The 72,089-nt window shown below is 44.4% G+C and overlaps 1 protein-coding gene across 1 annotated transcript; it reads left to right on the top strand.

The window, feature by feature from the left end:
- Positions 1 to 20,713: 20,713 nt before the first annotated feature.
- SLC15A5 (solute carrier family 15 member 5) lies at positions 20,714 to 64,959 on the top strand (the record flags this gene model as incomplete). Its single annotated transcript, XM_056846601.1, is given in 14 exon segments — positions 20,714 to 20,735; positions 22,347 to 22,569; positions 36,670 to 36,708; positions 36,710 to 36,812; positions 40,357 to 40,471; positions 40,474 to 40,542; positions 45,374 to 45,414; positions 45,416 to 45,472; positions 45,474 to 45,564; positions 52,176 to 52,307; positions 59,593 to 59,655; positions 61,826 to 61,835; positions 64,811 to 64,913; positions 64,915 to 64,959. Coding segments are annotated over 14 exon segments (1,113 nt in total), but the record flags the coding sequence as incomplete, so codon positions are not given.
- Between the last annotated feature and the right edge of the window lie 7,130 nt (positions 64,960 to 72,089).

Genomic DNA, 72,089 nt, shown 5'->3' with positions numbered 1-72,089 from the left:
TCCAGGCGTCACCTGGAGGCTGGCGACCCTAATGGCAGCCCTCAGACCACCACTTAAATCTTAAGCTAGCCCAGCCAACACATGCACAAAAACTCTCTCTGTATAGTTTTATTGTGTCCAGATGATTAGGGCTGCCAACCCCCAGGTACTAGCTGGCGATCTCCTGCTATTACAACTGATCTCCAGCTGATATAGATCAGTTCCCCTGGAGAAAATGGCCGCGTTGGTCATTGGACTCTATGGCATTAAAGTCCCTCCCCTCCCCAAACCCCGCCCTCCTCAGGCTCTGCCCCAGAAACCTCCTGCCGGTTGTGAAGAAGGACCTGGCAACCCTACAGATGATCCATACATGCATACACCATGCACTGGTCTCCCCTAGGGTTGCCAGATTCAGGCTGAGAAACTCCTAGAGATTTGGGGGTGGAGCCTGGGAAGGACAGGGACTTCAGTGGGGTAAAATGCCATACAGCCCACCCTCCAAAGCATCCATTTTCTTCGGGCCTCTGTTTTGATTATGCATGCCGTTTCCGACCGTACACTTGGAGGATGGCAACCCTATCTGTGACGCATACCTGCCCGGTCTCAAGCCAAAAAGCTGTGTGCTTTTCTGACCTCCAAAGGAGGGCTTTCTTCATATGCTGATTTAAATGATTAAGAAACCTATTATAACTGATATGATGACAGCCTCTTGGGCTGTGGGAAACTAACGTGGTAGCAGGTTCCTTTGCATTCAAGGTGAGATGAGGCCAGGGATGAATTTATTGATGTTGTACATCATTTACAACGCTTGAAGAACAGTATGTAATAAAAGCCAGAGGGTTATCACCAAGATAATCTTGTTTCGTGCCGGTGAGCTCCCTTCCAGATGTATACAGATGCTTAGGAATAACATGGGGTGCTACAGCTGAAGGAAAAGGCTCCCCAAAGCTGTAACCAGCCTTCTTTAATTGGGGGGGGGGGCTTCAACATTACTGAGCAGGGCCTAGGGTTGCCAACCTCCAGGTGGTATCTCAAAACAATTCACAGTGCAATGCTAATAGGCTATGCAAAAACAATCCACACAAGGCTCAGTTCTATACATATATTCAAAAGGAGATAGTCAATACAAAACGTCGTCAACAATATCTATAGGTGAGCGACAGTCAAACAAGAGAACATTATACAAAAATATCAAAAGACAAGTCAAAGAACAATATGTACAACAAATCTATGTCTAAGGTTGCTCTTTGAGTCTTAAAGACTTTCCAGTACAATTTCAGTCTTTGTAAGTGCTGGTCCCAAAAGTAGAAAGAATTCCTACAGATTTTCCAAGAGTCCAAGTGGGGAATCAGACTTTTATATCCACTGGCTATGGGCTGCAGGTGTTTCAAACGGAGACCAAGCTGGCACTTATAGTAGAATGGGAATGTCTTCCAGGTAATGGACGCTTTCACCAATGATGGCTTCTACAGCCTGAGTGCCCAATGTTTTAAAATTACAATTAGTAAAATTTCTATTGCCAAACACACAGTGGTAAGTAATTAAAATAAGTTGTATTACCTTGTTGTTTTCTTAATGCTACATAGCAAGGAGAGTCCTTTGCAGGTAAGCTGCGAATTTGGTGACTCTACCTTGAAAAATCCCCACCCCCGGGAGAATTTTAAAAGTACTTACTTTTCATAGTATGTAATGGCCGCTTCCTCACCAAAGAATCGTGGGAAAACTCAGTTTCCCATGAATGCTTGCAATGGGCCTGCACAAAGCTATGGGCAGCAATCTTGCAACAAAGCCTGTTACCATATATGGAAGAAGAAATGCCAGATGTTCAAGGTGGATTCAAAAAAGGAAGAAGCACTAGTGATCATATTGCAAATGTACATTGGTTACTGGCTCATATGAGAGAATTGCAGAAGAAAATCAGCTTGTGTTTCATAGATGACAGGAAAGCGTTTGACTGTGTGGATCATGAAAAGCTATGGCTTTTCATAGGAAATGGGTGTGCCCCAGCATCTGATTGCTTTGATGCTCAACAAGAGGCTACTGTTAGGACAGAATATGAAGAATGGTTTTCAACTGATAAAGGTATCAGGCAAGCATTTATTTTATCTCCCTGTCTCTTCAATCTATATGCAGAACATATCATGAGGAAAACTGGATCAGAGTTTGATTAAGGTGTAGTGAAAATTGGTGGAAGTAACATTAACTATTTGAGATATGCAGATGATACCACTTCAGAAAATACTGAAGACTTGAAGCAACTACTGATGATGGTAAAAGCAAAAAGTGCCAAAGCAGGATGACGGCTGAGCATCAAGAAGACAAAAGTAATGACTGCTGAGGAATTATAAAACTTTAAGGTTGACAATAAAGAAATCGTTAAAATTTTTCTATTCCTTGGCTCAATCATCAATGAAAAGCAAGACTGCAACCAAGAAATTAGAAGGAGATCGAGACTGGAAGGGCAGTCATGAAGGAGCTAGAAATGATTCTTAAGGGTAAGGATGTGTTGCTGGTGACCAAGGTGAAAATAATTCATGCCATCGTATCCCCGTTACTATTTATGGGTACGAAAGTTGGATGATGAAGAAGGCTGACAGGAATAAAGTAGATTCCTTTGAAATGTGGTGTTGGAGGAGAGTTTTAAAGATAACGGGGACTGCCAAAAAGACAAATCAGTGGGTTATAGATCAAATCAAGCCTGAACTGTCTCTAGAAGCTAAAATGTCTAAACTGAGGCTATCGTATTTTGGTCACATTATGAGAAGACAAGAGGCACTGAGAAAGATAGTAATGCTAGAAAAGTTGAAGGCAGCAGGATAAGAGGAAGACCCAGCAAGAGATAGATTGACTCAATAAAGGAAGCCACGGCCCTCAGTTTGCAAGACCTGACCAAGGCTGTTAACAGTAGGCCATTTTGGAAGTCATAATTGGTAAGGTCACCATAAGTCAGAAGCATCTTAATGGCACTTAACACACACACAAACTGACCCCTCATTGTGCCAAATTTCACCTTGCATTATTTCTTCCTTACCCAGCTCCCTGTGGGTGCTGTCTGTCTCCACTCCTCAGCATTGTTCCAGAAAAGATTCGTCTCAATTTCTCCTGCTTGTCTCCTGAATGCTTCTTGATACTGTTGCTGAGTGGGTTCGATGACCAAGGGAGATTCATCCGGGACACTCCTGACTAGTCCATTGGAGTCAGAGTTAGGAGGGAAGGGCTAGAGTCAATTACACCCGGGGACTGTCAGCTCGTCGACTGACATGAGGTATAAAAAGAAATTTGAGACAGCATCTTGGGAGGAAAATAAGGAACTTTGTAATGGAAATCGCAAATGATTTTTATTGAAATGAACACCATGCTGTCAAATGTAAAGTTCACGCCTAAGGTATAGATGTTTAAAAATAAAATTGGGAGGAGGGAGAAACCCACAACTACAAATCTTTAGTGTAGGAATGTGACAGTGTTGTACATTCATTGTCTACGTTTTAAAAGAGAAGCAGATAAATTTAATTGGGCTAATGAGGTTTAATTTTTGGGGGGGGGGGTTAGCCAATTTTAGCAAGCAAGAAGTTACCTTACACTGGGGAATACTTTTCTATGTATCAGGTATGCTGTCGAACCGGTGTACTTTCACCAATAAATCACATGAATCTTCAAGACCCGTAGAACAGCAGTTCCCAATTGGTGAATGAAGAAACGCCCCGAAGCTTTTGGATCAAGCTGCAGAGGACAGAACCGTTGGGCAACTCTCTTGCAAAAGGAAAGTTTGGAAACTGGATCAAGAAGCTTTCACGCAGGAGGTTAAGCGCATGCATTGCGTGAAGGAAGCTCTTGTTTTGCCTGCCCTGAAATGTACTGCCTGCCCACTTTGTTGGGTGTCCCCTCCACCTCGATGTTTTCATAAATAAATAAATAAGCTGCTCTGAGCCTGGCTTTGGCCGGGGATTGTGGGGTAGCAAATGGAAATAATAATAAATAAATTATATTGTGGAAGGAGGTAACTTGTTTGGCTTTTTGTAAACTGAAAAGCTTCTGAGGTCGTTCATGCATGGGCACTTTCACTTATGTTCACCCCCCCCCCCATCTGTCTCAGTTGTTCCTTGGAGTTGTGCATGAGTGTTCCCTCGGTCAGAGATGACCTCACTGCCAGCCCTCACAAATCCCAGGACTTCCCGTCCCTCTGTTAACCTGATTCTTCCATCTTCCCTTAGCAAAGCCCAGGTGAAATCCCCATGCATAAGGCAAAGTGCGGAGGATGCAAGCTTGGTTTCTCTCACAGCCAATTACAAAGCAGCATGTCCAGAGGCGGGGATTAAAATACTTCCTGCTTCCTGGGAGCTCTTTCTGAGCAGAAGAAAATCTTTTGAAAAGACTTGGATTTCTCCCCCACCCCTTCCTTTCAGATTGCTCTGTTTTTTATGTTGTTGTTCTTAAAATGCTTTTTCATGTGGCAATTGGGTTTTGGAGGGGGGTTCTCTCACAGTAAGCACTACAAGTAAGCCAATTACAAAGCAGCATTTAAAGGGGCAGGACTTGATTTGAGTTTGGAGACTGCTGGTGCAGAGATTCCCAACAGGAAAGTGTAGGCCCAGCCAGCAACAAACCTCAGGTAAAACTCCCATGCATAAATGACATAACTGTGCTTTCCTCACATGGCTTCATTCTGGACTGGTGCTTCCCCTCAGCCCATGAACTAAGGGTCCCATGCACCTCAGCACATGAACTAACGGTCAGTGCAAGAGCATGCATGGGCAAAGTATCTGAGAAGCAATAATATGAATAGCCCACCATAGCCAAGGCTTGTCAGAACCTGAAAGCAAAGTGGGGTAAGCCACGGTTACTACTTGGAAGGGAGACCACCAAGGAAGACCAGGGTTGCCATGCAGAGGAAGGCAATGGAAAACCACTGCTTATTTGTTTATTTATTTACTTCATGTATAGTCTGCATTTTCTCACTTGGACTCAAGGCAGATTACACAGAGTGAGTCAATACAATCTTGCCTGGAACACCCTGAATATTTATGCTTGGTTATTCGCAGCACGATCCCTGTGAAACTGTCCCAGGTCTTTTTTTGAGTTCATCACGATTTTCCCGTCCTTCAGAGATCACCATGTGGCCACCCCGCACCAGTTCCTCCCCCCAAACCCAATTGCCGCATTAAAAAAGCATTTTAGGAATATAAAACAAAAAACAGAGTAATCTGAAAAGAAGGGGGAGGGAGAAATCCAAGCATCAGTTTTCAAAAGCCTTTCTTCTGCTCAGAAAGAGCTCCCAGGAATCAGGAAGTATTTGAATCCCCTCCTCTTTACATGCTGCTTTGTAATTGGCTGTGAGTGGAACTAAGCTTGCATGTCCCGCACTTTGCCATATGCACGGGGATTTCACCCAGACTGAGCTCAAGGGAGAGGGAAGAATCGGGTTAAGAGAGGAATGAGAAGGTCCGGGATTTGTGAGTCATCTCTAATGGAGGGAAACAAGGAACAACCGGGACAGACCGGGGGCGGGAGGAACCTGAGTGAAAGTTCCCATGCATAAACAACCTTCTAGCCCTATGGCCGCCACCGCAGCCTGTCCCCCCTTCTGGTTCCATGGGGCTGACAAGGGGCGCTGGGTGACCACTGGCGTGGCTTGCAACCTGCCGACAGTCGGCGTCCCTTGGCGGCCAATTAAAAAGAGCGTCGTAAACAGGAGGGAGGGACTCTGAAGGTCCACATTTTCTCTGAGCTTCTTCATTGATCTCATTACACCTGCGATTTCTTTGGGGCAATAAGCCCCCATGCATAGGGTTTTAAAGATTCGGGGATGAAAACCATGCGCCTGCAGAGGGACGCATCCTTCAAAGCATAAATGGCCCCAGTGGATGGGATTGCCATGAGTCGGTTGTGAATCACCGGCATGTTGTTGTTCTTAGAACGATTCAATACAGTTGGTTAAAAGTGAGTCTTCCCCCCCACACACACCAGGTGTTTGGGGATGCTACTTGCACTTTACAATTAAGTTATGGTTCAAGCAGAGGAGAGACCACACATCGCTAGTCATTTCTGGCTGTGTTTGGTTGAACAGTCCTCATGTCACAGAACGACATCCCTATATAGCATATGGCTGAGCGGTGGGACAAAATGTATGCTGTGGTCTGAAACTGGCATCAGAGTCAGGAGGAATTAGGAAGGGACGGGTAGTATTCCCAAACCTCTTGCCTGCCCGGAAAAAGTGGACAGGGGTATGATTCAGATCTACAATTACGAATCACAGCATCTTTTCTGCACAGATAAACACTACCAAGTAAGTGTCAAATGCAATTCCGTTTGGGCACAATAGCCTGAACTTTGTGTTTCTGACATGAAACAAAACAAAAGGAACAGAGATCTCTATCATCAGTATGACAACCATGCCTGAAAAAAACTAGAAAAGCTCTCCTATCCATTTCTGAGACTCAGGAGAAATATGCTTTGTGTTCCTAGACAGTGAAAGTTACAAAACCCTATTCATTGCTACAACCACTGAAACGTGCTGTTTTTTTCCTTCTGGTTTGTTGAATTTTAATAATGGGCTGCAAAAGGTAAAATACTCCCCCCCCCCCCGAAAAACTTCATTTTAACATCTTGTCTTTGAGAAGGTTATATTTCTTTTCTCCGAAAGATTCCAGAAAATCCATCTACAAAATAGTGGGATGTTGTTTGTATACTTCCCTAACAAAGCACCCTCCAACCTGATGAATGTATATGTGTAGAGCAAGGACCTATGTATTTTAGAGACTGGGCAGGGGAGACTGCATGTGTAATGCATTCTCATTGGACTGGCAGTGGAGACTGCAAAATTGCCACCATGTCCAATACGTAGAGTTGCCAACCTCCAGGTGGTGACTGGAGATCTCTGGGGATTACAACTGATCTCCAGGCGATAGAGATCAGTTCACCTGGAGAAAAGGCCGTGGGCTCTATGGCGTTATACCCCATTGAAGTCCCACCCTGCCCTCCTCCGGCTCCACCCCCAAAATCTCCAGGTGTTTCCCAACCCAGAGCTGGCAACCCTATCAATACTAGACTTTCCCCCCCCCCTTGAATGTGATGGCAACCATTCACTCATACAGGAGAAAGACCACCTGGGCCACCCCAAACTGGGGCCATTTCAGGTTTGCAAAATAGGTGGGAGAGGAAGGTTTAAGCCTCCTCACCCTGGGGTCCCAGTCCTACATTCCAAGCACAGAACTCCCAGCACACTTCTGATTGACAGGACTGGGGTAGACACAGTTGGGAGGATGTTGGTTACAAATATATGCTCCATCGTTGCACACAAGCATCCAGATGCCTTAAGGAAGAGGGTGATTTATGACCCAGCACTTCAACAGGAGAAGTCTGAACACGATTACCTCTCTATCTATGATGCAGCAAAGAGCTAATGCAATTCTCTTCCCTTGCATAAGCCAGATTCAATCGGTTCTTCCCTTGCATAAGCCAGATTCAAGCTGTCTGTTACATGCAAATGGATTGGAAGAAAGCATTAGGTTGTCATCTCATCGCATGGGTGTTGGGCCAGTGACAGTTCTCTAGAACAGATGAGTTATGAGACCCAGCGTGGTATAGTGGTTAAGAGCGATGGTTTGGAGCGGTGGACTCCAATCTGGAGAACCGGGTTTGAGTCCCCACTCCTCCACATGAGCAGCGGAGGCTAATATGGTGAACCGGGTTGGTTTCCCCACTCCTACACATGAAGCCAGCTGGGTGACCTTGGGCAAGTCACAGCTCTCTTAGAGCTCTCTCAGCCCCACCTACCTCACAGGGTGTCTGTTGTGGGGAGGGGAAGGGAAGGGAAGGTGATTGTAAGCCGGTTTGATTCTTCCTTAAGTGGCAGAGAAAGTTGGCATATAAAAAACAACTCTTCTTGTTGTTGTATTCAAGAAGACCTGGAACTGGTCCACTACTGCCCTGTCACTTTGCCCAGAAAGGGTAGATTGGAAACTGAGTGTTAATACTTATGCTATGCTTCTGTTCTGTCTGGTTGGTTCCATACATCTACAATCCTACTGCATTGTTTATTGAATGTCCCATTTTGTTGATTGTACTGACTCACTATGTGTAATCTGTCTTGAGTCCCTGTGAGAAAGGCGGATTATAAATAACACAAATATAATATAAAGATAAAATAATACTCCAATGGAGAATGGCTTTGTCTGAGATGGCCGAAGGCTTCCTGTGATGGATAGGGTTGCCAGCTCCAGGATGGGAAATACCTGGAGATTTTGGGGGCGGAGCCTGAGGAGGGAGGGGTTTGTGGAGGGCAGGGACTTCAATGTCATAGAGTCCAATTGCCAAAGCGGCCATTTTCACCAGGAGACCTGATTTCTGTCATCTGGAGATCAGTTGTAATAGCGGGAGATCTCCATCTACTACCTGGAGGTTGGCAACCCTACTGATGGACGAAAGTCTTTCTTTGTTGATGGAAGTCTCTCTCTCTCTCTCTACCCTAGGGTTACCATGTCCCTCTTTGCCACTGGTGGGAGGTTTTGGGGGTGGAGCCTGAGGAGGGCGGGGTTTGGGGAGGGGAGGGACGTCACTGCCGTAGAATCCAATTGCCAAAGCGGCCGTTTTCTCCAGGAGAACTGATCTCTATCGGCTGGAGATCAGTTGTAATAGCAGGAGATCTCCGGCTACTACCTGGTGGCTGGCAACCCTACTCAAAGTGACCAATCCAGTGCACTTTTACAGGTGCTGAAACACTGTGGGAGGCTGTTTTGACACTTGAACAGGCATGGGTGGGGGGGACACAAGCACACCTGGTCCTCACAGCATTTTGGGCCCAAATTCTCCTCTAAAATGGTATCTGCGTCCATGGGTCAGACCCCTGGATGCCATAATATCTAGTTTGCCCCTAAGCCCATTGACTTTGGTGGTCTAACTGCTCAGGACTGCACTATTATAGTTTTGCAAATGCCCATTCCGATCTGGCTATTGTGTAAACAAATTGCAAATATCCAAGTACATTTGGTACAGGGGATTAAACCCACTGTTCCACATGAGTGGTGGACTCTGATCTGGAGAACCGGGTTTGATTCCCCGCTCCTCCACATGACCGGCGGAGGCTAATCCGGTGAACTGGATTTATTTCCCCACTCCTACACATGAAGCCAGCTGGGTGACCTTGGGCTAATCACAGCTCTCTCAGCCCCACCTACCTCACAGGGTGTCTGTTGTGGGGAGGGGAGGGGAAGGTGATTGTAAGCTGCTTTGAAACTCCTTTAAGGTAGAGAAAAGCGGGGTATAAAAACCAACTCTTCTTCTTCTTCATATTACATGATCGTTTCAGCCACCCGTTTTCATTCTGGATTATCACCTCAGCAGGGCCGTTCCTTCAACCCCCAGCTTCTCCCATAAATATCTTTGCCCACCATTCCCTTCTGCGGCTGCCTATTCTTGCATCCCCCTTACCCTTCCAATAGACCTTCACTTAAAGATTTTGTTTTCTTTTTTTAACAGAGCCATATTGGGTTCCCTGCTGAGCCTAGAGACATCGGTAGCAGGTCTCTGCCCTAACATTGTTTCTCAGTAGCTCAATCAGGGCTGCGGCCAGCAAAGCATCCCTGCCACATCCGTTTGTATTTCCAAGGCTGCAATCCTAGGTTTAGGAATAAGTCCCATTCAGATCAGTGGCACTTTCTTCAGTGTCAACACACGCAGGAAGCATTACCGAAGAGTCAGTAAATACGCAGCTATCATGTTCAGTCAATCACTGAGCCGCCGTGCGTATCGCCAATTATAAAGCATTTGCACTAAAAGCAATAAATTGCTCTCCTGAGTGATCGAGGCTGACGTTACTTATTTCTTTGCCTTTTTTTTAAAGCAGATCAAATAAACACATTTGAGACAAAAGGATGCATCTGTTTGTTTTTTTCCTTTAATTGTGAACGTTACATACCTCAAAATAAAAAAAAAAGAAAGGAAATATAGTATGACTTTCAGCAAGTTCTGCGGAGAACGTGATCAACAAGGTAAAACAGCCTCTAGGATTCTTCCCGTCTTTCTTGCTCCAAGGTTTCTGTAAGGCCTGGAAGTAATTTGATTCCAAAGGAAGACAAAGTCAAGGCTGATTCATAGGGTTACAAACCTCCAGGTGGTCACCGCCTCAAAAAGAAGAACCTAGGTTGTTAGAATGATAGTGTTCTAGCAAAAACAACCTATTTTAATGTAAATCAAGTTGTAAAATCTAAGTTATAAGTTCTATTGTTATTACCCTCCTGGACAAACCTGAGGAGGAAAAAAACTCAGTTCCCAACCTCCAGGGCTGGCCTGGAGAAAAAAATCCTCTGTTGCCACCCTCCAGGAATGACCTGGAGAAAAGAGTGTTTGCCAATTTCAAGGGCTTCTCTAGACTGGTAGATAAGTTCCACCAGTAAGGGAAAAAAAAATCTCTGGGCAAACTGGGAGTAAAACTCGAACTTACATTAAGAATCCATGTGCATCTTCTGAGGAAGAAATCTTAGAAACAGGAACAACCAACCAGTAACCTGTAAAGAAAAGAAAAGAAAAATAGCTTTACACATGGACATGTCTGGAAAAAACAACAGTAGACATGAACACTTACCTTGAGAAGTTATAGTTATATGGTTCATGGACTTCACTCGTCACATATGGAGACTGTACCCTCTGACTTCGAGATTTTGTATGATGACTGATCTATTATATGGTATTTGTATTGCATGTATGTGGGAGATTTTGTATGTATAACATTGAGTTGGTTTATGTTTAGCATAGTTGTAGTAAGAATACATAGCGTAGAGATAACGTCATTAAATATGCAACTCTGATATAAAAACCTGGTAAAAATTACAATAGGTTGTTTTTGTTAAAATACAAGCCCTAGAGGTTGACAACCACTGATTTTCAGTCTAGAGAAGCCCTTGAGATTGGCAAACACTCTTTTCTCTAGGTCATTCCTGGAGGGTGGCAATAGAGGATTTTTTTCTCCAGGCCAGCCCTGGAGGTTGGGATCTGAGTTTTTTTCCTCCTCAGGTTTGTCCAGGAGGGTAATAACAATAGAACTTATAACTTAGATTTTACAACTTGATTTACATTACAATAGGTTGTTTTTGCTAGAACACCAACAAAACCTCCAGGTGGTGGCTGGAGATCTCCTGCTGTTACAACTTATCTCCAGGTGACAGAGATCAGTTTTCCTAGAGAAAATGGCTGCTCTGGCCATTGGACTCTATAGCATTGAAGTCCCTCCTCTCCCCAGGCTCCACCCCCAAAGTCTTCAGGTATTTCTCAGCCTGGAGCTGGCATCCCTAACTGAGAGCCAGAGCTAAGTAAAAGTAAAGGTCCCCTGTTCAAGCACCAGGTCGTTCCTGACCCATGGGGTGACGTCACATCCCGACGTTTCCTAGGCAGACTTTGTTTACAGGGTGGTTTGCCAGTGCCTTCCCCACTCATCCTCCCTTTACCCCCAGCAAGCTGGGTACTCATTTCACCGACTCGGAAGGATGGAAGGCTGAGTCCACCTTGAGCCGGCTACCTGAAACCGACTTCCGTGGGGATCGAACTCAGGTCGTGAGCAGAGCTTGGACTGCAGTACCGCAGCTTACCACTCTGCGCCACAGGGCTCTGAGAGCCAGGCTTGGACTGCAGTACCGCAGCTTACCACTCTGCGCCACAGGGCTCTGAGAGCCAGAGCTATTCCTCAAAAATAAGACCCGCTGATTCTGATAAGATTTACAGTGCACACCTATGCAGAGTTACCTAGGAGTAAGACACACGGAGCATCAGAGGACTTATCTCTGCATAAGATTGTGCTGTTACTCTCTGATTGTGCTGTTAAGTCTAAGCAGTCTAACTCTTCCTGAGTCATTCCCTTATCAAACAGCCAGGACTTGATGTGTTGGTTGAGTACCTGATCCTATGTGGGATTATTAAGAAACAAGCCGTACAATCTGATAAGATTTACTCTCTAGTAGCAGGCGTACTTAGGCAGCAAGTTTAAGTAGTATGATGAAAGATTGGGCTTAATTATTGTTTTTCACAAACATTTCCCTTTGCCGGCGTCCTTCTTTCCTCATTCATTGAAATGACAATTTCTTGGCCTCCATGATCTCTGATTGGCTACACAGAACTGTGAAATCATCCATGTTTGCTAAATGTGCAATCCTGAGTGGGGAGGCAGAGCCGCTTAGGAGCCGGCATGACCCCAGCGCCAGCGTCCGTGCCACTTTTGCAGTCCAAGGTGGCACAGACACCGGCACAGGGCAATTTACACTGGCTCCAGGGAGTGATGTGGAAGCACAAGCCTCATGTTCCCCAGAGAAACTTGCGATCATATAATAACAACTTACTGGTGATCTCTGGCCCAAGGAGTATCCGTAGGGTTGCCAACCTCCAGGTACTAGTTGGAGATCTCCTGCTATTACAACTGACCTCCAGCCGATAGAGATCAGTTCACCTGGAGAAAATGGCCGCTTTGGCAATTGGACTCTATGGCATTGAAGTCCCTGAACTCCCCAAACCCCACCCTCCTCAGGCTCCACCCCAAAAACCTCCCTCCGGTGGCAAAGAAGGACCTGGCAACCCTAAGTGTCTGACTGGCCTCGACCAGAGCCAGGGCTTTTTCTGCCCTGGCTCCTGCCTGGTGGAATAGCCTCCCTAATAAGATCAGAGCCCTGTGGGATCTTCCCGGGGACAGAGCTCCTTTTAGGCAACTTCCAAAGCCCTTTTGCCCCGGGGACGTGTAGGGTTGCCAGCCTCCGGATACTAGCTGGAGATCTCCTGCTGTTACAACTGATCTCCAGCCGATTGTAGGGTCCGAGTTCACCTGTTAAATCCCAATCACCAAACGTCCAGACAGAGTAGTCTAAGAAGCTGGTTTATTCAAGAAGCAGCAGGTGAGTAGCAGAAACTTACGGGGAAAGGTACGAGGACTCTAATGGGGGGGGGGGAAGAGCAGGTTGGAACATATACAGAAAACCAAAGGCACAATTGGATCCCAGGCCAAGCCTGGTTCTCATGGTAGATTGCAGTTATGACGCAAACAGAAAGTGAGCAGACATAACAACCTTCTGAGCTACGCAATCTTGGAGGCCAGCTGCACTCCCAGAGCTGGAGCTCACACCAATAGAGATTAGTTCACCTGAGAAAATGGCCGCTTTGGCAATTGGACTCTATGGCATTGAAGTCCCTCCCCTCCCCAAACCCTCAGGCAGGCTTTTGTGCAAGGTAAGGACCACAACAGAGTGGGTGGTTATTGATCTTGCCCATTTGCAGCGTGGTACCTCCAGAAGGTCCTGAACGGATGAGTAAAGATAAGATATCATAGTGGAGCATAGGAGGAGAAGCCGTCCTGCAGATATGAGGGACCAAGGGGAAGGAGGCTTTCCAACATCATACACACATCTAGGGTTGCCAGGTCCCCGCCCTACTCAGGCTCCGCCCCCAAGACCTCCCGCCGGTCCTGAAGAGGGACTTGGCAACCCTAGCCATAGCCTGCCTTTGCATCATGGCCCTGGCATCCCTTGGTGGTTCCCCATCCAAATACTAACCAGTATTTTTGGCAATTGAACTCTATGGCACTGAAGTCCCTCCCCAAACTCCGCCCTCCTCAGGCTCCACCCCAAAAACCTCCCGCCGGTTTCCAAGAGGGTTACACCGAGTTACACCTGCAAAATAGCTGGCGTAGCCCCGTGAAAGAAAAAAAGAGGGGCATAGAACCCAACCGGAAAGAGGAATTTGGGTACCCAAGGTTGGGTGGGATGAAAAGAATATATATAAATAATGGAACTATATAATTAATTAGAAGCGCTATATAAAAATTAAAATGATTTAAAAACCATTACAATAGGTTGATGTCTGTCACCACTGTTTGAATAGGTTGATACTTGTGCACAACTTGTGCGGGAGACATATACAGCCCAGCATAAAAACCTAAGACAATACCACCAGAGGATGGTGCAATTGGTAATACAGTATCTACAACCTATTGCATGCCTGGCCCGTTGTATTTTGCCTGTACATGTAAATATATTTGTAACGTGTGTGCATGTTTTTATATGATTTAACTATACCACTGAGGAAGGCCATATAGCCCTGTAAAACTCAGTGGGAGAGTTTCATGGTTGTTGTTGTTGTTTAAGTAGGATTTTTACTTCTATTTTTGGGCGGGGAAGTCTCTCAGGAGGCAGCGCGGCTGCGGCGTCCCCGGCTGTCAACTAACTACCCCCCCTTTAGGATTAGTAAGTGGTCCCTTACAGGGAAGGACAGAGACTGCAACCCTATGAGCACTTTCCTGGGAGTAAGCCCCATTTTATAAAATGAGACTTGCTTCTGAGTAGACCTGCTTAGACTTGCTACCAGTGATCCTGATTAGGGCCATGGTGAATATTTGTACAGGCTAAGGAGTTTGGGGAAGAGATTTCCACCCCGCCTCAATTCTTCATTTCAAAACCCAAACATATAAATTCAGAGAAGATTTGGCCCAGGTAGAGATGCCAGCCTGCAGGTGGGATCTAGGGATCCCCTGAAATTACTGCTCATCTCCAGACTACAGAGACCCGTTCCTCTGGAGAAAATGGATTTTTTTGAGGGTAGACTCTATGGCATCGTACCCCTCTGATGTTCCTGTCCTCCCTTGGAGCCTTCCCCAAATGTCTAGGAGTTTCCCAACCTGGATCTAGCAACCCTACCCCCCATCCCCCACTGGTGGCCATAAAGGACCCTAGGTACAGGTCTAATAAAGGAATATAATTAGCAACCCTTTTGCAATACAGGGGGACTTTCCTTCCAGGTTTTATATATTTAGAAAGGACACCATCCGTTATTAAAGAACACCTGGAACAAAATCCACAGATGCTCATATTTTACTTTTACGTGATAACCTAATTGCAAATTTTATTGTTGGGCTGGGGCTGGGGGGGTGTTGACAGATTTTTTTTTTTTTTTAAAGAAAGACTCTTGAGTGCTTTCTCCAATCTCTAGTTTGTCACCGGATTTTTAAAAAGCCATCTTTCTCTATGATAGAACACGGTCTAATTTACCCATTAGAGCAAACAACATCATAAAGAATATCTGCCAACCGCACAATATAAAACTTCACCGTGCATCGTGAAAAATAATTGCAATGCAATTACCTCTGAATTATAAAACCGTCAAATAGGTGCAATAAGACAAGAGCCTGCGAACATATGAAAAGCAGCCTAGTGTCGATATAATTATATATATTTGGGCTGAAGCTGCAAAGAAGAAGAAGAAAGAAAACAATACAGTCGTTATTTGATGGGAGAGGGCAACGGGTGCCAAAACCACTCTCAACTGAAAGCTAGAATGGCTTATACCTCTCCAAGAAGCTCAGAGCTGGTCTCCCTTCCCCCCACGTTTATTTATTTGCTTCATTTCTAACCCACCTTTCTCCCAATGGGGAACCAAAGTGGCTTACATAATTCTCTTCCCTTCCACTTTTATCCTCACATCAACTCTGTGAGGTAGGCTTGGCTGAGAAGGTATATCGGCCCAAGGTTGCCTAGAAAGCCACGTGGCAGTGTGTGAATTTGAATCCAGGTCTCCGAAATCCTAATTCAGCACTCTAACCCCTTCAAAGGTGAGGTGAATGGAGCTTAGGGTTCCCCACACTGTTTCGGAAATGCCAGGAGTTTTGGAGGGGGGTGCCTGTAGATGGTGGAATTTGGGGAGGATATGATGTCACTTCCTAGTGATGCTTTAGGCTGCCTCCCCTAGTCTTGATGGTCTTTACCATGGAGGCTAAGGGAAATTCCTAGAGCATCGTTATGCAAGCAAGTTAAAGCAGCTTAAACAAAAAACTTTCTTCCACTTTCATGTGGAGGAGTGGGGAAACAAATCCAGTTCACCAGATTAGAGTCTGCCGCTCATGTGGAGTGGGGAATCGAACTTGTTCTCCAGATTAGAGTCCACCATGCTGTCCACCACACTGTCTACACAACCAGCCCACCTTCCAAAGTAGCCATTTTCTCCAGGGGAACTCATCTCTGTTGTCTGGAGACTCTTATAGATAGGGTTGCCAACCTCCAGGTAATCCACAAGAAATAAAGGCTCAGTACTGTAAGGATAATTGGAGCAACCCAAAACAGCACTATGACAATATAATGCAAATAAGTGAATTTTATAAAGTGCTAAAGTGAATAAATATATACAACATGTACAAACAGGAGTACAACCAGATACAAAATTTTACAAAATGCAATCCAATAAATATGACTGTCCAAAGGATATCACGGATCCTAATTCAACAGGTAAGTCAAAGTGTATGACCAATTAGGATATCATTTTGGTGTAAAAGTCTTTGATTCTTTCAAATTGTTTTTAGGTTTCAGTTATTGGAGCAAAGCATTGTATCTGGTTGTACTCCTATTTGTACATGTTGTATATATTTATTCACTTTAGCACTTTATAAAATTCACTTATTTGCATTATATTGTCATAGTGCTGTTTTGGGTTGCTCCAACCTCCAGGTAATAGCAGAAGATCTCCTGCTATTACAACTGATCTCCAGCCGATAGAGATCAGTTCACCTGGAGAAAGTGGCAATTGGAGTCTATGGCATTGAAGTCCCATCCCTCCCCAAACCCCGCCCTCCTTAGGCTTCGCCCCCCAAAATCTCCCGCCAATGGCGGAGAGGGACCTGGCAACCCTACTTATAGAATCTTGAAAAATTAATGCCCTGGGAGAAGATCGATTGATTATGGGTGTGGGGGAGAGACTCTCTCCTTAGGGACATTATTCTCCAGGGGAACTGATCTCTATTGTCTGATCTCTATTGTCTGGAGTTCAGTTGTAATTCCGGGAGATCTCCAGCCGCTACCTGGAAGTTGGCAACCCTACCCCAAGATGTAGGAACCACCCTGAAGAGGTTTAGGAAGTTGTGTAAAGCTGCATTGTGTAGATGAGCTTTTGACAGTAAGAATTTGCGTGATTTGAAATATCTGGCTGGGAGAGACGTCTGCCGCTGCAGAGGGGCTGGTTTCTTCCGATTGTCCTGCTGAGATTTTAGATTGCGTTTCTAAATTTGTAAGCTACTTTGAGTCCTGCTCTGCTGGAGAAAAACAAGAGAAAAATATTTTAAGTAAACAGTTTTTTAAAACAAATTGCAACTCCACAGAGTCCTTTTGATTCAAGCTTTACCTCCCCCCTTCACTCTGTGATCCCATTCAGAATTAGGTCCGTATACACCACACTGGCTGCCTGGGCTATAGATTCATTCCCTTCAAATATTAAAGGTCTTTCAAGAAGGAGGGGCTTCACCTTCCCTTCCACCAAACATCTGTCACAGATGGAATTTCCCCAAATTTCTGACGGACTCTTATTATCTTTCTGTTCATGTTATACCACCAATATGGGGGTCAGGTTTGGGGGAGACAAAACAGGTGTAATTGGCAGGCAAACTCTTATAGACCTTTGAATAATTAATGCCCTGGCAGAAGATAGATTAATTATGGGGGGGGGGAGACTCTCTCCTTTAGGGACACTATTTCAACTGGAAGCAAAATTTAGCAAGGCTTACAGGGATTTTTAGGATGCATTAATGTTAAATTGCAACAAAGACAGTTAAGAGGATGGTTCCCCACTCCTTTTATTACATCTTTATTATTATGGCAATGTTATTGATACAGGACAAAAACTCATGACTTTTTAAAATGCAAAAACGTTTCTCCCTTGGCATTCTACTTGGTACGCAGACATCTATCCCTTTTATACATTTTTCTAGACGGTTGTCAGAGGAAGCCGGTGCTGTGTGCAGAATGACTTAGGACTGTAGACAAGGTCTGCCCCACTACTTAATTCTAAGCATGCGGCGGTAAGCTGCAAGTACTCGCTAGGCAGCAAAAGACATTCTGTGCATGCTCAGAGGTACTTTATTATATATCAATTTATAATGGTTTCTTTACAGAGGAGGAAACATAGCTAAACATGGGAGTGGAGTAGGGTTGCCAACTCCAGGTTTGGAAAGTCCTGGAGATTTGGGCGTGGCGATTGGGGGAGAGGAGAGACCTCACTGGGATATAATACCATAGACTCCACCCTCCAAAGCAGCCATTTTCTCCGGGGAAACTGATCTGTGTTTTTTGGAGATCTGTTGTGATTCCAGGAAATCTCCAGACCCTACTGAGAGGTTGGCAAGCCTAGAGTGGAGACATAAACATAAAGGATGTTGGGTAGAAGAAGAAGAAGAGTTGGTTTTTATATGCCGACTTTCTCTACCCCTTAAAGGGAGACTCAAACTGGCTTACAATCAGCTTCCCTTCCCCTCCCCACAACAGACACCCTGTGAGGTAGGTGAGGGTGAGAGAGCTCTAAGAGAACTGTGACTAGCCCAAGGTCACCCAGCTGGCTTCATGTGTAGGAGTGGGGAAACAAATCCAGTTCACCAGATTAGCCTCCACCGCTCATGTGGAGGGGTGGGGAACCAAACCCGGTTCTCCAGATGAGAGTCCACCGCTCCAAGCCACCACTGTTATCCGCTACACCACGCTGGCTGGGAGGTAGCTGTAAGGCTGATATTACTTCATGTCTAACGTTTCCCTTCATTTTATTTACTTCATGTTCATTTCAGAAATGTAAATGCCCGCCTTTTCACCTCTCCCCCATGACATGCTTTATGTAAATTTAACCAAATCCAGATACTAGTCCAACACTCTAACCATTACACCACACTGCCTTTTATGCTGTGTTATGAAGGTTCTGGTGCTGGCTTTGGTGCTATAAGGGGTTAGTGTGTTGTATGGTTTTATTGCAATGCAATTGTTAAAAAAAAGACTTCACTCATTAGCTGCTTCGAACAGGGTCTCAGGATCAGGAGAGTAGGGTTGCCACCTTTGGGATGGGAAATAACTTGAAATTTGGGGGTGGAGCCTGTGAAGTGTGTGGTTTAAGGAGGGAAGGGACCTGGGCAGGGTATAATGCCATAGAGGCCACCCTCTATGGCCACCAGCCATTTTCTCCAGGGGAGCTGATCTCTCATCTGGAGATCAATTGTAATCCCAGGAGATCTTCAGGCTCCACCTGGAGGCTGGCATCCCTACAAGAGAGACAGCTTAAACATTTCCTAAATAAATCGTAAAAAAGGTCTTCAAACATCTTTGTCCCAAGCCATTGTTGTTTTTTATATCACCCCCCCCCCAAAAAAAAGAAAAGGTATTTCTCTCTTCTGAATCTCAGCAAAGTGTTTGAGAGCAGAACATAATCATGACAGAGAAATATTTTTGGCACAAAATTTCCTCTGTTTCCCCATCACCTCTTTTCATTAGAACGTGGCTGTTATTTGGTAGAAGTGATGATAGAGATATTACTTATTACACTTAAATCAAGTGGTAGATACCTTCCCCCCACAATTAACTCTTATCTGAATTTAACTCTAAAAATAACTAGAAATGTAATAACGGTAAGCTATTGTTCATCTGCTGACATGAATCCTTCCCGTCTTTATCTCTAGGCTTCCAGTTTCATTCGTTTGCTTAATTAAAGCAGCGGAATATTAGCTCTGCGTTGTTTTTCTTGATCCCAATACTTGAATTTTGCTGAGGTGCTTTAGCCTTCCTCGGTATTTAAACCTTTATCTGTAACAGGCAGACAAAGTTTGGCTGTGCATTGTATTGGATTCAGGTAATTTAATAGGCAATTGTTGCTTGCGGGTGGGGGGGGGGAGGAAGAGGGGAAGGTGGCGTTTGCAACCAAGCAAGCTAATTAAACAGATTGGTTTCTGCAAAAAGCTGCCTGCGGAAATAAGGTAATATTGATGCCTTGAAGCATGGGAAGGAGGGAAGTTGTGGCAAGGGGCGGAATGTAATGGAGATGCATTAATTGCAGCCCAAGAGCGCACATGCACAGAATCGGTGTGGCTTGGAGCTAGTCCCATCCAGCGACGCCAAGCCATGCCTCTGGTAGGCGTCGGAAGCTTCCGAGAAAAGGGACTTGTCAATCACATCTCTGAGAAGCAAACTTGCCCTGGTGTTGTTGCCCAACAAGGGGCTGAGAAGGAAGAGCAGAACTCAAATACCCACCCACCCCCAAAATTAAAAAGTGAGTCCTTAACTAATAGCCCAAATGATGAGAGCCAGCATGGTGTAGTGGTTAAGAGCAGTGTTTGGAGCGGTAGAGTCTGATCTGGAGAACCGGGTTTGATTTCCCTACTCCTCCACATGAGCGGCAGAGGCTAATCTGGTGAACTGGGTTTGTTTCTCCAGTCCTACATGTGAAGCCAGCCGGGTGACTTTGGGCAAGTCATGCTCTCTCAGCCTCGCCTACCTCACAGGGTGTCTGTTGTGGGGAGGGGAAGGGAAGGCGATTGTAAGCAGGTTTGGTTCTGCCTTAAGTGGTAGAGAAAGTCGGCATATAAAAACCAACTCTTCTTCTTCTTCTTCTTCAGACCAGCCCATGCTGAACAATCCACTCACACAATTCATTCATTACTCCATCAATGAACGGATTAAAATCCAGTATCCTATACTGGAGGATATTTCTATCAAATGGCTCGTAGCTATGGCATTCTTAGCTAAGGATGGAAGCTCCATGTTTTTCACTTACTGTTTTATGACTTCTGTTTTATTACTGTTTATCACTACTTAGGCAGTGGCTTTTGTTATACTGTAATAGCCATTGGCTATTTACAATAAATTTCTACCTGTGGGTAAAGTGTCATCAAGTTGTAGCGGACGTACAGTGACCCCGGCGTAGGGTTTTCAAGACAAAAGACGTTCAGAGGTGGCTTGCCATTGCCTGCCTCTGCATAGTGACCCTGGACTTCCTTGGTGGTCTCCCATCCAAATACTAACCAGGGACGACCCTGCTTAGCTTCTGAGATCTGACGAGATCAGGCTAGCCTGGGCTGTCCAGGTCAGGGGGGAAAGAATTCTACCTCCTCACCCTATTATCAGATGCTGAGAATAAAGGGACAGGCCAAGCCAGTCAACATCTTGCCTTGGTTGAAAGCTTCCCTTCGTCATCTGGTGGTGTAGTGGTTAAGAGCGGTGGTTTGGAGTGGTGGACTCTGATCTGGAGAACTGGGTTTGATTCCCCACTCCTCCACATGAGTGGTGGAGGCTAATCTGGTGAACTGGACTTGTTTCCCCGTTCCTACACACGAAGCTAGCTGGGTGACCTTGGACAAGTTACAGCTCTGTTAGAGCTCTCTCAGCCCCACCTGCCTCACAGGGTGTCTGTTGTGGGGAGGGGAAGGGAAGATGATTGTAAGCCGGTTTGAGTCTCCCTTAAGTGGTAGAGAAAGTCGGCATATAAAAACCAACTCTTCTTCTTCTTCTTCTATATTGATTTATTTTATGTAATAAAAATACATGGAGTAAAAATTAGAAAAATAGTTAAAGCAGATAGTATAGATAAAACCTGGGATTTTTACTACGCATAAAGATATTTAACAAGCTCATACCAAGGACATAATTAAATAACAAGAGCAAGCTTATAATATATAATAAAAAAATCTCTATATTTCAAAAGAGTTACAAAATGTAAGAATAGCCTAACTAATCATCTGTTATGTCATATTGAGGACAGTTCATCCGACAGAGGGAATATATAACCTCGTTTAGTTATTTCTATGATATCTCCAGTTATATCTATTCATATCTATTTATCTCTGCATACCATTTGTCTCTATATGAACCCAGTAATTACTTTAAATGAGAAAGTGAAATATTTTTTTACTAGAGTTAAGAGATGGGTAGCTAATTCCGGAGCTTTGCGGCCAAGGTGCCGCTGCACCACCTCCAAAGAGGTTTCCCGGCCACCAAAGGGCTAAAAAAAAGCCTTTTAAAAATCTATTTTCCCCCATTGAAAACCGCAAGGTAACGCTGTTGGTGGAGGGGACATTCCCAGACTGGAGGGGCTTAGGAAGCTGACTAATGTCTGCTCTGCCCTCGGGAATGCCCCCCCCCCCCATGCAGGCACCACTTTTCTCTTCCAGGTTTTAGGTCCCGAAGAGACTGCAGTGGTGGGGGAACGGTGTGCACCTCTGTGGCACCCTGGCGCCGACGGAACTGCCCCCACCACCTGTGTAGGTGCCTCTTATCCCGCAATAAGAGAGCGCTTACGCTGGCGTCAAGATCAAGCCGCCTCCAAAGAACTTTCAACCCATTTCCAAAGTAAGTAATTCCAAGTAATATGCATTAAAAATATTAAATGTTAACAGACCCTCAGACCTAGTTTTGAGAACAATATGAGTAATAGTTTCCATTTATCCTGAAGCGCCTTCCTTGGTCTTTTGTTCACACGGCTTGTCAACCTATGTCATCTGGCCTGATCATTGTCCACATCCCGGACAAAATATGAGTTGGCCTAGCGTGGCACTTACTCAGTCTTCTCCCTCTTACTGTGTTGGTCTTATCTATCTGTCTTTCCTATTGCAGGTACAGCCCTTTTGCCACTTGTTCCCTCTCCCTTTGAAGATTTTTACCTAGGCAAACTCTATACCCAACGCACCTTGGCTAAAAAAGAGCAGAAGATACGCTTCTACGTTGGATTGTCTGCCACTTCTCTGGGCTCAGGAGGCATTAGCGCTATTGTGTGTCCCTTGTGCGCATACAACCTTGAAGGACATGGACCAAAGGAGCTTCTGTCATTTTTCAACAGGTTAGCTGCATTGCGGTCAGAGACGAATAATGGGTGGGAATGGTGTTTGACAAATCCTCTTCGGTGTTGGGAAAAACCCTGTAAAATGCAGCTCTGGGTTGACTTTTGGGGCATCTGAAAGAGCTTCTGGGTGTGTTTCTTTTTAAAATATGGCACCTTGAATGACAAGTAGGGTTGTGCAAAAAACAAAAAGTAATTGGGAAAATTCAGGTATATTGAAACATTTTCGGGAATCCCAAATATTCCTGAATTTTCATACCGGCATGGTTTTTTTCGGGAATCCAAAGAAATTTGGCTCCATTATAGCCTATGGGAAATCTTTCCATGGCTCTGGAGGAGCTGTTTTTAAGGTAGAGGCACCAAATTTTCAGCATAGGTGCTGGTGATTCTCTTCAGAAGAAAATCCAAGTTTGGTAAAGATTGGGTCAGGGGGTCTAATTTATGGGGCCCCAAAGGGGGTGCCCCATCCATCCTCCATTGTTTCCATTGGAGGAAAAATGGGGGCCTATAAAATTGGACCCCTTGACCCAGTATTTTTGAGTCACCACACCTAAAAAAGGAAATTGCAGAGCTTCAGAAGGTGCAGAAAAGAGCGACCAAAAGAATCAAAGGCCTAGAACAACATGACATGATAAAGGTCTATGCGATTATACATGGTGTGGAGAGAGCGAACAATGAGAAGCTTTTCTCCCTCTCACATAATACTAGAACACGGGATCATCTGCTGAAGCTGAAGGGTGAGAGATTCAAAACAGACAAAAGGAAGTATTTCTTCACACAATGCATAGTTAAGTTGTGGAACTCCCTGCCCCAGGATGTGGTAATGGCTGCCAACTTGTAAGGCTTTAAGAGGGGAGTGCACAAGTTCATGGAGGAGAGGGCTATCCATGGCTACTAGTCAGAAATGGACACTAGTCATGATGCATACCTATCCTCTCCAGTCTCAGAAAAGCATGCCTATTATATTAGGTGCTGTGGAACATAGGCAGGATAATACTGCTGCAGTCATCTCGTTTGTGGGCTTTCTGGTTGGCCACTGTGTGAACAGGCTGCTGAACTTGATAGACCTTGGTCTGATCCAGCAGGGCATTTTGTATGTTCTTATGTTCGTAAGTGGAAATGGGTAGAAATTGCCAATTTAGTCTGGATCCAACCCATGGTCTCCCTGCTGCATGTTGCTTGTGTAATCCTTTCTCTTTCCCTGGGCCTTTAATGCTGGAGATTTCATGCAGGAATGAGCCTTTAAACCAACACAGGTGTATTTGAGTAACACCCACATGGATCACAAGGGATTAGCTAGGCATACCGCATATGGCTGCATTGCTCATGATATCCATTTCTGTAACTCTTTCCACCCCCCCTTCCCTATTTTAAAAAGGGAAAGCAGCCTTGCAGGCTGCAATTCAAAACAGAGGAACAGCAAGGAGAGGGGCGGCTTAACCCCTTTTTTCCTAGTGTTTTCCAGATTTTAAAAAAATGCTTACCTGATTAAAAAAATCTGCAGTTTAACTAGACCCGGTCTGCCAGAGCCAGGGTAACTCAGATGTCTGTTTGGTTTTATGATAAAATTGCATTTGTCCATTTTAGCTTTAAAAAAAAATTCTTCTTGAGCGTGTTCTTTCATGGTAATAGAAGCATAGAAAAATCATCTAAGTAAATAAACATTATCCACTCCTTCTCTGGTTTCTCTTGTTAGTGGGCTTCCTAGAGGCACCTGGTTGGCCACAGCTGGAGTTGATGGGCCTTGGTCTGATCCAGCAGGGTTTTTCTTATGTTCTTCTGTTCAGTATGGTACAGGGGTTAGCAGGGTTGCCAACTTCCAGGTAGCACCTGGAAATCTCTCACTATTACAGACAACCCCTAGAGAAAACGGCTGTTTTGGAGGGTGGAGTCTATGAAATTATACCCCATTGAAGTCCCTCCATTCCCCAAGCCCTGCTCTTCCCAGGCTCCACCCCCCAAAATCTCCAGGTATTTCCCAACCCAGAGCTGGCAACCCTAGGGATTAGGGTGTTTGCCTCAGACCAGGAAACCCAGTTCAAATCCCTGCTCATTGGGAAGTTTGTTGGGTGACCTTGGACCAGCTGTTCTCCCTCAGCCTAACTTACCTCAGTTGTTGTGAGGGTAAGATGGAAGAGGGGATAAACAGGTAAACTCCCACTGATAACTGATAAGTTGGGATTCTAGCCGCAATGTTTGTCACCTGACATTGTTTTTGCCTCAGAATTGGTTATTGGACTTTGGCTCAGCGCCCAACCTCAGCCTGTTCACCTCTCAAAGACGGTAGACTTGCAAAAAACCCAAACTTGACAGGAATAAAACTGCTTTATTGCTGAAACTCTGCCGATTTTAATACTGATAATGTAATAATCAATGGTAAATGTATTCACTCCCTTCCTATGGGGATGATTTACTGAGCATATCCTCCTTTCTTCGCCCCTAATTATGTTGATATCTCCATTTTTTGGATTAAATCAAAGGTTTCATGAATGCTGCAGCCTTACTGAAGGTGAAAATACAGTTTGATTCCTTGAAGCAAATTTCTTCCTCCTTGACCTGCCTGGAGACGAGCATGAGAGAAAAACCCTCATTTAAAAAAAAAATTCAATTCTGGGATTTTAATCCTTAATTAGCAACATCATTTTGATTAAAGGAGACTTTAGAGAATTAAGGCTGAAGCCCAATCTGAAAGAGAGCTCAGGAGAATGTATTGTCCTGCGGTCCCAGTAATTTAGAGTTTTTATTTAATCAAAGTGACAATTCTGGCGTTGATTACAAAGGAGATGTAATACCTATAAGAGTTATCCTTGGAGTGATACATATGGGGTGTTGCTTGGGGCTTTTGGCAAGTGATAAAAATCCATTTCTATTGTACTTTGAGGGAAGAACTCATTTATTATCTTAAATCTAACAAAACGAGGCTCGGACTTTGGCTTTGGTGTGTACAATTGTAGGAAACACATTCTTTATGTTATTAAGGAAATCTGTATGCTGCCTCTCCAGACCTTTTGGAGGCGCCTCACAACTAAACCTATAAAATCAAACTAATCAAGGCAATAAACAAATCATGCAATAAAACAAGTCAGTAAAACAAGCCCATCTTGTAGAATAAATAAATAGAGATCAATAAAAAGAAGCCAAGGTGGTCTTAAAAAAAGCAGGCCATAAAAACATATAACAGGGCAGGCTAGCATGATGATGTTAATAAATCAATCCTTGGACTAGAAACAGAGCTCAGACTGCCAAGCCCCCAGCTGAGGTGGGAGAGCCCCTGTCCCAGAGGTCCTGTTACCTGCCACTGCTCAGACTAGCATTAAGGGGGATGATGTCACTTCTGGGGATAACCCGGAAGCAATGGCAGTAGTCCTAGGCTTGGTTCGAAATTCTGTGGTTTTGCCATAGAGTTTCCGGTGATTCCTAGAGCTACCACCATGGCTTTCAGGTTTTCCCAGGAAGTGATGTCATCACACAAATCCCCTTCCCCCAACACTCCTGATGGTTGCCAGGTTCAGACTGGCAATCCTAAGAAGATATGGTTGCCAACCTCCAGGTGGTGCCTGGAGATCTCCTGAAATTCCAACTGATCAACGGACTATAGAGAAACTGGTTGCTTTGGTGGGTGGACTCTATGGCATTATACCCTTCTGAGGCCCCTCCTACTCCAAATGTTTCCTTTTCCAGGCTCTACCAACATATCTCCAGGAATTTCCCATCCCAAAGTTGGCAACTTTGTAAGCAGACTATAAACAACTAGAAAGAAATCCCTTAATTAAACTCTCTCCACCCCATGCATAATTTTATAAATCTCTATCATGTCTCCTCTTGGTGGTCTCTTTTCTAAACTGAGAAGTCCCAGACTCATTCTGTTCCAACCCCCTAATCGTCTTGGTTTGCCCTTCTGTACTTTTCGCAGTTCTGCTATGTCCTTTTTGAGATACAGTGACCAGAAATGCACACAGTATTCCGAATGAAGCTACACTTTATTTTCTGTCCCTTTCCTAATGATTCCCAACATAGAGTCTGCCTTTTTTTTTCATCACTGCAGCACACTGGGCTGACAATTTCATTGAAACAAACAAAATAAAAAACAGTCTCAAAAAATCCTGTAAATATTGGGCATTTACAAGGAAGATTGTGAGCTAGTGTTTGTAGGCTCCCAGAGAGTGTCCCCCCTTCCCCTTGTTTTTGCATCTCAGGGGAGTCCTATGAGCTTGCCAGGCTGCTTCTATCAGTTTCAAGTTTCTTTGTCAGTTTCCAGAGGTGTTTTTTTCCCTTCTTTACAAGAGTTGCTTTGTGTTCCCTTCTGGGTTTTCACAGTGTTAGTCACTGCTCAGTTCTTGGATTTGTTCTTCTCTGGTTTGACCTTAGTCCTGTTGAGAGCTTGCATTGCCAAAGTGGCACTGAGCTCTGCTGGGCATTATGTAAATTGCCATTAATTCTGCTGGGTTTGCAAAATACCTTCTTCTGTTTCCACTCCAGAGATCCTCTAGTTTGACATTAGTCCTGTTGAGCTTGCACTGCCAGAATGCCCATGGGTTTGACAACATATGTAATGTGTAACTAGTCAGCAGTTTGGACATAGATTAGACTGATCTAAAGTGACAGCTAGTGTCATGTGACTAAGCCAGCCAGAACCGGTTTAGGTGGCGTGAGCAGCCTGAGAAGGGAATTTCCAGAATGACTCACCATGACACAGCAATTGTATATGTCAATTGTATGGATGTAAATGTATATAAGTCCATGATATATGTACAGAAGTGTGGTGGAGAGAAAATAGATGTTTGGCGGAGCCGTTTGTTAGAGAAAACTGTATCCTGTCTGTGTAAATATTGTAAATAAATTGTATAAAGCTGTCCTGGTGTGGACTGAATTGCTGCCAGGTATACTCCTGCATTCCAGCTCAGCTGTGCGCATCAGGGTTATGGGCCCAGATAGACTGCACTGAGAGCTGGAGGTTCTACTGGAGTTGGTGAGCAATTACTTGATGAATGTCTTCAGAAGCCAGTGACGCTGAGGAACTGGAAACACAGTCCAAAGACACATCTATTGAGTCTGACAGCAAGTCAGCGGAGGAACCAGAGGTGAATAATCAGCAGCTGCCGGTGAGCGAGAAAGCCATGGCACAGGCTAATTTTACCTTGATGGTGGATAAACTGACTGCGGACAGTTACACCGTATGGTCGCTAAGAATGGAGTATTATCTCAAACGGGAGTCATTATGGACGTTTGTAGATTCTCCCCCACAAGCTCCTACTGCAGATGAACTGTTAAAGGACCAGAAGGCATTAGCAACGGTGATTCTAAGCGTGGCTGATGACCAACTAGTCCATGTGGCAGGCAAGGGCACGGCAAAAGAGGCTTGGGATAGCCTAAAAACTGTCTATGTACAAGACACAGCCGGTTCCCTGATATCTCTGATGAGAAGGCTCTATAGGACTGTAATACAGCCTCAACCGACGGTGAGAGCTCATTTAAATTCACTTGCAACTTATTTCCAATTGCTGGCACAGAGGGGAAAACAAATACCTGACCAGGATCAAGTTTTCATTGTGTTAAGCTCCCTGACTGAGAGATTTGGCCCGCTCATATCTGCGTTGGAATCCGTTGACGCGGCCAAATTAACGTGGGGGTATGTAACTGGGAGACTGCTTGAAGAAGAGTCTCGTTATCAGCAAAGGGAGTTGGCAGTCGTCCAGACCGGGAGCAGTGCCAAGTCAGAAGCAAGTTATCACAGCAGCTGCAGGCCCAAGGTCATTGAAACCTGTAAGCCGGGAAATGTAGCATGTGAGGAGATGTTTTACCTGTGGATCTACAGAGCATTTGAAAAGATTTTGCCCAGCAGCAAAGAAAAGCAGAGGAGGGAAGAAACTTTCATCCAACTATACCCAGCAAGCAACAGTGGTGAGATTGGCAGCAGACAGCAAGCAAGAGACATGGATTATCGACTCTGGAGCTTCAGCTATCTTTGTAAATGATAAGAAACTGTTAATGAACTCACAGCAATCGTCTTTGGGACATGTAAGTTTGGCAGATGGACGTTCAGCTACTGTAACATGCCAAGGGAGTGTGATGTTTGAGTGTCTAGATCATTGTTTTGATAATATTCTCTGCATACCCTCCCTAGAGACAAACTTACTTAGTATAAGTGTCTTAGATGCAGCTGGATTCTGTGTAACGTTTAAGGATAAGAGCTGAAATATTCTAAAAGAGAACAAGGTGATGGCAGTGGGAAAGCTCACAGACAGTGTATATGTGCTTGGGAATAAATCAGTTAAAGCACAAGCTGTTACAAATAAGAGTCCCCATCACAAATGCATTCATTTATTGCATCGCAGGTTAGCTCACATTGGCTGGGGCACTTTAAATAAAACTCTTGCCCTGTTAGGCAAAGAGAAAGTGGAAGGCTGTAAGACATATCTGGATTGTGATGTGTGTAAGCAAAGCAAGTCAAAAGCACATCCAGTGGCCAAGAAAAGTGAAAGAATGTCTGATACTCCTTTAAAGATTGTACACACCGATTTAGTGGGCCCGTTCCCAAATAGCATTTCTAAGAGAAGATTTCTGCTTGTCTTAGTTGATGATGCCACAAGGTTTACATGGGTGTACCCACTGGTGAAAAAATCAGAAGTGTGTGAAACAATAAAAATGTGGGCAAAGAATGTACAAAGACAACTAGGGCATAGTATTTGTAAAATCCAAAGTGATTTTGGTGGGGAGTACATGTCTGGTGAACTGGATAAGTGGTTTAAAGCCCAAGGGATAGAACATAGAGTTGCTAACGTGGCCATGCCACAGGAGAATGGAGTGGCCGAAAGAAAGGCTGGAATATTGCAAACCATGATCAAATCAATGTTGGCTGATGCACAAATGTCTATGGTGTTTTGGGCTGAAGCAGCCAAGAATGCATGCTATATATTGAATAGATTTTGGACCAGTGCAACTGATAATATTCCCTATAAGGCTTTATATGGTAAAAATCCTAGCTTGGATCATATCAGGATTTTTGGTTCTTAGGCATGGGTTAATATCCCACTGAAGCAATGTAGAAAAGGTGGTGCCAGGGCCAAAAAGTTAACATTTCTGGGATATCAAACAGGAATGAAAGCTTACAGATTTGCTGACAATTCACTGAGTTTCAGTCGATCAGCTAATTTCTGTGAGGATGCTAATTGGGCCAAGGTACGTGAAAATGAAATACCATCTACTGTGTTATTGCCTATGCATAGTGAAACAGAAAATATGCCAGAAATAAAGCAGGAGGTACAGGCACAAGTGCATTCAGATTCAGAGAGTGTGCAAAGTGCAGACCAAGGTACAGATCAGAGGGAATTACCTAGGGTATCCTCTAGATCAACAAAAGGTATCCCCCCTCAGAGGTATGGCGTGGTAAATCATGTATTTGTGAAGGTGCCAAATAGTTACAATGAGATGTTAACTATGGATACTGAACAGAAAAATGCTTGGCTGAGAGCTATGGAGGCGGAATATAACTCTTTGGTGTCTAATAAGGTGTTTTCATTGTCTGAGTTACCAACTGACAGAAAAGCTTTGGGATGTCGATGGCTGTATAAACTCAAAAACCTGCCGGATGGCAATGTCAAATGCAAGGCAAGACTTGTAGCTAGGGGTTTTGCGCAGATTGAAGGGCAGGATTGTTATGAATCATATGCACCCACTATTCGCATGGAGACAATTCGAATAGCATTAACCAAAGCAGTAACTGAGGGAATGTTTGTGAATCATTTTGATTTTGACACAGCTTACTTAAATGCACCCATAAAGGAAGAGCTGTATTTAGAGCAAATTCCTGGATTTGAGTGTCAAAATACACAAACAGTGCTAAGGTTACACAAGGCGTATGGTTGAAGCAATCAGGACATGCCTAGAATATGTGTTTGAAATATGCTTTGACTAAGAAAGGGTTTAAACAAAGTGTATCAGATCCTTGTCTGTATAGTATAAGTATATATAATCAAACCTGTTACTTACTCATTTTTGTGGATGATGTGTGTATAATATATCATACAAAAGAACAGTTAAAGTGGTTTGAAGAAACTATACAGGAATCATTTAAAATGAAGCATCTCGGGCCAATTCAAAACTACCTGGGAGTGCATGTAACAAGAAATGCAGATGGTTGGTTTGAGTTGAGCCAAGAAACCAAAATCAGTGAATTACTGAATAAGTATGGCATGAGTGAAGCTCATGAAGTTACAACCCCTATGACAACCAGCTATAATAGAGAGCCGGATAGTGAATTGTTCCAGCACAAACAGCTGTATCAATCTTTAGTGGGATCACTATTATATATTTGTTGTTGGACAAGGCCTGATATATGTATTGCAATACATTGGTTGTGCAGAAAACTAGCTTGTCCTTATCAGAAGGTTTGGGTGGCAGCTAAAAGAGTTCTCCGGTACTTAAAGGGGACAATGTCACACAAACTGATGCTAAAGGCAAATGACCAAACAGCTTTGAAATGTTACAGTGATGCTAGTTGGGGTGAATACATTGATGGGAAATCTACATCAGGGTATGTGATATATGTATTGGGAGCATTGATACAATGGAAGTCCATAAAACAGACTCATGTGTCAACAAGTTCATGTGAAGCGGAGTATTCAGCATTAAGTGACTGCATAGTTCAAACAGAGTGGTGTATGCAATTGCTGAAAGACTTAAATGTGAACTGTCAACTACCAATAAAGATAATGTGTGATAATACTGCAGCACAACAACTAGCACAGGATCAAGGTGTGCGTACCAGAAGTAAGCACTTTAACATAAGATATCAGAATGTACGAAATGCCATGAGCAATGGATATGTAAAATTACAGTATTGTAACACTGATGAAAATGTGGCAGATATTTTCACAAAATGTTTATCTGCAGAAAAATTTCAAGTTCTGAGGAAAAAATTGAGTATGTCTAACTTTGACTAGGGAGGCGTGACAACATATGTAATGTGTAACTAGTCAGCAGTTTGGACATAGATTAGACTGATCTAAAGTGACAGCTAGTGTCATGTGACTAAGCCAGCCAGAACAGGTTTAGGTGGCGTGAGCAGCCTGAGAAGGGAATTTCCAGAATGACTCACCATGACACAGCAATTGTATATGATTGGTCAATTGTATGGATGTAAATGTATATAAGTCCATGATATATGTACAGAAGTGTGGTGGAGAGAAAATAGATGTTTGGCGGAGCCGTTTGTTGGAGAGAACTGTATCCTGACTGTAAATATTGTAAATAAATTGTGTAAAGCTGTCCTGGTGTGGACTGAATTGCTGCCAGGTATACTCCTGCATTCCAGCTCAGCTGCGCGCGTCAGGGTTCTGCTGGGCTTGTGCACATGAACACATGAATCAGACCCTTGGTTCATCAAAGTCAGTATGGTCTACTCAGACCGGCAGTGGCTCTCCATGGTCTCAGGCAGAGCTCATATCACCTACTTGCCTAGTCCCTTTAACTGGAGATTCCAGGGATTGAACCTGAGACCTTCTGCATGCCAAGCAGATGCTCTATCACTGAGCCACAGGTCCTCCCTAACTGCACATTGCAGTTGGTTCTGCTGGGCTTGCAAAAGTGCACCCCCACCCTCAGTTTCTACTGTGGAGATTCTCTGGTTTGGCATTACTTGTGTTGAGCTTGCACTGCCGGAGTGCCCCTATGTTCTTCTGGGCTTCTTCACATTGCCATGGGTTCTGCTGGGCTTGCAAGAGTGCCTCTCCGTCCAGTTTCCACTGCAGAGATTCTCTGGTTTGATTTTGGTTCTGTTTGGCTTGGCACATTGGCTTGTGGTTCTACAGGAAATATTGGGTTCTGCAATGGTTCTGTTGGGTTTGTTGTGTTAGTTCTTCCATGGGAGGCATGATTTGACCTGTGATTGCTGATTGCAGGCTTAGCTTTTGCCTGGAAGCAGCCTGGAGGTTTTTTTTTTTTTTTCCTTTTTCTTTTTTTCCTTCATAACAAATAATGGAGGATGGCTGGGGGCACCCTATTCAGGAGGCCATAGAATTGGACCCCTTGGTCCAATCTAATTGAAATTTGGAGGTTATTTAAAGGACAGGCACCAGCAGCTCCACTGAAGTTTTGATACCTGTACCTTCAAAAACAACCCCTTCCCAGCCACCTGGAAAGTTTCCCCATAAGGAATAATGGACCTGAAAAATTCAGATTCCTGTAACAAAAACCTCAAATCTGAATACCATATTGGTATTAGACTATTGGGAATATTAGGAATACCAATATTTTGGGGTCCAACATACCCAAAGGAACAAGCAAAAAGGGAAGAAAAAGAAAAAAACTCAACCTGAACTAAACCAAGAACCTGAAAGTTGAGCTGAAAGTTATTGCTAACTTTCCAACATTGTTGATAAAAAAAAATTATATTGGTTCCACCTGGCTGAGGCCAAAGCCAGAAAGGCTCTGGCTCTGGCCAAGAACAGCCATACACTCTTTGGGCCAGGGACCACCAGCAAGTTGTTCCTAGTTGAACGAACGTTCTCTGGGGGCTATCAGGGGAAGCCCTTTGCCTCTGTGCTGTTCCTTGGCCTTTCAGGGCAACTGATTGGCCACTGTGTGAGACAGCACACTTGACTACATGGCCCCACTGTCTGATCCAGCAGGGCTCTTCTTATACTCCTGTGGGGGATTGTCCACACTACAGACTTAAACTGGTTTCACAGTCATTCTGTCTCCCTGCACCGATGTTGAAGTTCAAAAAGTGCTGCATAAGTTATAAGAACATAAGGAAGGGCATGCTGGATCAGACCAAGGCCCATCAAGTCCAGCAGTCTGCTCACACAGTGGCCAACCAGGTGCCTCTAGGAAGCCCACAAACAAGACAACTGCAGCAGCATTGTCCTGCCTGTGTTCCAAAGCACCTAATATAACAGACATGCTCCTCTGATCATGGAGAGAATAGGTATGCATCATGACTAGTATCCATTTTTACTAGTAGCTATGAATAGCCCTCTCCTCCATGAATATGTCCTTCCTCTCTTAAAGCCTTCCAAGTTGGTAGCCATCACCACATCCTGGGGCAGGGAGTTCCACAATTTAACTATGCTTTGTATGATGATTAGCCCAGAAGTGCTTCCCCTATCGGTTCAATAAGCAGTTTAAGGACAGAACTGGACAAACCCTGAACACCTGGCTACTGCCAAAAGTGGTTATCCAGAGTTCTGTCCCCCGCTCCTCCTGGGTTACAGGCATTAATGAGTTAAGTGACATGATGTCATCACCGCGACCAGTTTCTCTGCTTCCCCTCTTCTATCTCATTGGTTGCTGTGGGGAGGGGCTTGTGGCATGGAATGGTACTATGCAATTCAGCAAAAAGGAGGGAAACTGTACTGCCTTATACTGAATCAGACTCTTGATCCTTTAAGGTCAATATTGTCTACTTGGACTGGCAGCAGCTCTCCAGGGTCTTAGGCTGAGGTCTCTCACTTCAGCTGCTATCTGATTCTTTAAATTGGAGGTGCCAGGGATTGAACCTGGAGCTTTCTGCATGCCAAGCAGATGCTCTACCGCTGAGCCACCGCCCCTTTCAATGGGGCAATTGTCACATCATTTTTTCTTGCTGTTGCAGTGCCTTCTTCTGCTTCAAATCTCTGCTCTTATCAACTGAGCATGTTAAGTTCTCTTCGTTTTCTGGAGCCAAAGGAGGCTGTTAATTTCCTTGTTGGCAGATTTAATACTCTTTTTTTTCTTTAAGCGAAACCTTACTGGATAACTCCCACAGCTTCATTTGACTCAAATGTTTTAAAAACGGGCTAAAAAATAATTTCCGTTGCAATTCTCAGGGCTTGGGGAGGGGAGGGGAGGTGACCTTGGTGAATGGGAATCTCAATTCCTGGCACTGGGGTGTTCTGCTTGCATCCTTGACAGCTGCCAGAGGATTCTCAGCAGTACTAAATCCACTCAAATTGGATCTGTCATGGTTTCTGTCCTTTGGCTGCCATCCGTATTCCTCGAGGCTCAGCACGCAGATGGAGTCCTCTGACTCGGCCCCAGTCGTTCTCTTCTCTAACGAGATGAGAGACAGTTTCGTTCAGAGTTAAAACCAACTTGGGGGTTCCTGTATTCTCGAGGCATCCCATGCTGAAAGGTTAGGTCCCTACCTGTGGAGACCTTAAGCACTCTTGACCTTAACTTACGGAGCTCTCAGCCCATTTCAGAATTAGAGCTGTTGGCATGCTTAAGGAAAGCAAAGTTGATTAATTTCATGGGTTTTAATCTGTTAATTTGCTGCATTTGCATAAAGTTGCACAGGCAAATGATAGTTTTGAAGGGACAGGAGAAAGCATGCTTTCTTTCGAGACAATGCATGGGTATGCTGTGGCGAGCCTCTTCTTGGAAGAGGCATCTTCTCTTGTTTGGGCCAGAATGGGGAATACCTCTTCTAAGGGGGGTAGTTTGGCATCTGCGGTTTTTATATTAAAATAAGATGCTCCTTTAAAAAAAAAAAAACACTTGTGGGCTGTTCAAATTAACACACAGGGATATCTCAAATTATCCTGTATACGTGAGGTTTTCATGTAGAAGTTGGAATGGAGTTCTGCTTTTCCAGAAAGCATAGGGTATGGGAAGTGATTGTAGGAGGAAAGGGGTATTCATGGCTACTAGTTAAAATGGATACTAGTCATGATGCATACCTATTCTCTCCAGGATCAGAGGAGCATGCCGAATATATTAGGTGCTGTGGAACACAGGCAGGATGGTGCTGCTGCAGTCGTTTGGGGAGGGGAGGGACTTCAATGCCATAGAGTCCAGTTGCCAAAGCAGCCATTTTTTTCCAGGTGAACTGATTTCTTTCGGCTGGAGATCAGTTGTAAGAGCAGGAGAGCTCCAGCTAGTACCTAGAGGTTGGCAACCCTATTACCAGGTCCCCCTTGACATTTTACTACCCTTTATGCAGCTTATTACGTATAAGTGCAAAGCCCTTTGCGATATTTATTGTTTATAGCATCCTAATGGCAAGATGGTATTGTTCCTGTTTTACAGATTATGAACTAATCTAAGACTAAAATATATGGTGTTGCACAGTGACTGCCAAGACACATGATAATCAACAATCAGAGAATCACACACCTCGGACCATCCAGTAGATGTTGGTATCAATGTGTTGGATCCATTAATGTCTGATAAAAATTCACAGGTCACAAGTAATGTTGCTTTTGTATATAAAGTTCGCCGCAAGTACAATGGAAAAAATGTTAAATGAATCTAAATTCAAATTTTATATTCATATTTTTACTGTATTTTATTTTAGTTTTTATAGATTTATTTATAGACTCCATTGTTACTGGAATTATACCAGTGGTAAAACGGTCTCACTATTATCATGAATTAGTCTTCCGGTGTTGCCCGGTCGAAAATTGTTTTCTTCTTCACTTGAATGTTTTATATTTGTGAATATGCATTTTACTGGTCCAAGACTGTAACAAAAGTAAAAGTAAAGATCTAACCCAGTGAGATCAGGACTAAGATTTCCAAGTCCAACTGTATTGCCATTTCACAGCTAATATACGCTATTTTTTTTAGTAGTATAATGTCTTCCATCTCTCTTTTTAGACAAGGTTACCTACCTCGAGTATTATTCTGTCAGGGTCTCTCCCCCCTCCCTCATCTTAATAGCCACGTTTATAACCTTGTTTTGGCTCTTTCCAATAAGATGAGTCATCTAAAAATTTTTTCCCCAAGTCAATAATTCAAGTCCGTAGGTGACCTTAAAGGAATGATTCTATTTTATTTTAAGGCAGCCTTCTTCTTCTTCTCTCCAAACGTGGGCCGTGCATATGTCAAGGAGGAACTTCATTTGCATTTCTTCACCCAGCTATAATTTTGACAATTGGCAGTTGACCAAAGATGGAGAGAGGGAGGGGGGGAGTCATCTGGAGAGCTATGTAGACTTTTTGAGAACTGTAATTAAGTAGCACAGATTAGTTCAAGGTCGGAGGAGCAGAACACTGGAGCCGAGAACTTCAGGAGAAAAGGATGTGGAGAGAAGCCTGGCTTGTAAAACACCTTTAATCTGTAGTGGTATTTTTGCCGAGGCACTGAAATGCCTCGTTGTATGAAATGTCGCTATGTCAGTGGGACTGTCACAAAGTGGCTGGACCATGCCAAGGAAAACTGGTGGAGAACACAGCAAAACGCAGGTGGAAAGTACAAAAGCCCTCTTCAGACTCTTTCCCCTCTTTGCTTCTCAGATCCTTTATAGGATGAGTGTGAAGCAGGTGAGGGAATGATCCCTTTGATCTTAAGTGATGAGGCCAAATGCATTGTGGAATAAAAACCTCAGTGGGCAAACCAGATTAGAACATAAGAACATAACAAAGGCCCTGCTGGATCAGACCAAGGTCCATCAAGTCCAGCGGTCTGTTCACACAGTGGCCAACCAGGTGCCTCCAGGAAGCCCACAAACAAGACAGCATTGTCCTGCCTGTGTTCCAAAGCACCTAACATAATAGGCATGCTCCTCTGGTACTGGAAAGAAGAGGTACGCATCATGACTAGTATTCATTTTGACTAGTAGCCATGAATAGCCCTCTCCTCCATGAACATGTCCACTCCCCTCTCAAAGCCTTCCAAGTTGGCTGCCATCACCACATCCTGGGACAGGGAACTCCACAATTTAACTATGCGTTACCAGTCTTTTTGCTTACAAAAGGCACAAACAGTGCCATAGTTGCAATCATGAGAGCTGACCATATCAATATGATCTACTTGAGAGGATGCAGCTGGGGCTCAAGGTGGCAAAATCTATGTAGCACACAATTTTTGAAGCCATGGGAAATACCCAGAACTTCACATGAACACACATGAAGCTGCCTTATACTGAATCAGACCATCCATTTATCAAGGCAAGTATTGCCTGCTCAGACTGGCAGCAGCTCTCCAGGGTGTCAAGCAGAGGTCTTTCAAATCACCTGCTACTTGATCCCTTTTGAGTGGAGGTGCTGGGAATTGAACCGGGGATCTTCTGCATGCCAAGCATATGCTCTACTTCTGAGCTCAGGCCCCTCCCCAACCTCGGAGGTCTGTGTTCCCTGGATAATAAATAAGTCAGAAGGAAAGGTGAGAAGATCCCACTGAGTTCAAATGCTCATTTCGGATATTGTAAGCCTCTTTGAAGATGCGATGGTGAGCTATCAAACAAAAACGTTACCGACAAGGAGAACTAAAACGATCAAAAGGCGGAAGGAGCATCTTCCCAGTAAGAAAAGGCTAAAACATTTATTAGTATGTTTTAGTTTAGAAAAAAAGATGACAGAGTGGCATCGCAGGAGCCTTGTACAGCACAAGAAGGTTATGGTGTGATTGTAAATCAACCTTCCCGCTTAGCCATCAATTAATTTGGAAAGCTTGTACAAGTGCAGTTTCAACTTCCTTTCTATTTTTCACACATGCATAAGCGCTTGTAAAACAGCCTTTTCTGTTTTTCACACTTGCACACCAGTAAAAGAGCTCAAAAAGCACTTTAAGTAGACATGTGAATTCAATCTAAGAAGGGATATGGTAATGGTATATAAAACTGTAGATGGAATAGAAAAAATAAGATATTTTTCTCCCCCTCTGATCACGGTAGGATTTTTTTAAGCATTTGAGAGAAACTCGGTTCCTTGTTTAAAGCTAAAATATCCATTTATCGTGAGCGCGTCAGCACTTACATGGTATAGCGATTCAAACCCACAGGTGTGATAATGCAACAGGTAAAAATAGGTTCTGTATTAGGAAACCAGATTGCTTGGAATTAAGAACCTATAAGGAAAGAAGCCATTTCTAAATCTAACCGAAAAGTAAACTTTTCTTTTGCCCCATGGTGGCATAAAGGAGTGGTTCCCAAACCTTTCGGGCCACCGCCCCCTTGGTTCCACAGACTCAACCCCTGAACCCCCTACCTTATCCAACAACACAGTTGAAGAGGCCCACCTCTAGTGCCCCCTGCTGCCCCTTTGCCTCTTGGTGCTCCCCTAGGTAATCCCACCGCCCCCCAGGGGTGGTACTGCCCACTCTGAGAACCACTGGTATAAAGCATCAAAGCACCCACATACTTGAATTACTTGGTTAGCAGCTGAAAAAACCCAAGGTCTCTGGGGTCATATGCTGACTTCATTATGTGCTGTATTGTCAGGTCCTCCCTGGCCACAGATGCAGAATGGGCGGGGGGGGGGGGGTAGGGTTGCCAGATTCAAGTTAAGTAACTCCTGGGCCATTTACGCATGGGAGGTTTTGCCTTGGATTTGCCTCTCTCTAGATGCACATTTTCCCCATCCGAATTTGGATGGGGAAAGTGTGCATCTAGAGAGTGGCAAATCCAAGCCAAAACCTCCCATGCGTAAAGAAGCATTCAGATTTGGGGATGGAGCCTGGGGAAAACTGGGACCTCAGTGGAATACAATGACACAATCCAGCCACCAAAGCATCCATTTTCTCCAGGAGGACTGGTCTCTGTAGTCTGGAGATGAGCTGTAATTCCAGGGGATCCCCAGGTCCCACCTGGAGGCTGGCAACCCGGGCTGTATTCCCAGTGTATGTCCAGTTTTTAAAAGGAATGCTGAAACGCCCCCTCGTTCAGCTCACATCCTGTTCACTAGTTTCACTCTGGCAGCTTATTTATCTATGAGTGTTTCAGCTGCCCACAACCCATTCATTTTTGTCAGGCACAACGGTTTAGGTAATCACAGACTCCCAACCGATTGCTGTGAAACTTACAGCACCATTAGTTGTTACCCATTAAATAGAACTGTGACAAAATCAAGCAAGCATCGAAGAATGTGGGTCTGGGTATGCCATCAAGCAAGTTACCCAAAAGTTTAATTACATGGCTAGAGTTTGCAACTGTGGCCTTTTATGCAGCGACGTTTCCCCATGGTCACCCCCGCCGACTGCTTTGGGGCTTCTTTTGATTATGCGTGCTTTCTTCACCTGTCAGAGGTTGCCTTGCTCTCCCTGCGTGCCTTGCCTGCATTTTCCAGATTCTGGCTAAAACGGTAACTGGAAAACATGGGCAAAATGCATGGAGAGAGTGAGGCGACCTCTGATGGGCGGCAAGGGCATGCATAATCAAAAGGAAACCCCAAAGCAGTCGGGGGGGGGACCGTGGGGAAAAGTCCCTGCATAAAAGGGCTGTATAGCTAGTCCCCTTCAGTCACAAGCACGGGTCCTTTTATCCCTGTAATTTCATGGTCTTTTATGCGTGGGCACTTTGACTTACTTTCTCCCCCGGTCCAACTCGGTTTTACGTTGGGGTTATATATGAGTTTTCTGTCCCTTAGAGATGACCTCGTGCCCAGCCCGTGCAATGTCTGGGTCTTTCCAATCCTGTTGTAACATGATTCTTCTATCTGCCCTGAGAGCAGCTTGGGTCAAATCACCCCATTTCCCTGCATAAGCCAAAGTGCGGGAGTGCGAAGCTGTGGGGGGGGGGTTGACTTTTTCGTACCGTAAGCACCACAGCCAATTACAAAGCAGCGTTTTCAAGGGGCAGGAACTCAGACACTTTCAGATTTTTGCTGGTGGTTCAATATTCCGGAAACCCCAGGACTTTCTCCAGGGCAAACAACAACATGCATAGCATTTTTAGGATTCGGAACAGAAAAGTGGGGGTCAAGAGAGCCTCGAACCCCAGGTAAAACTCCCATGCATAAAAGACCTAAACTGGAAAGAAGCATGTCATTTTAAATGGGGTTCACATAGAACCGAGGGACCCTTTGCCCTGTCAATTGAAGCACGTCAGGTTAGCAAGCAGAATAATTTGCACATCCACATCCTTTGTAGATACCTTCTGGATATTACCTCCAGACAATGAATTTGAATTCAAATTTGAATGGATTTCTCGTTCCAATTGCGGTTATGAAGGTGATCAGCATCCTGCCCTTTTTTATTCAAGTTCCTGTTTGGAGTGCCTCAATGGGCTCTTCGTTAATGCCAAAACTAGTGGATGGTTTCCTACAGCTTATATTGGTATTTTCAAAAATTGTTGGTTTGTGTAGGTGAGAGCAATGGTAATTTTCCATTGGGACACAAATAGCCCCCACCCCCAATAATGAATTGCTTGGGGCTGTTGAAGAGGGAATGGGAATTGGCTGGACATAATTGATTGTGTTTGCATTGATATCTGATTACCCCCAATGATATCAAATATCAATGCAACCACAATCAATTACGTCCAACCAATTCCCAGCCCCTTTTCATCAGTCTCAAGCAATTCATTACTCCCAATGATATGTCCTGACCTGGATAGGCTCAAACTAGCTTAATCTCGTCAGATTCCAGAGTCGACCCTGGCAAGTATTTGGATGGAAGACCTCCAAGGAATACCAGGGTCATGAGGTAGAGACAGGCAGTGGCAAACCACCTCTGAATGTCTCTTGCCTTGAAAACTCCACCAGAGGTTGCCATAAGCCAGATGTGACTTAATTGCAAAAAAAAAAAAAATGATATAGCTTCATTGTTCACTACTTTAATATCTGATCATTATGTGCTTCTAGGTTGAGGTAGGTGGGGCTGAGAGAGTAGCTCAAGGCCACCCAGCTGGCTTCATGTGTAGGAATGGAGAAACAAATCCAGTTCGCCAGATTAGCCTGAGCTGCTCATGTGGACGAATGGGGAATCAAATCCGGTTCTCCAGATCAGACTCCACCACTCCAAACCGACTAAAGTCGACTAAATTTAATAAACAACCTTATTCCCTGTTATTAAAATGCCCTCCTGAACAACTCTGTTTTACACATTCTACAGAATGACAGGTACTCAGGAGCTTGGAGTACAGGCAGCTGTCAATCCTACCCGCACCCCACCAAAAGGGCCATAATGCAATCGCGTATACCATCACAGGGGGGTTACTCTTGCGGAGCGCTTTTTATCAATATTATATACAAAGCAGATTTGGGATTCTGGATTTTGAGGAAAGTGGGTAAGGAGGGAAAGGGGTTAAGTAGCCTCTCTCCCTCTGTGCTTGTCTCTCCCTTTCCGTCACGCCTGCCCATGGCTGAAATCTGTTAAAACCATGCGAGCCAGTCCTGTGTATTTAGGATTTCCAGGTCCCTCTTCGCCACCAGTGGGAGGTTTTTGGGGTGGAGACTGAGGAGGGCGGGGTTTGGGAAGAATGCCATAGAGTCCAATTGCCAAAGTGGCCATTTTCTCCAGGTGAACTGATCTCTGTCAGCTGGAGATCAGTTGTAATAGCAGATCTCCTGCTAGTACCTGGAGGTTGGCAACTCTACGTGTATTGATTCTCAACATGGTGCCCAGCAATCTATTTCTTGGCATTCTTTGGCTTCTTGACCCTGAGGATACAATCTAAAAGATATTTAATGGAGCAGGAAAAAACCTGGGTGCTTCTGGTTGCTCCCTATCAGCAATCAACTGAAATTATTCCAGGCAGGCAAAGTCCAACCAATCCCCTTCAACTAGGCCACAGACTCAGTGGTAGAGCATCTGCTTGGCTTGCAGAAGGACCCAGGTTCAATCCCAGGCATCTCCAGTTAAAGGGACCAGGCAAAGTAGGTGATGCGAAAGACCCCTGCCTGAGACCCTGGAGAGCCGCTGCCGGTCTGAGTAGACAATACTGACTTTGATGGACCAAGGGTCTGATTCAGTAGAAGGCAGCTTCATGTGTTCATGTGTGCACTCCCTGAGACTTTAGAGGGCGTCAACCCTCCTGGTTCTTTAGATTAGAGTCCTTTAGATTAGATTAGAGCTCTTAACCACTATACCACGCTGGCTCTCAGATGGCACTTGGAGATCTCCTGCTATTAGAGTTGGTCCCCAGATGACCAAAATAAGTTCCTCTGGAGAAAATAGCTGCTTTGGAGGTGGACTCTATGGCATTATATCCTGTGGAGGTCCCTCCCTTCCCCAAACCCCACCCTCCCCAGGCTCCACCCCCAAAATCTCCAGATATACCCAACCAGAGCTGGCAACTCTAATCATAGGGTTGCCAACCTCCAGGTACTAGCTGGAGATCTCCTGCTGTTACAGCTAATCTCCAGCCGATAGAGATCAGTTCACCTGGAGAAAATGGCTGCTTTGGCCATTGGACTCTATGGCACTGATGTCCCTCTCTTCCCCAAACCCTGCCCTACTCAGGCTCCACCCCAAAAATCTCCCCCTGGTAGTGAAGAGGGACCTGGCAACCCTATCTAATCATGAGAATTACTCAACGCACATACAAAGAACAATCAAGTGTACACTGTATGTGTAACTTGTGAACTTTTTGGAGACACATGCTACCCTATTTCAAAATTCCAAAAGTGCCAACTGATTTAACAGTGCTTGGGGCCTGTGGGTTAGTGTGTGGGAGCAGCTCTGGGGAGACCCAGGTTCAAATCCCCGATCACCATGAAACTCATGTGGTGATAAAGCAGAGGAAGGGAGCCCGATGTATGCTATCCTGAGCTCCTTGGAGAAAAGGTGGGATAAAAATGTACTAAGTAAATGTACTAAGTACTAAGTAAAAGAAAGGCAGCCCCATGGCACAGAGTGGTAAACTGCAGTACTGCAGTCAAAAGTTCTGCTCACAACCTGAGTTCGATCCCGGTGGAAGTCTGTTTCAGGTAGCCGGCTCAAGGCTGACTCAGCCTTCGGAGGTTGGTAAAATGAGTACCCAGCTTGCTGGGGATAAAGGGAAGACGACTGGGGAAGGCAATGGCAAACCATCCCATAAGCATAGTCTGCTTAGTAAACGCCGGGATGTGACGTCACCCCATGGGTCAGTAATGACCTGGTGCTTGCACAGGGGAATGCCTTTACCTTTTTAAGTAAAAGAAAAAACCATCAGGAAAAAATAATCACAATTTCTCACAACCAAAGTTGGAGGTCTCCTCATTTCTAACTACCATGTATTTCAAACAGAGGAACAATCAGGCATTTTCTGTTTAGAAATTTGCATGAATTGAACAACCATTTGCATGAATTGAACAACTGGAATGCTCTTCCAATTTAAGCTACCCTCCTTCCTGCAGCGAAAATGTATTTTAAAAACAAATGTGCGCACGCACGCTTAGAAATCAATATTTCCTGTCTTCTTCCTATTTAATTCTGTGCCCCATAGCATGAGGCACAGCCAGGGCTGAAAGACAGGAAGTATTAATCTGACTAGAATTAGCCTAATTAAATTTGTTGTGAAGCTTTATACAAAGCAGAAGCCGTACGGAACAGCAGGTGGCAATTACTCAGGATTTAAAAATTTAAAAACCTCTCTATTGAGCTGCAGAAAAGAACATTCAGGGAGGAATGTTGGCAGCTCTTCAGGTTACTTCTTGAAGCCCTAAAGTCATCTAATGATATTACAGAAGTTCATAAGGCTAAATGTTTCGCAGGGTTGCCAACCTCCTGGTGGTGGCTGGAGATCTCCCACTTTCACAACTGATCTCCAGACGACAGAGATCTGTTCGCCTGGGGAAAATGGCTGCTTTGGAAGGTGGACTCTATGGCATTATATCACATTGAAGACCCTTCTGTTCCCAACCCTAGGCTTGCCAGGCCCCGTAGCTTCACCGGCGGGAGCTTTCTGGGGCCGTGGCTGTGGTGCGCCTGGTGCGACTTGCCTACGTCACTTCTGGGTTTACCCGGAAGCGACGTGAACACCCTAGCAATCTTGGCTAAAACTCTATAGTTTCCATCTTGGCTAAAACTCTATGGTCACTTTTGGTAAACCCAAAAGTGATGCATACATGCATGTGCGCACGCATGCACACATTCCCCGCCGACCATCAGCTGGCTGGCGGGCAGCCCGGTGGATTGGTGGGATTTTACCCCCCACCACTGGACACTTGGCAACCCTACCCAAGCCCTACCTTCCTTAGGCTCCACCCCCAAAATCCCCAGGTATTTCCCAACCCAGAGCTCGCAACTGGATGCTAATTTGGTGAACATGAAGCCTGCTGGGTGACCTTGGACTAGTCACAGCTCTCTTAGACCTCTCTCAGCCGCACCTACCTCACAGGGTGTCTGTTGTGGGTAGGGTTGCCAGGCCCGAGTTGGGAAATACCTGGAGATTTTGGGGGTGGAGTCTGAGGAGGGCAGGGTTTGGCGAGGGGAGGGACTTCAATGCCATAGAGTGGCCATTTTCTCCAAGGGAGCTGATTTCTATCACTTGGAGATCAGTTGTAATAGCGGGAGATCTCCAGCCACCTCCTGAAAGTTGTACAAAATCATACACAGAAACCAATATGCACAAGGAGAATAACAAAATGCAAAAATGTGTTACATGCCAAAAAAGCAAGTTTAAATCAACTATATACAAACACTGAGATACAATAATATGATTATAAAAGTCCCATGTCTGACACTCTCTCTCAAATCTTCTTGTTTTACAGGTGCAGGTCAGAGACTTTTCTGTATTGGATATATTCTGGTGTGCAATAATCATATTATTGCATCTCAGTGTTTGTATATAGTTGATTTAAACTTGCTTTTTTTAGCATGTAACACATTTTTGCATTTTGTTATACTCCTTGTGCATATTGGTTTCTGTGTATGATTTTGTTCTACGTACTGATACACACGGAAGTGTCCCTTTGCTGGAAGTTGGCAACCCTGGTTGTGGGGAGGGGAAGGGGAGGTGATTGTAAGCCTGTTTGATTCTTCCTTTAGAGAAAGTCGGAATATAAAAACCAACCCTTCTTCTTCTTGAAAACGAACCACAGTGAGAATTTGGTTCAGCTGCCTATTCTTTAGCAAGAACGCAAATGGAGCAGTTCATTTTCTTCCAGCATACCAGGCATTATTGGGGGGGAGGGGAATTATAAACAATTTTATCCTTGGTTTTTGTTCGCTTTTTTCTACACAGTTGTAGGTTACGTGTCTGCTGCCCTGGCGGTGATAGCAGCTGGGTTTTTGGGGGGTACACAGGAAACATTTCCCTGCGGTGGAGCAAACGCTTTCGGGCAAAAATCCTTCTGGTTTCCTGCACGCCGTGCCTCCATCTGGCCCCACAATACATCTTGCTCAGCGTGGCAGAAGCGCCGGCGACTCCCACCTGTAAGCTGAACGTTTTGCTACATTTTCCAGGTTTAAAAAACAAAACAAAAACGTATCAACCGACTCGAAGCACCGAATGACATCTGTTTGAACAGAGCGTGCTAGAGTACCTGTCATCAGAATCCTCACCCCTGGCGTTCTTCCACCGCTTTTCTGAGCGGGCTCATTCATCACTTGTGCCGAAAGAGAGCTTAACTTGTCGTCCTTGTGGCTACCGCTTGCTGAACAATAGTGTTCTCTGAGACGAGGGGAGGCGTCCAATCCGCCGCCCAGGCAGAGGCTTTTCGTCCGCTATATCTCGCAAAGGAGCAAGACACGACTCCTGTTGCCAGGCTGCCAAAGTGTGATGCAAGTTCAAAGGTGCAAATGCCAGAATCTCAACCATCAATGAAATGGTCCTTCAGGATTTAACACAGTGGCCATTTATGTATGGTCAATTTTGATGCTCGCTCACAGCTCTTCTTAAAAAATGCGACTTTAAAAATGTAAAAAAATTCATGGTCCTGATGCAAAAGCAGAAATTCCACGCACACCCACTCGCCTGCTCCTTCGTTCTTGTTTGCATAGCCATTAGCATGGGCATAGCTAATGCGCCACTGTTGTTTTGCATGGTTCCTTCAGGGGATTCTTCGCGGCGGGGGTGAAGCAAATCCCAAAAGTCACGTTAAAGGGGCTCTTAAGTAATACGAAGCAGGTATGCACCAGCTTCGCAGTCACTTCTGGAGTGATGGTTCAGCATGAAAAATTCAAAAAAAATATGCAGGGCAATTCAACCTGGAAGGTGCTGCTAATTACCATGCATGAATGGCCAGTCAGAAATTAGCTCTATTTGTTTGGGCGGGCTGAGTGCATTTCCAACTTGTAGAGGGATGTCGGGGAATAGGGCTGCATCTGCACAGGGAGAATTCTCGGTTTCCCTGTGATCGCTATCACAGGGAGAGGCATTTGTAATGGCAATGGAGCAGCAGCGGCAGAGTTGCGCACACTATCCTTGGTCAGCCACCATTTTCCTGGCATTCCCTCCATCATACCACTATTTCCCCTGCATTTTCCCCTCGTCAGAATTTTTTAAATAGTAATTATTACTGTGCTATTGTATTATAATGATCTAGTGCTGTAATCGACTAATTCCTCTAAATTCCCAGCTTTTTAACTGTAAAAATGAAGTATCCAACACTTTTCATTGTGGAGCTATAAATGAAAAGGTATGTCTGTCTTGTAAAGACAGAAGAAGAAGAAGAAGAAGAAGAAGAAGAAGAAGAAGAAGAAGAAGAGTTGGTTTTTATATGCTGACTTTCTCTACCACTTAAGGGAGACTCAAACTGGCTTAAAATCACCTTCCCTTCCCCTTCCCACAACAGACACCCTATGAGGTCGGTGGAGCTGAGAGAGCTCTAACAGAGCTGTAACTTGCCCAAAGTCACCCACCTGGGTTTGTGTGTAGGAGTGGGGAAAGAAATCCAGTTCACCAAATTAGTCTCCACCACTTATATGGAGGAGTGGGGAATCAAACCTGGTTCTCCAGATCAGACTCCACCGTTCCAAACCACCACTCTTAACCACCACACCATGGTGTAGCGATCTAGCAATTACTGTGTTTTTTTTAAGCTCTTCAGTAGCATAAGTGAAAATGGGGGTGGAGGCATGAAAAATGCTGCTGATGTAGGTGGGACCTTCAAAAATGCAGGCCTTTCCATCCACAGGAGGTGCAAAGGTGCTTTGACTGTGATCATTCAAAAATGATTGTGTTTCTACCAAATTTGGAAATGATCTGAGCAAAGCAGGCGGAAATTCCCCTGCTTTGCTCAAATCAGATAGATAGATAGATAGATAGATAGATAGATAGATAGATAGATAGATAGATAGATAGATAGTTTATTTGCGGCCCTTGGCCAGATAAAACAAGATACATGGACTAAAATGGTCTTACCAACAAAGGTTTACAGTCCGACTCTTAAATCACTTTAAAAAATAAAAATAATAGGACTTCCGGTAACGAGCTGGTCCCAAGCACACGTCCCTTGGGAGAGCTCCCAAGGGAATCCAAGAAACACTTTAAATTGGAGTGCTTTAGCACACCAATCCGGCCCTAAATAGTGGACCAGGATGCAGGAATTCAACCCCAATAGTCTGCGTGAAAGAAAGTGAAAGTCATAGATGGTAACTTAGGGTTAAAAATGAAAAATAAGGGTTATTATAGAATGAAGGACATATTAGATCACCAAGGAAATTTGAAACCTTTTCAGAGAGTATTAGATGAAGTGGGCCAAAGACATTGGCTGGGACTGAGGGGACTATATGAAGCAGTAAAACAAGGAAGATGGGGAGAATGTATGAAAAGAGAGGACAGTGAATTGGAAGAGTTAATAAAGAGTGAAGCATATATTAGAAAAGGATTAGCAGGGAAAATATACAGAATGATGTTAAGAGATAAAGAATTTATGATTACAATAATACAGGCAAAATGGGCAAAAGAAATCACAATATCAACACAAATGGTGAATAAAATGATGAAGGTTATTAAAATGTTGAAGATGGATAGATATAAAGAGTTGGAAAGGAAAATAATGCTGAAGTGGTACAGAACACCGGCCCAAATAGCACATATGATCAAAGGAATGAGACCAAATTGTTGGCATTGTAATGCAAAAGAGGGGTGGTTCTCACATTTGTGGTGGGAGTGCCCAAGGGTAATAGAATTTTGGAACAAAATACTTAGTAAAATTAGAGAATTGTTTAAGATTAGACTTCAAGTAACTGTAGACCTGATGTTTATGGGAATAATGGGGTGTGAGAAGGTAGAAAAGAGTGAACAAGAGATGTTTAAAGCGATGATATTAGCGGCTCACGCAGTTATAGCTTTTGGATGGAAAGATAAAACAAAGTGGACTATGGACAGGTGGAATAATTATGTGTTCGAATATGTGCAAACAGATGTATTGGGATACTTAAAACAACAGACGATGGGAGAAACAGAAGAAATGGAACTGAAGACTAAGTGGAACCCATACATTAATTGGGTGAAAAGAGGAGAAGCCAACAAAGAGACTTTAGTAACACTAAAAAGGCTATGCTTATGGCTGAAAATATGAAAATATGATATTATGGATTGGTCCGTGGGGGAGGGAAAGGGGGGGGGAAAGGGGAAAATTTGTATTGGAAGAAGGAAAGTGTAAAGTGTAATTATAAAGGTATGGAGATGTAAAATGACCTCCAATGCAATAATATATATATATATATATATATATATATATATATATATATATATATATAGGATGCAGGAAAGCGGTGTGACTCCCACACTCTCCGAGGGAGCTTTTAAGCCCCCCGGAGGTGCGGATGCTTGTCCCGCTGGCATTGAGAGGAGATTGCATCGCCGCAAGCGTTCTCTTTGGCATTAGGCTTGGACCTCCATTACCTATAACCATCTAATGAACTGTTTTAATGAAGAAAAACCTCACCCTCCGAAATCTAAGTGAGTAACAAGAACTCTTTTGATCTTACCAGGAATAGAAGGTTGAACTGACTGGCAGAATTAACTGGGAACCCCGCACTCTCCACCCCCCATCACATAGAAACTTTTCTGCTAAGATAAGATATCAGATAAAGTGGCAAGAACTCTATCAAGTTGTTCTGGGGGTAGACTAAACAAGTGAACCTTTTGACAGACGTGGCAAGTACCAATCAGATCCCGTGACATTTGAGGGGAAGGGAGAAATAAAACCCTCCCTTCTCTTGATCACGCTACCTTTTTCGGGCCAGGAAGGTCCTCCAGCCACGTTCTTAAGATCCATTTTGAAGTACCGGAAGACCTCTAGGAAGCAACACTATCGCATTGCAGAACGCCTGCCGACAACAGGGAGATGGGAAGTACAGAAGCACGCAGGACCGGAAGTGAATTCCCTTGGTGTATCAACTAAAAGGTTTGCTATTTGAAACTATAAAAAGGGGATGATGGAAGGTCCGCAGCTACACAGTTTCTGGCCGACTTCCGACTTCCTGCTTTTCGTTGACCTAGAGCATCCAAAACAACTTGATGGTACTTCAAATTTTAAAACTTATTTTCTAGCTGATCTTTGAGGATTTTTGAGGGAATATTTTAGCGATTAGGCTCAGCATGAACCACTAATCTACCCATACTTTGGAAAATCATTTTTTAAGACTTGCCAAAATCGCTGAAATAAAACAATAAACCCTCTCAAGTAAATATGGGGGGAAAATTCAAGACATGTTTGCTCAGCAAAACGAGGCAGCTGCAAGACAACACAAACAGTTGTCAAAACAACAGGAGCAGATGTCAAAACAGATGGAATGGATGATTATTATCATGAATACTTTTACCCAGTCAATCACTCAAAAAACGAACGAGGAAGAACTTAAAGACTTTAAAGAAATGCCTGTAGATGACAAGATAGATGAAGAACAGAAGAATTCTGTAGAGGAAATGGGAAACTTCAATAAGCAAAGTGCAACAATCCAGCTGTCAACAAGAGATTTGAATATGGGTGACTTTGATTTTTGTTTCTTTAACCTGCTTGATGAACTTTTCAGTGTTTGCTTGGAGGATTTGATGAGTAGGAAAACTGGAGCTGACAGAATTCTCTTTTTTGAATTTGAGATGGAACAGACTACAACGTGGATTTACTATGAAGACCATCTATCTGCAGAAGGGACTTTACTAACAACCTACAAGGATGATCTCCAATACCTACTGTTAATGGGCAAAAGAAGAAAATGCTGGAAATTTCGGGCAAAGGGACTAATTTAAAAGAGTTTGGGCTTTCTTGGCGATCTGATTAAAAAGAACTGGTTAAAAGGACTGGCTAATGGAAACACAATAATATTTGATATTGATTTACCAGAACTATAAGATGTTGGATATGACTAAAAGGAACTGGTTAAAAGGACTGGCCTGAATGGAATAGCACCATATATGATTATTAGAACTAATATGTTTGAAATGAGCGCTAGGATGAAATGGAAAATTAACAAAGCAACTAATTTTTAATGGAAAAGGAGGGAGGTGTAGGGGAAGTTAATATTCTTTTTATTTTATTTTCTGATTATATACATACACTTTTTAATGGTTTCTATTTATTTCTTTTTTATTTAGTATCTTAACTGTTAAATTGTGCATTTACTTTTGGAAAATATTAATTTTTAATGGGACCATTTTAAGAATAATTTTTGATCTAATCCCTTATTTGCACCTTTTATTAACTTTATATTAAGCATTGATTTAATGATGTTAGTTAGGATAACAGTATGTTAATTAAAATTGTAAAGGGATTAGTTCCGTTAGCAAAAGTTTATACAATTTATTTTTAGATGGAAGAGGGGGAGGGGGAAGTCAATTTATTGTTTTTTTAGGAACCTTAAATGTATTTTTAGTACTATTATTATTTTATATTGGATATTGTTTTACATGTTAATATGTCAAATTAAGAAAATAAAAAAATATTTTCAAAAAAATAATAATAAAATAAATATCATCCAAGTTACATCTGTCATTTGGACTAAGAGACTACTCTGTGGTAACAAATTTTCATTGCTGCCATACAAAATTTTGCTACCTGAGAGGTGATTGAAGGATTATCTCCTTGTAGGAGCTTTTCTATCTTTTCTCTTTCCCTGTTGGGTCCCATTCTCAGTATGAGGGGCTCAATAAACTTAGAATGGGGTATTGTGTAAAAGTTATAATTCAGGAGAACATGTTCTGTGGTTTCTAAATCCCTGGATTTACAGGGGCATAGTCTCTCTGCCCTGAGTATCTTCTTAAATTTCCCCTCTAACATAGCAGAGGGTAAGGTTGCACACCTAGCCAAGGTAAAAGCCCTCCTATATTTGTTTATCTCTAAGTGACGGAGATAGGTTGCTGGTGCAAGGATAAATTTGGAGTTGGGGGAGCCATAAATAGGGGCACTCTTGCTAAATCTACTTGTCGCTTGATATCTTTAACCCTTTGGTTTATAGTTGACTTAGCTTGATCCCACCCTAACTGAATTAGTGCTAGGGGGGTAAAACCCAGGTTATTTAGTTTGTCTTCAATGGCTATTATCCACTTTGACCTAAAGGTATCACAAAGAATCAGTGGAAGAAGACCCTTAGGGTTTTGCTCAGATCATTTCCAAATTTAGTTTGTGGATGCTGCCCCTGCTCCGGTTTGGATGCCAAACCAGGGCAGAGCTTCCATGTGGCTGTAACACAGGGGGACATCAAAGATGGCATCTCTGAGCCACATTTTTCCCTTTTCCTCAAAAGTTAGAATCATAGAATCACAGAATCATAGAGTTAGAAGGAATCACCAGGGTCATCTAGTCCAACCCCCTGCACAATGCAGGAAATTCACAGCTAACTTCCCCACACACACCCAGTGACCAGAAGATGGCCAAGATGCCCTGCCTCTCATCATCTGCCTAAGGTCACAGAATCAGCATTGCTGACAGAGGGCCATCTAGCCTCTGCTTAAAAACCTCCAGGGAAGGACAGATCACCACCTCCCGAGGAAGCCTGTTATTTGTTCCCACCTCTTGTTACAAGATTTTGCCACCTGCTTCCTGCGGCAGCCCTTCATCCCATCTGAGTAATGCTTTCTTTCTTGTTTTGCAAAGGTTCTTTAATTACATTCAAGTCTGTGCCCGGTGGGATTTGTGGGATTGCCATGCAAGTCTTGACTTTCTTCAGTGGCGCTGGCTGTTTTGTGGCGGCCTTTCTTGTTCAGGCAGCTTATATCTGGTCACAAGGTAAAGTCATTTAAAAAAAAAACGCAGATGGAAGTTTTGGGGATTTTCTTTGTTCTTGACCAGGATTCTCCCTCGACTCCTCCTATTGGCTATTGACTTCCACTAGAAGTGCGTAACACAGTCTAGCTGCCAGCGATGTATTGATCCCTCTTCATGATTAAGATGGGTCACGAAGTAGCAGCCAGATTCATCAAAATGTAATGAATCATTCCTATTTTGATAGGCCGAATAATTAGAGTGTGGCATTTTTCACAGGGCTTCCTTCCGCCGTCGTACTGTGAAAATGAGCTAGAGGGTCCAGCATTGCGCCTCAGATCCAGAGTGGTGGTACAAAAAGAAGATTTGCTAAAGAGTTATTTAAACGGATTTGAGCTAGAGAATTCAGGCAAAACTTGTGTGTGGGGTGGGGAGCCAAGTTTATCGTTGGTTCTTACGGTGTCCAAAGCTGTCTTGGATGCTTAATCCTCCGAGTCTTAAAAATCTTGGGCCTAATTCTAAGTCTCTAGCATGTTTGACTTAGTGCACTTAAGGGCATTGATATGACAAGGAATACAAAAGCTGGAGAAGTGACCAATCTATCAAATTTGCCATAGTACATTGGAGAAGAAGAATTGGTTTTTATACCCCACTTTTCTCTACCGAAAGGAGTCTCAAAGTGGCTTCCCTTCCTCTCCCCACAATCACCTTCCCTTCCTCTCCCCACAACAGACACCTTGTGAGGTAGGTGGGGCTGAGAGAGCTCTAGGAGAGCTGTGATTACCCAGCTCGCTTCATGTGGAAGAGTGGGGAATTGAACCCAGTTCTCCAGAACAGAGTCCTCCGCTCTTAACCACTACACCATGCTGGGAGATAAGCAGCTAAAATTTGGTTTGTGGTTGCACTCCAGAACTACCACTTTCAGGCTGGTGGTTACTAAGACTATGTTTGAGTCTGCCCTTTGCTTTTCCCGTTTTCTCTATTGTTTAGGATCGCCATCCTCCAGGTGGAGCCTAGAGATCTCCTGGAATTACCACTGAACTCTAGACAACAGTTCCCCTCGAGAAAACAGCTGCTCGAGAAAATGGAGAGCCAGCTTGGTGTAGTGGTTAAGAGCGGTGGTTTGGAGCAGCGGACTCTGATCTGGAGATCCGGGTTTGATTCCCCTCTCCTCCACATGCGTGGCGGCTGCTAATCTGGTGAACTGGATTTGTTTCCCCACTCCTCCACACGAAGCCAGCTGGGTGACCTTGGGCTAGTCACAGCTCTCTCAGCCCCACCTACCTCACAGGGTGTCTGTTGTGGGGAGGGGAAGGGAAGGTGATTGTAAGCCAGTTTGATTCTTCCTTAAGTGGTAGAGAAAGTCAGAATATAAAAACCAACTATTCTTCTGCTGGTGCTGCTTCTGCTGCTGCTTTGGAGGGTGGACTCTATGGCATTATACCCTGCTAAGGCCCCTCCCCTCCCCAAATTGTATCTTCTTCAGGCTCTATCCCCAAATCCCCAGGAATTTCCCTGCCCAGAGTTGGCAACCCTACTATTGTTGGATGCTTAAAATTGTTCTATGCTACAGTTGGCAGCAGCCGTTTCTTAGCCAACTTTGGCTTCTCCTTCTAAGAGAATTGCATATTGGAGTGCTGTTTTTTTAGTTTAGCAGCAAGCATCTAATTGCACAACTCTGCATACTGCAACTCGGGTCTGTACAAATAAAAGACGTCTGGGAAGATGTTTTGCATGCATTTTTTAGCATAGGGTTCGCTTCCAGAGGTATGTGTTTTCTGGAATGCTTATAATACCGTTCTGATACTAACTCATGTTAAGATGCTGGTGTAGTCTTCAAAACGACACGAGGCAGAATCCTTATTTTCCTACAGCTGGAATGTGTTAAGAATGCCAGGAAGTGGTTGGGAGAAGTGATCGGCAAGCATCTGTTTATATACTCCTAGTCCATCCATGATATTCAGAAAACACTATTCTGGCAACCATGGATGTGGAAACCGTGTGTATACATAGATGGTCTACAAGCCATCTTGGGCAAGGGGTACAAATCACTGGGAATTTATCCCACCTCCCACCTCCCTAATTAAAAGCTCTTGATGCCAGGAGTTTATTCCTAGTTCAAGGAAAGAGGAAGTAATAAACGGAACATGTAGTTCAGGGATGGGGAACCTCAGGCCCGGGGGCCGCAACATTTTTTCTGGCCCTCGGGAGCTCCGGGGCCCGCCGCGGAGGCGTGGAATGGGGGGCCCTCCCTGAGGGTGTTCCTGGGGCCACGGCTTGCAGGGGGGCTGTGGCGCCCTTTGGACCTCCTCTCGCCGACTGATGGCTGTTGGTCGGCGAGAGGAGGGGGAGGAATGCTTCCCCCAAGGTTGCCCCCTATAGCCGCAGCATGCAGGAATGCCGGGGCACACTGTAAGCCCCTCTTGCTGCCTGTCGGCTGTTGAGCAGTGAGGGTGGGGGGAAGAGGCCCACGGCTCCTGCGTGCATGCTGTGCCGCCAGGAGCCGTGGGCCTCTTCCCCCCACCCTCACTGCTCAACAGCCGACAGGCAGCAAGAGGGGCTTACAGTGTGCCCCGGCATTCCTGCATGCTGCGGCACAGCATGCACGCAGGAGCCGATCGGGCTTCAGGGGGCCTTTTGTGGACTCTGGGGCGGGGAGGGCATGGAGCCTGGGGCCAGGTTGCATGGGGCCGGTGTGTGTGTGTGTGGGGGGGGGGAAGGCTTTTCTCTCTCCCTCTCTTTCTGTCTCTTTCTTTCTCCTCCTCTTTCCATTTCTTTCTCCCTCTCTCCCTTTTCCTCTTTCTCTGTTTTCCTTCCTCCCTTGCCGATCGACCGCGGGCTGCGCCTCCCTGGTGCCTCGTTTGCTCGGGCCCACCACTGGCTGCCCTCCCGCCTGGGAGGGGCGGAAGACCCGGGGAGCCCTCCAGGCCTTCTCTGCGTGGCCTCCCCTGGGGTTGCCAACCTCCAGGTGGTGGCCGGAGACCTGGCAACCCTAGCCTCTCCCTCCCCCACCGGGAGATCTACACCTGGTTATGGCCCCCGAATGATGTTATAAATGTGCAAATGGCCCTTGGCAGGAAAAAGGTTCCCCACCCCTGATGTAGTTGGTGGTGCAAGAAGGAACAATAATTCTCCAGAAGAATTGTTTTCAGATCTGTTTTATTGAGCGCTTGAGAACGTTGGAGAATTTGTGTCGAACTTCCCACTCACTTTTCACCTGTGCTTTAAAAAAAAAAAAAAGATCTAGCTGCTACAGACTGTTCCTGATTGCCTTCTCTAAATTAATTTATCATTTTTACTGCTCTCTTCTTTGCTAAATGTTAAGGTCAGAAATCTCAGCAAGGCGCCAAGAAATCACGCATTCCTCCAGAAGGCGTAGGCGTAAGAATGTGTGTGTGAATTGCAAATTTTACATATGGGTTAACGTAGTACCATTTACCACACTGAAAATGCCCTAAGTTATAAGACTCCCCCCCCTTCTTCTTTACGAATCCATAGACTTTTAAGAAAGCATATAAAACAGAGATGGTTCATTAACGCAGGTTTGTTTAAAATATAAGCAACCTTAAAGTTGCCCATTATCTGAAAATGAGGTTGACATTTTAAACTAAGGGTCTTAGGGACGCTCTAAAATTAATTATAAGCTGCCTCAAGTAGAACTCTGAAGAGGCGGCCTAGAAATATTTGAAATAAATAACATAAATAATTTCTCTCCAAAAAACAGTAGCATCAACCATTGTTGATCATTTATTAACATGATTCTGATCACAGTGGGGCTCTAGTTACCAATTTTAAAAAATATCCTAGTTAAACCAGAAATGAAGAAGGGGTAAGCTGTACAGAGACAAATTCCTGCATCACAGAGGAACCAAACAGAGAAATGCTCTCATCCCAAACATTTTTGCACTATATAAAAAAATTAATTTCCAGGGATGCCAACCTCCAGGTAATAGCTGGAGATCTCCTGCTGTAACAACTGATTTCCAGCCGATAGAGATCAGTTCACCTGGAGAAAATGGCCACTTTGGCAATTGGACTCTATGGCATTGAAGTCCCTCCTCTCCCTAAACCCCGCCCTCCTCAGGCTCTGCCCCAAAAACCTCCAGCCAATATCAAAGAGAGACCTGGCAACTCTATTTCCAGGCAATCCAAATTCTGCACCAAGAGCAAGCGAATGACTTTTGTCTGCAACACAATAGAATTTATCTTATTTTATCCCTTTTATCTTATTTTGCAGGAAAAAATTTGATATTTTTTGGCATAATTTTATTTTTCCTTTACTTGTCATTGAATGGGAGCAGGAAGCCATGTAGGGCACTGAAGGCCCTGCCAAAGTCCTAGCTGTAGTCTATTGAACCTTGGGTGCTCTGAACATGGAGGCATACCTTTCTGAGAATCTTCATTTAAAAGAGAAAAAGCAAGTTTCTAGCCCTCAGGTGCTGTGAAAATATGTCTTAAAGCATGTAGGTAATGGCTTCTAAAATTACCCGCATACTTTCAAACATATTTTTAATTGCACCTGAGGGGAACCTGAGGGCTAGAAATTTGCTTTTTTCCCTTTTTAGATAATCAATATTCTCAGAAGGTCGTGCTTCCACATTCAGCACATCCATGGGAACATGACATGCAACAACTCTCAACTAATATCCCCTTTTTAAAAGTTCCCATTCACCATTCCCCCTCCATGGCCAGTTACCGGTACTTTGTTACATCAAAATATCTAACAGTCAACATGGCCCCCTCTTTGGATACTTAAATCTGTAGATATGGGCCATGTCCAATTTTATTGACGCATTTTCCAATTACAGTTCAACATGTCCTTTCTCTGTCAGCGTCATAGAAAGCTGAGCTTTGGAAACATTTTTGAAACCTCTGTAAATTTCTTTACCATTTGAGGAAGGCAAGTATGATTCCTCCCACCCCCCCAATGAAAATATGAGCCCCGTGGCACAGAGTGGTAAGCTGCAGTACGGCAGTCCAAGCTCTGCTCACGACCTGAGTTCGATCCCAACGGAAGTCAGTTTCAGGTAGCCGGCTCAAGGTCGACTCAGCCTTCCATCCTTCCGAGGTGGGTAAAATGAGTACCCGGCTTGCTGGGGGTAAAGGCACTGGCAAACCACCCCATAAAACAAAGTCTGCCTAGTAAACGCCGGGATGTGACATCACCCCATGGGTCAGAAATGACCCAGTACTTGCGCAGGAGACCTTTACCTTTTACCAATGAAAATGGTCCATAAACAGTTGCAGAATTCAACCTCTAGAAACTCCACTTGAAACGCAATTATGTCACTTCTGGTTTTGCCCCCGGATGCACTGCAGCGGCTTTAGCACTCAACCCCCTGGAGAGGTTTTAGGGGGCGGGGCTGGGGTTTGAGTGCTAAAGCCACTGCTGTGCATCCGGGGGCAAACCCAGAAGTGACGTAATTGCGTCGCACGCAGTGTGGCTCTGGAGCAGCCGGGCGGATTGGTGAGCCAATTGCTCGCCGAAACCGCCAACCTGGCAACCCTACTTTACACATCGTTCCCATCTGGCAAATTGGAACAGAGTGTAATGTGCTGAAACGGCAGCACAATGGCTGGTTAAAGCTTACCAAGACATGTCTTTATCGTATGGTTGCCAACCCTGTGTTTGGAGATTTGAAGGTGGAGACTGGGAGATTGCGGTTTAGAGAGGGGAAAAGAAGAAGAAGAGTTGGCTTTTACATGCCGACTTTCTCTACCACTTAAGGCAAAATCAAACCGGCTTACAATCACCTTCCCTTCCCCTCCCCACAACAGACACCCTGTGAGGTAGGTGGGGTTGAGAGAGCTCTTAAGAGAGCTGTGACTAGCCCAAGGTCATCCAGCTGGCTTCATGTGTAGGAGTAGGGAAACAAATCCAGTTCTTAATATTGTCGAAGGCTTTCACGGTCAGAGTTCATTGGTTCTTGTAGATTATCCAGATAACCTACAAGAACCAACAAATCCAGTTCTTGTTTTACGATATCGAATTTACCTTAATTCATACTTCTCATGTTCCATGTTCCTATTATATGTGTCGAACAGCTTTGGACTTTCCCGGGGAAACAAATCCAGTTCACCAGATTAGCCTCCGCTGCTCATGTGGAGGAGTGGGGAATCAAACCCGGTTCTCCAGGTCAGAGTCCACTGCTCCAAACCACCGCTCTTAGCCACGACACCACACTGGCTCAATAGGGTATAATGCCATACAGTCCACCTTCCAAAGCAGCCATTTTCTCCAGCAGAAGTAGAATAAAACTTTAAATCATAAATAATACATGAATAAGTGATTTTCATAGATAGTCTGGAGATCAGTTGTAATTCCAGGAGAACTCCAGCCCCCACCTGGAGGTTGGCAGAGGGACTACCGGTTCAGTTTAGGTTGGTTTCTTTGCTAAAACCGAGCTGCTAGTATGTCCAAGACCATCCTCAGGGCAGGGGACTGACTTGGGGGAAATGAAACCTGGATGTCCCCCAGTGGAACAGAATTGTGAAGCAAGGCATCCGCTAGACTTATTTGTGCTGTATTTCCATCCTGTGCCATCTTGTTAGCGTAGAGTTGTTTCTGGCAAAGTGGATAAGATACTTGCCCGGAGCCTTAAGTGGCGTTAATCATTTTTTAAAATGCATCTATGAAGGGCGGTGTGAATATGATAAAATAAGTCGTCTTGGAAATTTGATGAGTGCAAACAGATGACGGGTGACAGTGATATTTTCAGTACAAGCTGGGGAAAGGGATTTCTTAAGGCTCTTTATGCCTCCCTTGACATTTTAATGAGACACATGACAAAAACCTGTCCCCCCCTATGCTGCTTGTTATGGAAATAAGTTTCTCTAAAAAGCTGCACTGCAAATATCTGCAGTGGGGTTTGGGTTGGGTTTGAGGCCAGCCAGGGAGGTACTGGCTACTAGTTCTTTCTGGGTGCACGTTGAGAACTTGGCTGAGAACACAGTGGAAAGGTTAGTGTTTGTTGGAGTGAGGGGGAATCGGTTGTTACACACTCCGCAACTTTTGCAGTTTGGTCACCTCAGTAGCCCTTGCAAGCAGAGGTTCGTTCATAGGAACCGGGAGCCTACCCATCAAATGCATCAGGAATACATAGAGTTGCCAGGTGCCCACTGGTGGTGGGCAAACCCCCGGTAATGTGCCCCTCTGCCCTCTGACCAGCTGAGGGCCGGCGGGCAATCGTTCACGTGTGCCCCGACGTGGCACTTCTGGTTTGCAACCAGAAGTGCTGCCTCGCAAGGAGCTTTAGACCACTCAAACTCTTTGTTTGGGTGGTTGCTGCGGCCCTTTATCTTCACCAAGGCTCCTTGCGAGGTTTCACTTCCGGCGCGCACACAAGATATGCCGAGAAACCTCCCAACGAAGGTGAGTGGGGACCTGGCAACCCTAGTAATACACAAATGCCTGCAATGCACCCAAAATATGAGGAGGAGGAGGAGGAGGAGGAGGAGAAGGAGAAGGAGAAGGAGAAGGAGAAGGAGAAGGAGAAGGAGAAGGAGAAGGAGAATTGGTTTTTATATCCCGACTTTCTCTGCCACTGAAGGAAGAATCAAACTGGCTTACGATCACCTTTCCTTCCCTTCCCCTCCCCTCCCCTCCCCACAACAGATACCCTGTGAGGTAGGTGGGGCTGAGAAAGCTCTAATAGAACTGTGACTACCCCAAAGTCACCCATCTGGCTTCGTGTGTAGGAGTGGGGAAACCAATCTGGTTCTCCAGATTAGCATCCTCCGCTCATGTGGAGGAGTGGGGAATCTCCAGATTAGAGTCCATCGCCCCAAACCACCGCTCTTAACCACTACACCATCTTGGATTGGGCGATGCATGGCTTTTCCATTCACACAAACCCGAAACCTGGAAAATCAATGTTCTGGTTCATGTGAATGGAAGCATGGAAATACCACATATTGCCCAAGTCATATGAGACAGTGGTGGCAAATATTGGGGTGCATTGGGGGGACATGCATGCTCCCAGTACATGTGGCTGGAGAGCTCTCAGCTCATGTGAATGGGATGGAATATTTGCAGAGGAATGAAATGAAGATAACTTCTGACTTTTAAAATGGAATTGATGAGATAAATCTCTCAACCGCTGTTCATCCTGAAAGGTACATGTCAGAGGCAGGTTTTGTGGGGAGGGGAAGTCCTCACTCCAGAGTAGGGGATAATTCCATTTATTTATTTGGAAAATTTATATGGCCCTTCTCCAGAGATCTTGTGATGGTTTTACCTTGTGATGGTAAAACAATACAACAAAACCAAACAAGCTTTTAAAACCCAATAAGAGCACAAAAACAAACACTGATGAACCTAAAAGGATATTAATGAAACAGTCTTCAACCTAGAAGACATCCAAAAAGCTTTTAAAAAATAGTACCCTTAAGTTAAAAACCTGAGGGGAAGTGAAGACAATGGAACAAGGTTTGCACTATTATGGCTTGGCATTATGGAACTAAGGCTGCCAACCTCCAGGTGTGGGCTGGAGACGTCCTGGAGTTACAACTGACCCTCAGACTACCAATATCAGTTCCCCTGGAGAAAATGATTGCTACAGAGGGTGGACTTCGTGGCATTACTGAGGCACTGTGGTCCCTCCCCTCCCCAAATCCTTCCTTCCCCAGGCTTCACTCCCAAATCTCCAGGAATTTCCCAACTTGGAGTTGGCAACCCAGTCTGGAACATTCTTCCTGTCGGGACCCACCAATGCTGTTTCATTTCCCTTCAGGAAGTTCTGTGACTAAAATGAGTTTAGACAAGCATTCTTGGGCAGATGATTTTAATGGCTTCCTTTTGTATTTTCTTTATTGTAATGTTTGCTTGCGATAGTGATTGATTGACTGGCTTTGGCCTGTATGTTTGTTTCATTTTTTTTAAGTACCTCCCAAATGATGTCCAAGAACTCCTGCAACATACGAGATAAAATGACCTTTCAACAATCCTCACCAAGATAATATATATATATTTTAAATATCACTTCAAATAAGCAGTTCAGACTGCTTTCCTTTTAAAATAGCTGCCCAAAATGTAGATGTTTGGATCTGACAGCGGCATGAATACACTGTCAAATCCTGACATGTGTATTCCTGCACTGAATTCCACCATATGAGCTCTACAATCAAGAACGTTCAGCTTCGCATACTTTTTATATAATATAATTATATATATAATTATATAATAAAACTGGGATTCCCCTACCCCGCGCACACACGCAGTCTGAGAGACCAGCAAGGTACTTATTTTAACTTCTTATTGTCGGTTTGATTTGTGTATGAGTAAGACACGTTATAAATATAGGGCTGCCCCCATAGAGGAACAACATTTCAGTAGGGTTTGAGTTTCTTCAGCTAATTTTAAAGGGAGGGGGTAGTTGTGGTGATTTCATGATCAGGCAAGATCCAGACTGAAGAAATTGCATGCCTCCTCTAAGTTAGGCATCACCTACTCTAAGCTTCTTGTAATGTTTATAGTCGTCAAAGGAGGACTTTTTACACCCATGATTTTTCTCTTCCAAAAACAATGCTCCCGTTCTTTAAAGAGAAATTAAGGTAAAGGTAAAGGTCCCCTGTGCAAGCACCGGGTCATTCCTGACCCATGGGGTGACGTCACAGTCACCTTCCCCAGTCATCTTCCCTTTACCCCCAGCAAGCTGGGTACTTATTTTACCGACCTTGGAAGGATGGAAGGCTGAGTCAACCTTGAGCCGGCTACCTGAAACCGACTTCCGTCGGGATCGAACTCAGGTTGTGAGCAGAGCTTGGACTGCAGTACTGCAGCTTACCACTCTGTGCCACGGGGCTCTAAAGAGAAATTACCATACCACAAATAAAAAGCCTGTATTGTGAGAAAGAATGTTGTCAATATTTTTCAAACACATTATAAATTATAAAATCCTTTTCTAGCCACAAATCACCCAGGCCAATTTTAACAGGGTGTGGAGTATTTTTTTTCTTTAAGAGAATTTATTAAGAGAAAATATAACAATAAGGCAATTTTTGCATGGTAATTAGCATCACGTTCCAGGCTGAATTGTCCCGCATATTTTTTTGAATTTTTCATGCTGAACTGTAATTCCGGACTGCGAAGCCGGCACATACCTGCTTCGTATTACTAAAGAGCCCATTTCACGCAACCTTTGGTGTTTGCCACGAAGAATCCTCCTGAAGGAACCTTGCAAAATAACAGTGGTGGGTTAGCTATGTACATGCTAATGGCTATGCAAACAGGAACAAAGGAGCAGGAGAGTAGCGGGGTAGAATTTCTCCTTTTGCATCGGGACCGTGAATAGGCATTTTTAAAGTCGCATTTTAAAAAAGAGCTTTGAGCGAGCATCAAAATTGACCATGCATAAATGGCCTAGAAGATAATGGAAATATAACATTACTAAAATACTCATAATACAAATTCTTGAAAAGAAACTAAAACTGTGCTGCTAATATAATTAAAATACCCATAACAGTGAACCAAGCAATACTCTATTTACCTAAAATCCACATTCTTTCTCTGCAATTTACACACTGAAGTGTTTTTTCCATCCTTGAAATCGTTAAATTCCAGCGAGCGTCCAGTTCTTCCGTATTTTTGCCATTATTATAATATGTCAACTTAATTAAAGCATAGGTTTCTTTAACCTTATCAAGCCAATTAGGAATTTATTGGGTTTGGAGTATTTTTCAGTGTTTTGAGCACCAACAATCGGTACTGAACAGAAATGGAAACTAATCAGGAATTGGATTTCAGATCCTGGTTTTAAAACACAGCCAGTTCACTTCTTCTTTTTTAGTTTTACACTCCACATCTTCAGTTCTGGCTTCTAGTTTCCATTTCCAAACTCGGGTGGCTCTCGGTTGAACCCTAATGAGAGGAGCGGTAGCACGGAGACCATCTATAATTCTTCTTTTCAGCAGAGACACTTTTTCTCTCCTCGAGTCCTTGCGGCCGCTGGGATGTGTAAAATGAAAGACTGCTTGATTGTGAATGATGGCTCTAAAAGTTTATAAGCTACTAAAAGGGAAGTTTATAGTACCTGGGAGCTCAGTCAGCTGACGGTGTTAAATGATATGTTTTAAACCGAGAGCGCCGGGAGTAGGCCACGGAGTGAATAGGGTTGCCAGGTCCCTCTTCGCTATCGGCGGGAGGTTTTTGGGGCGGAGCCTGAGGAGGGCGGGGTTTGGGGAGAGGAGGGACTTCAATGCCATAGAGTCTGATTGCCAACGCTGCCATTTTCTCCAGGTAAACTGATCTCTTTCAGCTGGAGATCAGTTGTAATAGCAGATCTTCTGCTATTACCTGGAGGCTGGCAACCCTAGGAGTGAACCGTACTTGAGATGTGGGGTGGGGAGAAAGTGCTGAGCTCATCTCTGACAACTGGAGGCAGGTTCGTTTGACGGAACTGATAAACAAGTGAGAGCCAAACCGTGCTGGCAGGAAACTGATATCTCCCACCTTGATCTTGAGGAGGAGATTTCGCTTCACAAAAGTCACGTTCGCGACCCTGTAAGAGATGGAAGCATTTCTCCTTTTCCACTCTGTCTCCTTCTAACTTGAATTTATTCTTCATAAGCTGATCAGGAAAGCTTGGGCTTCTGGGCCATTTTGCACAGGTAAATCCAGTAAGAAAAGACTCCATTGTGATACATTGGCTTAAACAATGGTCCTCCTACACTGTGTTCCTGGCATTTTAATTTGCAAGGATTCAACTGATAGTTCTCACATTCAGCCTGGAAACCAGTGGAAACCCTGAACCCTCGGAAGCAGTTGTCAGTAATGGTAGACAGTAATACTGAGTTGCTCTGACCTGGATGGCCCAGGCTAGCCTGATCTCGTTGGCTTTGGATGCTAAGCAGGGTCAGCCCTGGTTAGTACTTGTATAGGAGACCACCAAGGAAGTCCAGGGTTGCTACATGGAGGCAGGCAAGCCACCTCTGTTCCTCTTTTGCCTTGCAAACCCTACGGGGTCGCCATAAGTCAACTGCCACGTGATGGCGCTTTACACACAGTACTGAGTTGGAAGGAAGGTTGGTTGGACTTTGAATCATAGAATCATAGAGTTGGAAGGGACCACCAGGGTCATCTCGCCAACCCCCTGCCCAATGCAGGAATTTCACAACTACCTCCCCCACATACACCCAGTGACCCCTACTCCATGCCCAGAAGATGGCCAAGGTGCCCTCCCTCTCATAAACTGCCTCTCATGAACTGCCTAAGGTAATAGAATCAGCATTGCTGACAGATGGCCATCTAGCCTCTGCTTAAAAACCTCCAATGAAGGAGAGCTCACCACCTCCCAAGGAAGCCTGTTCCACTAAGGAACCGCTCTAACTATTAGAAATTTCTTCCTAATGTCTAGATGGAAACTCTTTTGATTTAATTTCAACCTGTTGGTTCTGGTATAATGCCGCTTACCATGTCATTCTATAAACGTGCAAGGGGAGGGGGGGGGTTGATATGGAAGAAACGTTGCATGGGTCTTATATTGAAGTCTTATATTGTACTGCCAAAGACATTTCGTTTTTATCTGCAGATGCAACAACTTGCTGGGAGACTACAGCGAAGGGTTCTGAAGGAGTCCTCTTCTCGAGCGGCTACTACAGGATGAGAAATCACTTAAATTTTACAACAGCATCCCTGGAATGTCCTGCTCTGTTGTCTCCCATGGAGACTCTCCTGTGAAATCTTCTGCCATTGTCTGGTTGAGCGCACAGTATAGTCAGTCATTGGAGTATTGTCTGTCAGATTTTAATGATACGTTCCTTTGTGTTTATGAACCGACTGAACAGTAATGGATTGTTGTTTAGCTTTTCCATGTCTTCTTCAAAAGGATCCCTGCTAGGTCATTCAGACTTCAGCGTTTCCTCTTTTCTCCATTCCTTATGCCTCACTCAATTTACTGTTAATGAGACCCCCCCACCCCACACACACACACACACAGAATGATGGGGCAAAAGACACATTTGTAATTCATGTTTGCACGAGTTTACTCACAGCATGACTTAAAAAAAGTATCTGCCATTACACTCCTATGACCTGCTGTACAATTGTCTTGTTCCAGTAGGCCTAAGGGTTGCCAACCTCCAGGTACACACAAATCCGGAGGTGTCGTTTTGAATTTCTGAATGGACTTTGAACGTTTGGATTTTACTTGGACTGTGGACTGACTTTGGACTTTGGATCTTGGACTTCGGACTTTGGACTTATATTCATGTATTTTGAGTATTGTGCTGACTGGTGGAGCAACCGGGCACCTGGACTTTCGATCATACCTTATTGATTTAAGTAACCTTATATTACTGGTTGAGTTTATTTTTGAATATCATATAAAATTTCTTGATAGTTGAACGCTTACCTTGGTCTGTTCAATTGTGGTGGTTCACCACTATTTTCTTGTTTATAATATTTACAAAATATTTGTTTCATTTGAGCTGGGTGCTGTATTTCTCCTTAACCTCCAGGTGATGGCAGGAGATCACCTGCTATTACAACTGATGTCAAGCCAATAGAGATCAGTTCACCTGGAGAAAATGGGCACTTTGGTAATTGGACTCTATGGCATTGAAGTCCCTCCCCTCCTCAAACCCCACCCTACTCAGTCTCCACCCCAAAAACCTCCCGCTGGTGGCGAAGAGGGACCTGGCAACCCTAAGTAGGCCCAACTTCAAATAGTTGTTGGTCTGAAGAACCATGTAAATTTCCTTAAGTGGGATTAAAATCAAATCATTTGGGGAAAAAGTAGTACAAACGTTTCCCCTTTTATAGACCGTTTCCAATTGATTTTTGCCTGTTAAATGAATCTCCGTTTAAAACCAAGCACCAAAGAACGCCTACAATCGAGATAATATTTTTCTGGCAAAGACATTATCGAAGTCTTTGGATTTACCTGTTGAATCATATTGACCAGCAACTGCCTGGATTTACCTATACAAAGACATTATACCATCCTTTTCCAGGACATAGATTGTTTGTAACATTGTATATATTGTATATATAGTTTCCATGTTCCATGTATGTCATTATGCACAATGTCATGTTCATTTTTCACTGAGATTAGGAATAGTAAATAGCATTTTGTTTCTATAGACATTTGAGCCCAATATTGGTTTTTTGTTGCGCTACTGTGCAGTATAGGTGAGATTTTTTGCTGAACCTCCAGGTAATAGCAGAAGATCTCCTGCTATTACAACTGATCTCCAGCTGATACAGACCAGTTCATCTGGAGAAAATGGCTGCTTTGGCAATTGGACTCTATGACATTGAAGTCCCTCCCCAAACCCCACCCTACTCAGGCTCCACCCCAAAAATCTCCCACCGGTGGCCAAGAGGGACCTGGCAACCTTACTGACCATGCAACCTATCAGCAGGATTTAGGAACCCATACTCCTAACTCTCTTTAAGTATTTGAACTCTCTTTAAGTACCACTTAGAGGAGGGCAAGGAGCTGTTCCTGTTGGCAGCAGAGGAGAGGACTCGCACTAATGGGTTTAAACTGTGGGCGGAAAGGTACCAGCTGGATATTAGGAAACAAATTTTTACAGTAAGAGTAGTTCAGCAGTGGAATCGGCTGCCTAGGAAGGTGGTGAGCTCCCCTTCTCTGGACAAACACTTGTCAAGGATGCTCTAGGCTCATCCTGCATTGAGCAAGGGGTTGGACTAGATGGCCTGTATGGTCCCTTACAACTCTATGATTCTATCATTCTACGTACAAGTCCCATTGGGTCCATAGACCTAACACAGAGAGAGTAAATATAGTGTAAAGGGGCAATAAAGGCCACAGGTTACTGTCTAAGATGCCAGCTAGCTGGCTCTGCTTACAGGGATGTAAAATTTCACAAACAGCTCAGGTAGAGGCTAGCACGCTTCCTGTTCTCTGCCATATGTTTGTGCGGACAAGTTTTAACTGTTTGCTTCCTACAAAAAAAAAAAAAAAATCCTGGGTATTTTAGCTTGGTGAGGTTGCCAAAAATTCTCTGTTACAGATTTCTGTCCTCTTTCATTCCTATACTTCCCTGTGGAAATGGAATGACTTGTAAACCACAACAGATATGCCAGCTGCTGAGATATTGCAGCCCAATCCCTAGGCGAACCCCTAATCTGTGTGGTATCAGACAAAGCAAACTCTCTTTTGTATATCTGCACGTTGCCAAGTATGTCCTGAACGAGTTAACTATATCTGATGGAAAAGTCAGATATGGCTTCTTCTTTTTTTTAATTGAACCATTTCACAGGTATTTCAGGCAAGAGAAAGCATGTGGGACATTGTTTCAGGTATAACGGAAGGGGGGAGGACGAGAGATCAGTGGCAGGGATTAAGCTATCCATCTGCTGAGTTTGCACCGAGGATGGAACACATGCTCTCCGTTGCAATGAGACGCATTTAAAAAACGCATTTTTCATTTCCAGTGCCTAGCAACAAAGTCATTCAGCACCTGCAATAGTTTAAACATTAAGCATAATTGGCTTTGCTTGACATAAATCTGTAGTTTTGTAAATAAGAACAGGGTAGTCTCCACGTCATAGCAATTAGTTGAAAGGAATGCTTTCTTTATTGGTGCCTGATGCTTCAGGAGAGGATAAAGGGGTCTCTTTTAGCAAAAGGACTGCTAAGGAATGGCTCCCGGTGTTGCCATAGGTTTGATAAGGAACCTCAACGAGGTGACCCAAGGGTTCTTATGTGATGTTAAGCCACAGGTAGGGGGTCTTAGGTCATAAGAACATAAGAAAAGCCATGCTGGATCAGACCAAGGCCCATCAAGTCCAGCAGTCTGTTCACACAGTGGCCAACCAGGTGCCTCTAAGAAGCCCACAGACAAGACTACTGCAGCAACATTATCCTGCCCATGTTCCAAAGCACCTAATATAATAGCCTTGCTCCTCTGATCTTGGAGAGAATCCAATCCAAATCCGTCTAAGCAGTTTACAAATTCAAGCTCAATGTTGGACAGAATATGTATGCATGATGACTAGTATCCATTTTTACTAGAAGCCATGAATAGCCCTCTCCCCCATGAACATGTCCACTCTCCTCTTAAAGCCTTCCAAGTTGGCAGCCATAACCACATCCTGGGGCAGGGAGTTCCGCAATTTAACTATGCGCTGTGTAAAGAAAGTTCAGAAAGATAGTTTCAGGTGGATAACCATGTTGGTCTGCAGTTGAAGAGCTGGATTTGAGTCCCAGTAGCATCTTGGAGACTAACAAGATTTTTGGAGTATAAACTGTTGAGACTCAAAGCTCTGTTCTTCAGGTATCCAGCTTCTTCATTCATATGCCAACCTAAGGTTCATAAAGATAGTTTCAAGTGGATAGCCATGTTGGTCTGCAGTGGAAGAGCTAGAATTTAGACCAATAGCACCTTAGACACCGAGAAGATTTTGAGAGTCAAAGTTTCCTTCATCAAGTATGCAACGTGGTAGGTATCTGAGAAAGGGAGGTTTGACTCTCAACATCTTATACCTGAAATTCTTGTTGGTCTCTCAGGTGCTACTGGACCTGAATAAAGATCACAATGATCACCTTTGACAAATTTGTTTGTCCTTGTGAAAAATGAAGAAGAAGAAGAAGAAGAGGAGGAGGAGGAAGAAGAAAAAGAAGAGTTTATTTTTTTATGCTGACTTTCTCTACCACTTAAGGAAGTATCAAACTGGCTTACAATCACCTTCCCTTCCCCTCCCCACAACAGATACCCTGTGAGGTAGGGTGGGCTGAGAGAGCTCTAAGAGAGCTGTGACTAGCCCGAGGTCACCCAGCAGGCTTCGTGTGTAGAAGTGGGGAAGCCAACCTAGCCCATGAATGCACTAGCAACTTACCTCACAATTTAAACATGTCCAGTACACAAGCATCCAACATGACTAAATTTCTGTTTCCACCGCGCCGCCTTTCTCCGCTGCATTTGATAAACCAGGATAAAATGAAGACCGGTGCGCTCCCACGCATGCCCAGTCGGCGCTCGAAGCAAGGACGGCGATTGGTCCAGCGTCAGTTAGGGAGGCGGGGGGGTGGGGGGTGGGCTGGCAGCAGGAAGTGGGCTGGCAGCAGGAAGTGGATTGAACACAGATTGCATGTTCGCTAGGGTTGTTAAAAAAATTTGGTATAGTTCGGCTTCGGCAAAATTCGGCCCTTTTTTATTCGGGCCGTGCCGAAGTCTGAACTCCCCCACTTCGGATCCCCGGAAATTCGGGGGGATCCGGAGTTCGGGGGAAAATTTGGCCACCCGCACGCCTTCAGGGGGATTCCCGGCCGGGAGGCGTAGATCTGTTTAAAGGGCCCCCCATGCAGATCTGTTTAAAGGCCCCCCTGAAGGCGCGCGGGGGTCCCTTTAAACAAGCCCCTCTGTGCTGTCTGCGCAGGCAGCGCAGAGGGTTTCCAGACCCCCCCCAGCCCTGCCGGGACTCCCGGCAGGGCTGGGGGGGGGCTTTAAATAGATCTATTTAAAGGGCCTGCCGCGTGCCTCCAGGGAAGCTCCCTGGAGGCGCAGGGGGGGGTCTTCAAATAGATCTGTGCCTCCCGGCCGGGAGGCACAGATCTGTTTAAAGAGCCCGCCATGCACCTCCAGGGAAGCTCCCTGGAGGCGCGCGGGGGTGGGGGGGAAACAGATCTGCGTCTTCCAGCTGGAAGGCGCAGATCTGTTTAAAGGGGCCGAATTCACCGAATTTATTCAGGAACACCCCAAACTCGGCGAATTCGGCTCCCCGGTTTCCCCCCTTTTTGAGTTCGGTTCGTCCAAACCGAAAAACCGCCGAATTGCGGGAAATTCAGCTGTTTTTCGGTTCAGACCAAACCGAATCAAGAGCCCTAATGTTTGCACTTTAAGGCTCCGGGTGAGGAAGACGTTTCATTTTATTAATTTGCCGTATAAGCGGATGCTCTTAACCCGGAGAAATTGTGCTCTGGAGACATCTCCGGAATCCTTCAGTTGAGATGAAGTGAGAACATGCAAGAAAAGCCCGCAGAAATCGGAGCTGCAAACGCGCAGTGCGGACATGATCCTGGTTCACCAGATTAGCATCCGCCGCTCATGTGGAAGAGTGGGGTATCAACCTCGGTTCTCCAGATTAGCGTCCGCCGCTCCCAACCACCATTCTTAACCACTACACCACGCTGGTGTAGTGAGAGCCATCACTACGCTGGTGTAATGAGAGCCATCTTGCCAGGATTTACTGAAGCAATTCATCCTGAATACAAAGATAAATGTGCCATGCTAACAATGAATCGGGCCCGTGAGGATTTTTTTAAAAAACCCTTCTGAGAATGGATCCCAATTTAAATTCTGCCTCAAACTTGAAGACACAAATTGGGAGCAAAATCTCAAAGCTGCTGGTGAGGGTCTCTGGCAGGTCACCCGAACCCAGTCACTCAAACTTTTTGTTATTCCTTCCCCTGCACTTACGTAAGCGATGCTGTTTGACACCTCGGAGACAATTTCTCATGTTAGATGGGTTGTAAATGAGCACATGGTCCAGAATAATTAACGGCAACACTTCAGTCCTTTTCTGACAAGAGTTGTGTTTTCTCGTACGCTTTGCGCTTGGTCTGTCTACTTAGCTGCAAGCAGCCATGCCTGAAAGACGAGAAAGAACAAGATGGACAAGTGTGTCACTGTTCGAACCTCTTTTGCTGTAATTAGAAGTGTACAGGGAATAAATTATTCTCACATTCAAGCTGTCCAGCTTGCACTAATAATAACACAACCCAGAAGCAATCTGTTTACGCCAAGGCCCAACTGAAGGCGCAACCAAATGTTTTCCGCTGCCCAGCTAGCTTTGCGGGGGTTTATGAGGGAAGGGAAAAAATTGTTCCGTTGATGTACTTTGGGAAAATAGGACTTTCCTCAGGTAATATGATAGATTTCCTGTAATAATGAATAATGAAATTCAAAGGCAATTTGATGAACTTTTTGTAAGTTCTTTGTGTCTGTTCTCCCTATCATCCCTTTCTATCAAAACTAATTTAAGATTAGTTAAATCTGCTCAGAAGTGACAGCACATGAGATGCTTAAGCACATTTCTTTTTGCACACTAGCAGTACTGTCTCATTTGGACCCTTCACTATTTGTATTTGTAGAACAATATAGAATGTGAAAACTGATAAAGACAGATCAGACCAAATAGCACTATAGAGGTAACTATTAGCAGAATAGCTGCATGCATTCCTTCCACAGTTCCTTCTGCTAATGCAAAGGCCATTACATTAGAAAAAATGTAATACTTCATTTGCTAATACTTCATTTATTCTCTCATGAAAGGCTTCGGACCATTCTCTTCCGTTTTGACTTGGGTGAGCTGAATGGCATTCAGGAGGGGATAAATTGGAGTGGAAAGGGAAGACAGCAGAATAGCTCCGTTTGAAATGTTCTAAACATTGAACTGAAATCTTCTTTTTTTTAAGCAGTAGTGCTTTAACAAGAGATGGTGGGGGAGCAACATCCATTTACCACTTAGGGTTGCCAACCTCCAGGTACTAGCTGGAGATCTCCTGCTGTTACAACTGATCTCCAGCCCATAGAGTTCTCCAGTTCACCTGAAGAAAATAGCCGCTTTGGCAATTGGGCTCTATGGCATTGAAGTCCCTCCCCTCCCCAAACCCTGCCCTCCTCAGGCTCCACCCCCAAATCTTCAAGAATTTCCCACTCAGAGTTGGCAAACCTGTGGGGAAATGTTTTCCTGAGAATAGGCTAGCCTTGCTGGACCAGGACAAAAGATTGTAAACCATTCCCAACATTATAAATAAAATTCTAAAGTAAAGCTGAGGTGTTCATGCAATATATGTACAGGCAAATATATTTTAATTTACAGGCGCTTTCATACAATCC

Source organism: Euleptes europaea, chromosome 3, assembly GCF_029931775.1.
Source record: "Euleptes europaea isolate rEulEur1 chromosome 3, rEulEur1.hap1, whole genome shotgun sequence".
In the NCBI taxonomy this organism is placed as follows: Eukaryota; Metazoa; Chordata; class Lepidosauria; order Squamata; family Sphaerodactylidae; genus Euleptes; species Euleptes europaea.
The sequence above is the reverse complement of the archived record's forward strand: the minus strand, read 5'-3'. Positions and strand labels throughout refer to the sequence as shown.